This window comes from Eptatretus burgeri, chromosome 16, assembly GCF_056783735.1.
Source record: "Eptatretus burgeri isolate ZD-2024b chromosome 16, Ebu_testis_v1, whole genome shotgun sequence".
Taxonomy (NCBI): Eukaryota; Metazoa; Chordata; class Myxini; order Myxiniformes; family Myxinidae; genus Eptatretus; species Eptatretus burgeri.
Window position 1 is genome coordinate 4,908,851 of NC_140976.1, and position 72,089 is coordinate 4,980,939.

The 72,089-nt window shown below is 42.7% G+C and overlaps 1 protein-coding gene across 1 annotated transcript; it reads right to left on the reverse strand.

Annotated features, from left to right (window-relative positions):
- Nucleotides 1–5,214: 5,214 nt before the first annotated feature.
- LOC147010365 (uncharacterized) lies at nucleotides 5,215–53,296 on the reverse strand. Its single transcript, XM_085858868.1, has 13 exons — nucleotides 53,089–53,296; nucleotides 40,371–40,612; nucleotides 35,382–35,546; nucleotides 33,385–33,520; nucleotides 28,954–29,095; nucleotides 28,337–28,463; nucleotides 24,914–25,081; nucleotides 22,852–22,895; nucleotides 22,098–22,180; nucleotides 12,076–12,337; nucleotides 8,724–8,959; nucleotides 8,471–8,591; nucleotides 5,215–5,829 (listed from the first exon to the last, which is right to left on the reverse strand). The coding sequence occupies exons 1-13, from the start codon at nucleotides 53,209–53,211 to the stop codon at nucleotides 5,666–5,668; spliced, it is 2,013 nt and encodes a 670-aa protein (XP_085714994.1). The 5' UTR covers nucleotides 53,212–53,296; the 3' UTR covers nucleotides 5,215–5,665.
- Nucleotides 53,297–72,089: the final 18,793 nt, after the last annotated feature.

Here is a 72,089-nt window from a genome sequence, read left to right on the forward strand (position 1 = left end):
TGCCGGTCCAATGACAACTTACGGCACCGACAGCCTCATTAATTCTCAATACGCACCGTGCTGGGTAAATGAAGGAAAGTGACAGACAACGAGCTGGTACATTGAACAATTGGGGGGTTTATTTATCAGGGGGGGGGCAGGGGAGCACAAAGAGCAGAGTTATCCGAATAAAAGCAATGTACAATGAACAAAAACACTTAACAATTTCTGCTTACAGACGGAGCCCACGGACACACACACACACACACACACACACACACACACACACACACACACACACACACACACACACACACACTCAAAAGAATTGGACCCCATGGGGTCTTTATTCGGTCCCTCAGCCCAGGAGGGAAAGGCGAACTGGGGACCAGGGCCTTGTCGGGTTCCTCTCTGCCTCGTGCGGTCACACCGGACTTCAACCACCACGGTGGGACTCGAACCCACGTTCCGAAATCCACGGCCCCACGACCCCGGCCGCTCGGTCTCCAGCATAACTATGAGCCACCGCGAAGGATCGCAGATGAAAAGCCACCACGACCAAGACCAAGCCAATCACCACGATGACTGCAGAACACTCCTCCTGCCGTACTCTGGACCAGGCCACCACTCCACTCTTCTTACCAGGTCCGAGCGATTTCTTCCCCTCCTACTCGTCTCCTGATTGGACGAGGGGTCTCGGGGGGTGTGTTGGGGCGTCTCGGAGGCCCGCCCCCCGAAGAGGCTCCATAGTAGTTCCCGGCACTCTGGCTTCCCATTGGCTGGAGCTCCTCGGCTCTGCTCGCCCTTCGCCCATTCGCCCATTGGCCCATCTTCGAAGATGGATGGAGGTTACTGTTTTCACCCCTTTCTGTTTGTTTGTTTGTTTGTTTGTTTGTTTGTGTGTTTGTTTGTTTGTTTGTTTGTTTGTTCGTGAACAGTATTACGGAAAAACTCCTCGACGGATTTCGACGAAACTTGTTGGGGGGGTGGGGGGTTAGGTATGGTCCAAGGATCATGCCATTAAATTTTGGACTTGGTCCCCCCCCCCCAAAAAAATTGTTTTTTTGCATTTCTACATGTTTTAAGTGATTTACAACCCTCCCCCAAAAAAATTGTTACCCCCCCCCCAAAAATAGAGATTTTTTTGCATTTCTACATGTTTTAAGTGATTTCCAACCCCCCCTCCCCCACCCAAAAAAAATGTTGGAGAAAAGAACTATAACTCTGTCAGCACTGTTGACATCATATTTAATGAATAAGATATAAGGTTCACTTGAGTGACCCAGCAGTATTGGTGGCGGAGATTTTGCACTCTCCCGAGTGCTCCCCCTCTAGTTTTGTTCCTGTATCAGTTAAACAATAATTTATCGATTGACAATCTCTCACAAGTTGAGTATTGTACAAACTTGCTGTTTGATATAGCCATCGATGATGTCTAGTTGCTGGAGATAATGACATTTGTCTCCTTTCTTGGGCATATTGGTCAAATAATACAAAATAGTCTTCAAAATAGATTATATAATGATCTCATAAAAGATCAAACATCATCTTTGAAAAATACTTTGAAATGACCAGACATGTTTTTCTCGCTCCAGGTGTAACACATTATTTAAGGAGTGTAGCAGTTTGGTTATCATCATCATCAAGATCATCATCATCATCATGATCATCATCCTCATCCTCATCATCGAGTTGAAGTGAATATCATGATGATCACCTTTGTCTGTTAACGCCACTTGTTTCACAGATATCCCATTAATTTCTCTTCATGGTTCCCTCACAGGTGTGTCGCCACGAATCACACCGCTCAGACCCATCCGGTGGTGACTTCATGACGGATTCCAAACACAGGAACAAATCCGTCCTCAGATAATTCCATTGTAGTTTTTCAGAGAAATTACATTTTAAATATTCTATTTTCGTCAACGTGGTCAAATGAAAGAAAATGTGTCGGGTTTGGTGATGCCTTGAAAGGTTGAAGGTGGAGGGAGTTGTGTGCCTGACTTACTTGGAGAACGCGGGGGTCAGAAAACGTCAACCTGGCGGATCTCGGACTCCCCATTGCCTGAGGGGGAGAGGGCATCATCACAGGTTCGTGGGATAGGTCTGCAGCTGATAAATAATGATCGGTCTCGTAAGTGTACAAGATGAAGCCAAAAAGGACCCGGCGGACAGGACAGATACAACTGCAACATGAACCAGTTTCTTTTTTCATTACTTGTCTTTGCTATAAAATTTATTTGTATTTTACCCTTGCGGAAGGAGTGGCTATTGCATTTGGTCCGTTTATTACTTGCAAAGTCGAAGATTTTTCAAGTATATTGGTCAGTAGATTTTGTTCTTCTGTCTTTCTTTGTTTGTCTGTCTGTTTATCACCTGCAGGTCACAATTTGAAACCGATTGTCATGAATCTCTACCAAGTTGTGGAGGTAGTCTCAACTGAGAAGCCTATTGATTTTGAGGTCAAAGGTCATCTTGAGGTCGAATTTCCAAAATCGTCATTTTTCATCCGATTGACTTGAAAGTCGAACAGGATTTGCAGAGTCCATCACTGAATTGGGAAACCAGCTATTTTTGAGGCCAAAAGGTCAAAGGTCAACTCAAAGTCAAACTTCTAAAATCATCAATTTCAATCTGAAAATTTTTTTTTTAATCCGATTGATCTGAGATTTGATTAATAGTCAATTTTAATCTTAATGAAATGGACAATTTGATGTATCCATGGCAACCTTTGGAGAGGGGGTGGACTTTGCAAGTATCGTGCTATGCACGACGTCTTTTTCTTGTATTTGTTTGCTTATGCAGTTTGTTTATATATGCTTCACAAGCTAAAAAAAAAAAAAAAAAAATACAACCAAATTTTGCATGTTGCCAAAGGGTACACCCCAAGTATGGCTTATGTCTGAGTCACATATATGAAGGGGGTTCAGGGTGGGGGGGAGATCCCAATTATCTAAGCAAATATGTATCGTATAATGATAGCCACCCGTTGTGTACGGTGTTACAATTCATAATATTTTGGGAAGAAGGTGATCCTGTAATACCCCGCTTTCATTGTCGTTGTAATGCTGAAATTCTCGTGTGAGCATGTACTTGAAAAAAGCGGACTTATGGAAGGTGGAAGTGTTTGTTCCACCAGTTCTTGTCTAATTTAGACAAATTAATTTGTCGTCTTGGTTTCAAATACTTCCTGTGAAAGGCAGTTCCAGTCAACCACCACAATACTGCAAAAAAAAAAAACACTTCCTGACATCGAGTCTTCTTATTCCAGAAAGAAAGTTTCAACAACTTCGTAATATGCATGACGGTGATGTTGAAATCAGAGTGAGAATAATTCGAAATTTTCAACATGTTTCATTTAATTTCACTAATTTTAAGTGGAGTTTTAAACAAAAGCAAACTACAAAGGGCACTCGGTAGACAGTATACCTCTGACAGGCTGAACAGTTTACATTTTATATACCACTGATAGGCTGGATTTGGATCTGTGGGGGAAAAATTTATATTAATCTACTATACTAAAAATATAGAATATGTTTGTATGTATGTGTGTTTGTTTGTTTGTTTGTTTGTTCGTCCTTTATAGGTGGCCGAACCGTTGGATGGAATGAGATGAAACTTGGCATGAGTGATCCTTGGGACATGAGAGCGGACATGGGGGGGGGTCAAGTTCAAGGTCAAAGGTCACGGGGTCAAGGGGTCAAGGAAACCATGTAACTTCAATTTCTCAATTTCATCCGATCGAGATGGGACCAACGCCATTCGACAGATAATCAAAATTAAATGACAGAGTTGATTGACGACATTCACTTCCGACTTCCCGTTTTCGAGTTATGACGTCATAAATTGACGAAAACGTCAATTTTTCATGTTTGTTTGTCCTTTATAGACGGCCAAACCGTTGGATAGAATGAGATGAAACTTGGCATATGTGATCCTTGGGATCAGACATAAGGGGATCAAGGTCAAGGTCAAGGTCAAAGGTCATGGGGTCAAGGTCACCGGATAACGTCAATTTCTCAATTTCATCTGATCGAGACGGGACCAACGCCATTCAACAGATAACTGTACCCGCCCATGGGCGCGTACTTTGCTAGTGTATTCTAAATTGTAACAAATGGAGTTTTAGAAATGTAAGTTTTATGCTATAAGTTGAATTGGCTGGCCTTTCTGGCCAAGAGACTTTTGCCCTAAATGTTGATAAATGTCTTGGTCTGGAGCGGTGTGACCTGAGCTGATAACAGAGAACCTTTGCCTCGAAATGTACATAGTAGCTTCTCACCTAAAAGGACACGTCTGCAGTCTGGGTTGATAGCCCCCACCACTCTCCCATGAAAGTATAAAATGCTTTGAAATGTAAAATTGTTTCAGTGCAAGTACCTGAGGAAGTATTAGAATCTCAGTGGCTTGTACTCCTTGGAACTGACCAAGTACCAAGTTAGAATAAAACTCTCTGATGTAATGTGGAAGTGAATTGAATCGGGTTGGTCTAACTGTTAACTAAAAGTAAGAATAAATGAAATAGAACCAAATAATATTGCAATCAATGGGGATTCTTAAGTTCATTGTACGAGGGTGAGAAGTGTATGGTGGATAATTAGAAAATAAATTGTTTCACAAGGAAGGACTTGTGTGGACATCGGTTTTCAGTGTCAATGGGTTTTATGCAGGATTTTATAACCAAATCAGACAAACGTTAAACTCTGCCTGAAGTTAAATAGGATTCCACAATCAACCAGGAAAAAAAAAATCCTTCAACGATCACAACGGGGTGGGTTAAAAAATCCACATCAGATCTTCCCCCAAATCAAAGAAATTCGTTCTTGTAACACACCAAACCTGTTCACCAAGTTTAGTCCTAATCTGTGCATAACATTTTGATATATCTTGTACACAGAAAAAACAACAACAAACAAACAAACAAGACAGAGAGACAGGGGAGAAACATAACCTCCTCCTACCTTCGGTGGTGGAGGTAACAACACAGAGATTCACAGCGAAATGGAAGTGATTTTTGCTCGCACCATCAGCAACAATGATGTTTGATGAAGGTGATATTAGCTGACTTCCTCGCAGATGGAAGAAGACCTCAGACAAATGATCAAGTGAATCGAGCAGAATGTTTGTGAGTGTATTTTCGTAGGATGTCAGAAAGTGACGGGTAAAAATGCCGAGTGTAATATAAATAAACGTTAAATATGTTCCAAACACGATAGCTTGCCAAGAGAAACACAATTAACCACAAGAAAACAATTTTTTATTTTCACCAAATGAAGATTAAACACCATAAGTACAATCAAAATAAGAAGAGAAAGTGAAACATGAATGTGTCACAAAGGTGAAGTGATGAAGAAACCCATGAATGATGGAATGCGATTGAATATTATACTCGTAGTGTGGAATTGAGTGATCTGATTACATGTTCAGGGATGATTATAGAAAATTGTGAAAAATCAAACATCCCTCACAAAGGTACACAGTTTAATGATTGTTCAGTAAAAGAAAAAAGTGAACAAGCTTGGGGTGTGAGGGGGTGAAGTTTGGTAAAATTAATTGATGGAGACATTGAAGATGTTCAACTCTTCAGAGGATAAAAGAGATGGACATCAGAGGTATCGGCGTGAGGGGGAGAAAAAAAAGCTTTGGAAAGAGGCACAATGAAGAAGATGAGGTTTGTTGCTCAAGGCTATTCTGTCCAGGCCTGCAAGAAGGTGTTGAGGTCAGGTGCTACAGAGCCGTCTGGAAGTCGAGTGTTTCCTCCTTTGGTTCCATCATAACTCCCACATAGTCCGCACATCTGTCCATAATAAAGGTCCTCACTCTCCAGCTCGACCTGCACGCGTCGCCAGCCTGGGGAGAACGACAGTCCGTGGGATTAGGGTGCAGGATGAAGTCAGGTTGGGGTGTGGGGATGTGAATGTGCTTAATCGAGTGTTTTATCAGTCATGTTTATTAATTTTTAACATTCAATTCCCGTCCCACACTTCGATTTGGGATGGAAGTCGGGTTTTCATGACCCTATTGTATGTATGGGTTCAAGTTCCAGTTGAATTGATCAGCTTTGGTAGTATGCTACTGTGAGTTAAGAAAATTACTCGAGGGTTAATGAGGGGTTTATTATTCGATTGTGTTAAGTGTTTTGTAACTTCAGTGAGCATGATCGGGTGAATCTAAAACTACATGTGTTGCCCTGGACCCCGTGTTAGCCCCCTTTTCCCCTCTTTAATAAGCATTCGTTATCATTTCCATTGTTATTTCTCATCTGTCCCACAAGACCGCATCAACTTGGTGATTTTGTGCATATCAGCCCCACTGAACCACATTAAAATAGCCACTGCACGTGTTTGAGCCCCAAACTTTCCATCGACATGGGGTGTGAAGATGTGTGGGTCACACATTGCTCTCTTAAAACTGATGAGCGAGACCATTAAGCAGGATGTGTGGGTGAGAAATTTCGTCACCGTTGGGGTGTATCCGAGACCATCGCAGGGGGGCAGGGAGGAAAGGGGGGATGGAAACCTCACGGCAGGGGCATACGTGGCAGTGACTATATCGGTGAGCCGAGAGTTGGCTTATAGGGGAGAAAAAGGGAAATAAGGGAAGCCAAGAGTCTGCGCCAGTTCAAATCACGCATCGAGTGGTCGATTCGACACCTGGACAACCCGGATGAGGAGAGATGGCAGCAAGAGCATCGAGAACGTCTGCACGGATGCACAGCCCATCCAGCACACTCATGTTGGACCTCCAAACGTCCCACAAAAGGAAAGACCATTAAAACCTCGACCTCATCCATCGTATCTCACTCTTTTGTGTGACCTGCATCACTGAACCGGTGATCAATTTAGTTTAATGTTTAGGTGTGGAGACCATATCTATCAAGTTCTGTGGGTCCACATATTTACTTTTATTCCTCGTTTCCTTCCTATGTCTCCATCCCGGTTTTTATTTATTAACCTCCGCCATCTTCGAAGATGGATGGAGGTTACTGTTTTCACCCCTTTCTGTTTGTTTGTTTGTTTGTTTGTGAACAGTATTACGGAAAAACTCCTCGACGGATTTCGACGAAATTGGTGGGGGGGGGGGTTAGGTATGGTCCAAGGATCATGCCATTAAATTTTGGACTTGGTCCCCCCACCCCAAAAAAATTGTTAGAGAAATATATATATTTTTGCATTTCTACATGTTTTAAGTGATTTCCAACCCCCCCCCCCCAAATTTTTTTACCCCCCCTCAAAAAAGAATTTTTTTTTGCATTTCTACATGTTTTAAGTGATTTCCAACCCCCCCAAAAGAAAATTGTTACCCCCCTGAAAAAAATTGTTAGAGAAATTTTTTTGCATTTCTACATGTTTTAAGTGATTTCCACCCCCACCCAAAAAAAAAATTACCCCCCCCCCAAAAAAAAAAAATTGTTTTGCATTTCTACATGTTTTAAGTGATTTCCAACCCCCCCAAAAAAATTGTTACCCCCCCCAAAAAAATTGTTAGAGAAATTTTTTTTGCATTTCTACATATTTTAAATGATTTCCAAACCCCTCCCCCCAAAAAAATGTTTGAGAATTTTTTTTTTGCATTTTTATGTTTTAAGTGATTTCCAACCCCCCAAAGAAATTGTTACCCCCCTCCCAAAAAAGGAAAAAATCTTTTTTGCATTTCTACATGTTTTAAATGATTTCCAACCCCCCAAAACTGTAACCACCCCCCAAAAAAAATTGTTAGAGAAATTTTTTTTTTTTTGCATTTCTACATATTTTAAATGATTTCCAACCCCCTCCCCCCAAAAAAAATGTTTGAGAAAAAATTTTTTTTTTTTGCATTTTTATGTTTTAAGTGATTTCCAACACCCCCAAAAAATTGTTACCCCCCCCTCCCCAAAAAAGGGGAATTTTTTTTTTGCATTTCTACATGTTTTAAGTGATTTCCAACCCCCCCTAAAAAAAATTGTTAGAGAAAACAAAAAATTGTGCAACTTTTTTTTTCAACATTTCGATTTTTTTTTTTTTTGCATTTTTACATATTTTAAGTGATTTCCACCCCCCCCCCCAAAAAAAAAATGTTGGAGAAAGGAAATATAACTCTCAGCACTGTTAACATCATATTTAATGAATAAGATATAAGGTTCACTTCAGTGACCCAGCAGTATTGGCGGCGGAGATTTTGCACTCTCCCGAGTGCTCCCCTTCTAGTTCAACCTGTTATGCTTTTCAATGATGTCACTGTGCGTTTTGAGCTGCGGAATCGCCCGACAGCAGAACCAAATTCCCCTGTAGAACTTAACATGCATGCCGAAACTACCACATGGCTAAATCAATTGATCATTAGCACATAAGACTGCCGAGTTACCAAGTTTGGAGAAAGCCTCCGCTCAGCATCTTAGAAGTTAATATCTGGCAATGTCATATCACCCATTAGGGAGACCAAATCAGTTACAGTACTTCAAGTGATGTGAGTGCTTGGTGTCTGAAGATGTTGAGTTGTGAGTGTCAGGTACCGTTATATTTGACGGTGAAATAATTATTGGTGTGCAGCACAGAAACAGGATAATTCTCATATAAGATGTGGAAGTCCCCACTTGGGTCATTATACGGCAGCTCAACAAGAACTCCATCAACCTGAGAATGGAGAAATCAAATTCATCATTTCAGTCAATGCTGAGGATACTTAAAGTGGGAGAACAGAGGGAAAAATAAATGTAATAAATAATGTGTATCAGTATCTACCCCAGGGTACAATCCCATATGTACCTCAGTGCCCTTATGGTGGATGAAACTGATGATCCTTCCGTAAACCATGATGTCAGCTCGGGTGGTGGATGAGACCAGGGAATTGGGTTCGGTTTCCATGTATATGAACACCTCCCAGGTACGTTGTTGGTCGGCCGGGCAGTGTGCGGCCAAGAGCAGCGTTCCGGTGCCATTGGATGAGAAATGGTAGTTTTGAAAGTTTCTGAAATGTGGATCAGCACTGGCATGGCATTCAGCTGCAATGGGTGAGGGTTAAGTGGTGAAACGCAATGTCAAGCTTGGGGTTAGAAGTCAGCATGTACCAACGTTTATGTGATGAAATCAGACTGAACTTTCATGTGGGGACAGGACATGTTCCAGTACAAATCATTCAGTGAAGTGAAGGATGATGAAAGAGCAAGGGGGTGATGGTTGGGGTGTTTTGGGGACAGATCAATTGGGTTCAAATGGGTGTTCTAAACTCACTTACCACTGTGTGAAGTCCAGAATTATATTTAGCCTCACCTGTGTATGTGTGTGCAAGCGTGTCAGTAATGAGTCCACATGCAAACTAACTTTAATCCAGTGTTCTGGGGTGAACTCTTTAATATCATTCCTTAAACTGTCTTAAGCAGAGTTCGAGAAAGTTGTCCAAAGTAACCGTAACATTTTACATCGAACTGAACCAGATGTTAATTGAGTAGTTTGAATGTTGATTGTGTCAATGTTGTAGCATGTGTGTCCGTTTCTGAGTGTGTGTTTGCCCACACAGCCTGTGGCTTGGGGAATACCGAAAGGCCTCAACTCGTGCCCCCAAGCTTGTGCACAAAATTGTACCACGTACAAACCATTACCGACGTATTTATCATCACATATACACATGTGGGAATAAATTGGGTGATGTATCAACCTCACACGTTCTGCAAGAACACAAAAAGTTATTGTAACCATGCTGTGTGTCAGTCAATGAGTGAGTGAGTGAGTGAGTGAGTGAGTGAGTGAGTGAGTGAGTGAGTGAGTGAGTGAGTGAGTGAGTGAGTGAGTGAGCGAGCGAGTCCGCACTAGTTCTCAGATCTACTGCAATCTATATACTCCACCAAAGGTCTGCATTGTTAAATGCTCCATCTTGTTTGAGAAAATGTCATGAATGTGTGAGGGGTTGATTGTCTGGTTACTTAATTAGCATAACTACAGTCATTACCATATATATATTGTCATGGTAAGTTGGATAATTAATAATTTATTAGGTTTCTGTAATGTGTGTACTGCACAACGCCATTTTGCCAAATTGATTGAGTAGTAAATGATAATTGGCTGAAAGGAAAAATAAGAGATTCAAATCCCCATCAGTTTGAGGTACGAGTGAGCCCATTGGTCCATTGGACCAAATTTTCATTGGTCTTGAAGACCTTGCAGCATACCCACCTGCTGTACTGCTTGAGCATTGGTTTGCCTTTCACCAAGCCCAGATGTGCTTGGGCCAGGGTGGGGATTATATGTTTGTTATTCGTATTACCAAATGATACGACTATGACAACTGTTGTTCATATTATATTTATGAATAATAGCAGAGTACCCGCCATATAGGAGATCTTGTTCCCAGCATGCAACACGTTCTTCTGATGCATACCTTTATTTGGGTGGTGTATAGGCAACTGACAGCTCTGTGTTGGCAAAAATAAATAACCCGGGTTTCGTGCATGAAGGAAAAGCGTATCGACTGCATATAATTCAAAATCCCTCATGGTGTTTTGGTGGAGAACCAAAAACACCAAAACACCTCAAACACCTCAAAACACCAAAATACAGGAATAGTTTATTGTAAATGGTGGATACTTGTAATACACTCCCCAGCTGGAGGTGGCGCTACATGATACACATTTACATAGAGAATTTATGTCCCCAACCCCTCAACCCCCCCCCCCCAAGACCACTGGCAAAGATAACAAGCTCAAATGAGATAAGATCCTCGTCCTCTGAATGATGACGTCATAAAAACGAATATGACGTCATTGTGATGTATCAGGTTTGCGATAAATTATCTGTGCTAATGCCTGGCTTGATTCCCGCAATCAAAATTCAAACAGCTTGCCTAGTTTCGGATAATGGCATAGGCGATTTCCATTAGCGGCAATATTATGACGTCAACTTTTTTTCTAGGATGAATTTCCAAAATCGGAGATGGTTAGGACCTGCGCATGGGCTTTCTGCATACACATTGCAAGTTTCACGAAGATCCGCTGAAAACTCTGGGTTGTGAAACAAAAAATGTCAAAAAATAGGAATGACGTCATGAAAATTGATATAACGTCATAGTGATGTATCATATGCGCGGTAATTCATCTCTGCTAATGCCCTGTTCGATTCCCGCAAACAGAATTCAAAAATTTGCCAAGTTTCAGAAATAACTTTTTAGGCGATTTCCATTAGCGGAGATATTTTGACGTCATAACGTTTTTTCTAGGAGGAATTTTCAAAATTAGAGATGGTTACTGTCTGCGCAGGGAATTTTTACATATATATGCCAAGTTTCAGGAAGTTTCGATGAAAACTGGAGGCTGTGAAACAAAAAAGTCCACAAGAAGAAGATGAAGAACAACAACGTGAGTAAGACTTAGAGATTCTCCACGAGGATCTAAAACCCCCCCAACACATTAAGTGGGGTCAGGCGGATCATATGTCTAAATATGGATGTAATCAGCCAACAACTGTAGGAGGAGTAGCGAGACAAACCCACACACACAAACACCAGTCGACTAATTATAGTCAGGATTAATTAATATATGCTTTGTTGCAATGTCATCGTTATTTTTGTTATTTCTTTTGTAAATAGAATGTCATGCCACGGAAGGATCTACGAAGCTGTTCTATTCACCTTAACATGGCATGTGTTTGAAACGTGGGAATTATTCCGGGTTCGTTGTAGTTAATGAGCCTAATTAACTCAGGAGATCACGACGATCATTTCGGTGTATCACAAACCACATCAGAACGTTCCAGTCGAACTCCACAAAAAACGTCTCACACACACACACACACAGACACACACACACAGACACACACACACAGACACACACACAGACACACACACACACAGACACACAGACACACAGACACACAGACACACAGACACACGCGCGCACACACACACACACACAGACACACGCGCGCACACACACACACACACACACACACACACACACACACACACACACACACACACACACACACACACACACACACACACACACACACACCTCATCCGTAAACAGTAGATACATCATTGTATATTTTCCTACTCTGCACTCTCAATCTTTCGTGACATCGACCCAGTAATGTCCTTGTGGTTGTTTGTATGCAAGAGTCAGCATACCGTAGACTTTTCGTGGAATGGTGAATGGATGGTCTGTGAAGTTGTATCCTTTGCACGTGAGTCCATCTGTTGACTCAGCCACTCCATCATCCACTGTGATGTAAACTGGCTGTCCACTTGGCAAGGCACTACGGGAAAGCCTGAAGGTAAGGGTCATGAGGTCTGCTTGGATGTCTGCTGAAGATGCAGCGACTTTCACAATCATGCGGGATGAGTGAGTATCCCAAAACCTGATAAATCCTGATGTTGAGTTCAGAGGAAGCTAAGGATGGGGAGGGTAAAAATGAGGGAGGCACAGTTACTGACATTGCTTAATCCAATTTTATCAGGTAATGGATGGGAATGGAACCATAAACATTTGTAAAGTCAAGTAAATACACCGTCAGATCTTTCGTTTTTACGTTTGCATCCTTGAAAGGACACCAGATCATGTGACTGTGTTTCTGGTACCCTGAAAACCCTGTTACTCATGCCTTTTGTAATGAGGTGTCTATTTAGAGGAAGAAACAACAATCTTCAAATAGTCAAAAAAAAAACAAGAAAAAGAGCAATCAGAGATTACCGACCCTCGCCAGGACTTGTTTTGTGTACTGGAATGTTACATAAATAATAATCGACATAACTAAAACTACCACTTTCAAAACTGCTGGCAGTGATGACAGGGTATCAAGACGTCCCACCTTGATGCATCTCTGCTTTGATCAGATACCTGACCCTGACCCTTGACATTTATTATTATGATTCAATTGAATTCAGAATGGGATGAGTAGATTAAATTCAAATCAAATGGAAGACCAAATTGTCCAGTCCTGCATTGGAGTCATCAGGAGGAACCTGGATAGGATATGGGGTTCAGCTGCTCCTCCTCACCCCTCAAACCCACCCAGGCACTGCGAAGTTAGCCTTAAAATATTTGACTATACTTGAGGACTATGCCAACCAAGTTAAGAAAAAACAAAAATAAAAAATAACCCAGATTCAAAAAATTTAAATAATCCTGGCTGCCACACCATGCGTCTGATCAGATTGAAATTGAAAACGTGTATTCCCCATCACTGCGAGATCATAACTGTGCAGTTTCACGTCAATTGACGAAACAGTTCAAAGTGCAAGAATTTTTTTTTAAGATTTACGCTCAATCCAATGTGGCTGACAGACCATGTGACATTTATTCGTGAATACCCTGGTATCATCAAGGTTTGGGGAACATTTGTGTGAGGTTTCCCCTCAATGTGTCGAGCCATTCTGGAGAAGATTTTTAGAGATTTTTCGGTATCCAATATGGCTGACAGACCATGTGACATTTATTCGTGAATACCCTGGTATCATCAAGGTTTGGGGAACATTTGTGTGAGGTTTCCCCTCGATCTGTCGAGCCGTTCTGGAGAAGATTTTTAGAGGTTTTACGGTATCCAATATGGCTGCCAAACCATGTGACCGATGAAGTCATATGTGTAAAGTTTTGCATCGATCTGTTCAGCCATTTCAGAGAAGAAGATTAAAAAAAAACTTAAACAAAATTGGCTGCCCAATTGCGTGACCGGTGATGTCATCTTTTTTTTCCCCCTTCTGATAAACAACTAAGTCGCAGCTTGGTGGTTGTAACATTTTTTTTCTGAAGCTTTTGATCTGATAAATCACAATGTCGTTATGACAAAGTTGACACAAATAGGTATCGGGCCTACCTTAATTCCTCGGACTTGTAGTTTCTTCGATAAAAGAGTTGAATGTGTTGGAAACAAGGAAACCTTGTCTGTAAATCGAACCCTCGAGGGAGGAGTATCACATGGTACCAAATCGGGCCCTCTGGTTTTTGGCTCAAATTAATGAAGCAATGACTCAGCTTGAGGACTATGCTTATATCCGAGTCCTGAATTATGTTGTTGACATGACACCGATTGAGAATTCAGGGGGGTCAGGCAACCTAATACGACACTACCATCTACTTTGAATGTTTTTACTCAACGGGCAATTAAAAATATCATTAAGTTGAATACTGATATGTGTGTGCCCTTATGGATGTTTATTTCATGAAAGAACCTCCACCAATGCCTCGATTTACTATCCAAACTACTGTACTTCAGAATGTCGATCACTCCAAAATATTGGATATTATTAATTATTATTATTATTATTATTATTATTATTATTATTATTATTATTATCCCCGTTGGACTTAAAACGGGGGCTTATGGATTTGGTCTCGGTTTTCATGTCTGCATGCGTATGTCCGCAACCATATCTTGGACATCTATGAACTGATTTTATTTGTATTTGCAACAAAGACAACACATGATGGTACACACATGCACGTCATCTTTTTTTTTCACAGATCAATCCAAGATGTCCAACGTGGCCATTTTAGTTGAAAATAAACCCTGTGTCAAACACATCCTCAACCATTTCTCAGACATGCATTTACCGATCATGTTCGAACTTGGCTCAAATATAAAGAATGATGGCTTACAAAGGCAAGCCATTTTTTTTTCCAGAACAGATCCAAGATAGCCGCCTGGTAGCCATTTTGTTACTTCAATGTGTCCCCAACCATTTCTCAGACATGCAAGGTCCGATTTTGTTTAAAATTAGCACAAGCACAGTCGATGATGGTGTACATGTTCCCCTCGCTTTATTTTGTAATATGATCAAAGGTGGCCGACTGGTAGGGTGGCGGCCATTTTAGTTGCACATAAATATGGGCTAGCTCGTTAACTCCACACAGCAAAATGACTAAAATAACGTGGGCAATTACATTTTATATCTTTTTCACTTGTTTCAAATGGAAAGTTGTTTATGATAAAGATCCTCAAAAAGCTTAACTTAGCCATGAAAGATTTGCTTTCCATTTATAAAAGGTACTAGACGACCCGTGAATCCGTTGGGTTCCCGTTGTGACAGCGGTTGATGAAAAAAATCATTTAAAGAAAAAAAAAGATAGCTCCAGCGAACTATACCGCTGAGGTTGTTTGCATTGATCAAATACTCCCGAAGAATACTTGACTGAATGGGGAATTGATGTTTTTAATAATTTTTTCGTTGCCCGATTTTAACAAAACTTGATACTGCACACCACAGGAGAATGGTGAGTAAGGTGGCTCTAAAATTTTTGCACTGTTGTGTTCTATTTTGGCTGTACTTCGGGAACATGCATACATACAAGATGAGAGTTTTAGTAATGTATAGATAGATGTTGGATCACTTTGAGAGTTTGCTGTTCCAGTTTGGAATGCTGGTCTCACAATCTGCCAAAGTGATTGAATTGGAACAGGTTCAGAAAAGGGCTCTCCGAATCATTCCAGGACAATCGTACAGTGATTATGACGAGGCCCTTCATTTTGTGATATTCCAACCTTGAAACAATGCAGGTTTGAATTTTGTCTAAGATTCGTAGGCCAATTGCTAACATATAGTGAGATTGCACCTTGGCTCCCAGACCTCAGGAAGAATAGGACACAATACTCTCTCAGAAATTAATATCATCTTTCACAAATCATGGGTGAAATATAAAGGAACAAAAATAGTGCCACGCCATACTTTAAGATTCTTAATGAATAATGTACATTGCATTCCCTTTTTTTGACGTCCTCTTTAGTAGAAAGTAATTTCATGTATATCTATTTAATAACATACTGCTGATGTTGAGTACGATTCCAATTGATATCTGCAAAACAATGCAGCTGGTGTCCTCTTTTTATATTTTATGGTTAATTTTGCACTCACCTGTCCCTATCTTTTTGTCTCAGGTAGTTCACATTTTTAGCCCTCTGTTTCTTTCAACCTTATATAGACTGGCTCCCACAATGAGTTTTCCTTCTTTCCTAATTTAATCCCACTCACCCTGGTTTTCCCCTTTCTCATGTTTCACTTATCTCTGTTTACACCTCGTAATGTGCTATTGCACCTATTCTCTAATCCTTCTCTTTGATTTCTGTTGTAATCACCCTCTGTATTCTCGTATGCATTCTTCTACAACGGGTTCACAGGGTGTTTCAAAAAAAGTGGACCATTTGAGGAGTCAGATGTTCTCTCTTTTCTAATGCTATACCCTTCTCTCTTGTAGGTTATGGTGGTGGAGGTATTGCATTTCCAACAAGTCATCAGAAGGACCCCACATCAACTACGGTGTTCATAGTCGAACAAAAAATGAAAATCGTGACTTTGTGGTTTGAGACAAAATCCTATGTTCAGGTGGGCTGATGATACTGTCAGTATTATAATGTTCCACCTGTAATGGACCTTCCAATGGGAGCATTCAGCAGTTGTGAAAATTAAAATAAAGGCAACAGTGGCCAATCACCAAGTGTTACCAAGGAGCAAGGGAACATTGATCTTGTGAAAGATTTTGCGATCGAAAGTTCAAAGAAATCCCACGGTCGGCATTCTCGAGAACTGCAGACCTCAGCCTCATGTGTGTGGCACATTCTCACTTCTGAGCTCAAGCCCCACCCCTACATCATATCTTTAAGGTATAAACTAACTCCAAATGACATGGCAAGCCGAGTAACTTTGTTCGATTGGTTCAGTGACTGAATGGAAAGGTACCCAAATTGGATCACCTCCTTTTGGTTCAGTGATGAAGAACACTTCTATTTCAATGGGGCTATCAACAATCACAACAACTTCTCGGTGCTGAACCTCTGAGATATTTCTCAGGGGACCCCAAGACCACTTCCTTCTATGCATTGATTGCCAGATGGAATATGCTGGGACCGAATTGGTTCGAGGATGCCAATGGTAAGGTGGTGACAGTCAACGGTGAGCGGTACCATGAGATCTTACACCAATTCCACACTGATCTCGTTCAACCACTGTCTCCAAACCCAATCAGACTTGCATGGTTCATGCAGTACGGTTCCCCTCTGCACACCGTAGGTGAAACCATCGACTTGCTCCACAGCTGTTTGGAAATCGTGTCATCAGCCTGGACACAGCACATGAGTGGGCACCCCACAACCCGGATTTGAATCTCCTAGATTTGGGGTACTGCCAAAGGTCAAGTTTACACCAGCAACCTCAAACCCTGGTGTCCTGAAGCAGGAGGTGGAGGACTCCTGTCAGGTTACCACTCCAGCCACTTGCAGATGAGTTCTGGAAAATTTTGAGTCAGGATCAAAGCCTGTTTGAACAGAGGTGGAGCACACATTGAAAATGTCAATTACAAATAAAGTAATGAATGATTTGAAAATGGCATCGTGCATGCTTTCCATCAATGTATCACTGAACTTACTAACCTTTCGTAATGTTTCTGCAATATAACGTTCAACTCGTCCATTTTTTTGAAACACCCTGTATATGTCACACGCATAATGTAGATAGTTTAGCCTGTTTGGCTTGCAATGATCAAGTTTGTTTGTGAACTCGTCTGTCGCTTGTTATAATGACCCGAAAATGACCCTTGCCATGCTAATTAGTACACAATTTAATTTTATTACAATGTACTATTTTGCAGCCATTTCCTGTTTCACTAAGTTTGAATGTTGATGTTCAGTTGAATAAAAACATTACTTCTACTCGTACTACTACAACTACTCGTGATTGACATTGTCATTGTTGTTGTCATAATCATTTTCAATGCTGTCATTATTATCATCATTTTCGTTATCAATATGATTATAATTATAATTTTGTCCCATTATCATTATCATTATGTATCATGACATGGTTTCACGGTTTAAGAGGCTGGCTTAAGATCTTCGGGTCTTGAGTTGGAGGCCCTGTTGTACCGTTAAAATTACACCAGGTAAGTGGCTGCTTGGCTGCATCATTTTTCCGGAGGTGCCGATTTTCAGCTGATGCATTGCCCTTTGTTACCCGGAAGCTTAAAATGCTATTGGGTCTCAAGATCAAGCTCCTGTCCCAACCGTTGAATTAACACCAGGTGGGTTGACTCAGCCTGTCATCCTTCCGAGGTCGACAAAATGAGTACCAGCTTACTGGTAACAAGGGGCACTGAATCAGCAGCACAACTGTGCTTCCAGGAAATAATGCAAGCAGCAGCCATCGGCTTTTCTTTGTATACTTTGTCGAAGCTCATATAAGAACTAGTACACAGAACATAAAACAAAAGGAGAAGGAGACAAGAGGGGCAGGAGAGACAAGCACCACAACAGTAGCGAACAGACACGAGGATATCTGTGGAAGGGGAAGGAATGGGGCACATACACATGGAAAACAAGATGGACGTTACTGGGACTTTCAGGAAGGAAAACAGGGAATTTGAAGGAGGTGGGTTGGGGTGGATTAACGGGGGCAGAATAAATCATGGTTTTTAACTGGAGACGATCTGAGATGGTGGTGAACAACTGTTTTGAAGAGCTGGAGGGAAGAGTGGAATTGAAGGGAGTGTGGGAGTTTGTTCCAGAGGTGGGGAAAAAGAGGAATGAAAGAGTGAAGGTGAGCAGTAATTCTTGATTTTGGTAGTTTTACCAGAAGGGGTTGCTGGCAGACCTTGAGCACCCTGTGGAAATATTTGGGGGACATAGCACAGACAGAGAAGGGGGGGGCAAAGCCAGAGAGGAGTCGGTAGAAGTCGGTAGAAGACCACCGACCTGCCTGCGGTGAGAGACCCAAAGATTCAGCTTCATCGCGGGAGATGTCAATGATCCTAAAAGCCTTGGATTTGACAATGTGAAGCAGAGCTAGGTGTAAGGCAGGAGCTCCAGCCCACAGGGAGAGCAGTATTCCATCAGGCTGTGAATGAAAGCTTTGTATGGGGTTCAGAACTCAGGTGTGGCAAGAAAGGACTTTGCATGATGGAGGATGTCCATTCGGCAACTGGCTTTGGAGGCCAGCTTGGAAATGTGGCTTTCCCAGGAAAGATCATGGCAAATAGTGAGACCCAAAAGCTTGATGGGCAGAAATTCTTCCAGAGGGTTGCTGAGAAAGTAGATTGGGGGGGGGGATGTGTGTGTGTATGTGGGGGGGGGGGATTACAGACAGTCCTTTTGGAGAGACAATTATTGGAGTGTAAGATTTGTCCGGAATGAAAAATGTTCCAACTATTTGACCAGTTTGTGATTTCATTCCGATGTGCAGAGTGAAGATGCTGCTGCTTGCCAATCTGAGGGATGATAGATGGTTCGGCAGTTGGTGGAGTCATCAGCGAAATCGAGCTGCATGTGAAACAACAACATTATTTATAATTATCATTTCCATTCTGGTTGGTTATCATTTCCATGATCACTTCAATAGTATGTAATTAATACATATACTCACTTTCTGTGCAGACAAACAGACACCTAAATGTAACACCCTATCATCTGGCAATGACAACTACTGTGAATTTGATAGCGCAAATCTGCACGCTTCCCATCCCCACACTTCCTCAATATTGCAAATCCCCACACTTATCCAAAATTGCAAATCCCCACGCTTCCCATCAAAAGCAAAGTTTCAAGATGGGAAGCTCATCCCAAATGACCCAATGTCAAATTTTGAGTTGAATTTTTTTTTCCACATTTTGACCCCTGTGATCCTAAGTCCCCACACCCTTGGGCATGAACTGGAGGTCAAATCCAAAAAATCGTTGCATCTTTCACATCGCCCACCAATGTTAATTGCAGATGCAAAGCTTCATTAAAAAAAATATTCACTTAATTGCATTTTTGGAATTTAACCTTATGACTCCACGCAAAAGGGGCAGGACCAAAATGATGCTGCTCTTCCACCTTCTTGCCAAGTAGTGATCATAACTCCCAAGTTTGGTGAATTTCTCCACAACAATTTTGGAGGAGATATCGTGACAGAAGGACGGACAGACAGACAAACACAGACAGACAGACCCGATTAGAATATCCCCCTGTTATATTTTCAAAAAACGTGGTGATAATAGCAACAAGAACAAAGTCGATGGTGCACCATCGCAAGTTCCCAACACCTTCCGCTGCAATTACCATTTCCACACATATTTCATGACTGCCCGGCACACTCCCCTTCTTTATATGATTTAATGCTGTCTGCACCTCCTCCTCCTCCATAATCTCTCTGAGATTCCCCTCTACATAGCCCGATAGCTCCATCTCATTGTTGAACTGCTGAACTACATTCCATCACTAACTTCCCCTATCCATTCCGAATGACTGTCACCCATCCCATCCCGCACCCCCCCAACCCCTTCACATCCTTCCCGTCCTCATCCTTGTCTAGGACCATTTTATAGATGCTCTTCTTCCCACCATCATCATTTATCTTGCTGTATACATCCGTTTCCATATTATTCCTTGCGGTGTTCAGAGCTACTTTTGCTGCTTTCTTGTGAAGCACAAATGCTGTAACACAGCATCTGGTTGTCCTCACATATTCTTGATCCCCTCAATCATCTTCCAAACCCATGTCAGGCAGACATAAATCCAAGCACAAGCAGCCATCTCCAACCCCCGACAACAACTTATCTTGGAATTCTTCCACAGAAACCTGTTCTTTTTTATATACATGGTCAAGGCTCGTCGAAGGGATAGAACACATAATAGATCAGGACACAACACAACAAAGGGAACAGCAGGAGAAAGGGGAAACGCAGGGTGCAGGGTAGAGTTGAGAAAGTAGGTAGAGATGGGTAAACAAGGGATGCAGGTAACCATGATGGGTATGAGGGAATGCAAAGGGTGGACAAGATGGATACATAAAATATGCTTATGCTCTTTTGCACAGATCCATCCCATCTCGACTTCATTTGGTGTCTTGTCTCCTTCCTCTAATATCTGGTGGTGCCTTGTTAAGTCTGTCTCTGGTGTATGTTCTTGTTCCACCCCTTCCCTCTCTTCAAATGGCACCACAGCCGACTTCACTCATGAGAAGGCAAAATGACTCAAATCTTTGTTTGCTTCCAAATCTTGTCTCCAACCCCACTCCTCTGTACCCATCCTTCCCAGTCATACCCAACTGCTCGTGCACTCTGTGTCTTTTGCACTTGAGAAGGTAGAGAAGTTTCTGGGACCCTCAAATCTGAACCTTCAACTCTAGTCTAGTTCCGCATTGAGGCTGAGTCTGGGGGCCTATCACTATCACTTCACAGTCTGGACGTTGGTCTGTCTCTCTGTCTTCTATCACCTCCTTTCTGGTCTTGCACTCTGTGCTCTTTCCATGCTTTGTCTCCCCCCACCGCCACCCCCATCGGTTTCTCCAGAGAGCAAATGGTCTACCATCTACCCCCTTCTGGTGAATCTACCTAAATCGAGAATCATTGCTCACCTGTCCTCATCCGTTTACGTTTTTCCCACCTGTGGAACAAACTTCCGCATCTCCTCACTCTCATTCTTCCTGCCAGATCTTCAAGATAGCTGTTCACCACCATCTCAGACCATCCCCCATCCAAAACCATGGTCTTGTTCCCCAAAACTATCCCCCATCCCAAACCAAACCCATGTTTCCTCCCCTACCCCTCATTCCTCCCCACACCCATTATTTCTCCAAGTCTCCTTCTGTTTTGGCCTGTTGTTGGAGTCCCCTCCCCTCTCCACTGTTCCTTTTGTTCTGTTGCATCCTGATCTGTTCAGTGTTCGAGCTCTTCCACGAGACTTGACTTTGCGTACAAAAAAGAAAAGAAACTTCCTTCTCACTGACTTCCTTCACGACCATCTCTGTCCACCACACCTGGTCTATATTCATTGACATTTCACACTTTCCTGATGTTCTTTTCCACCGTTTTTCTGCAATTCCCTAAAACTCTCCTCTCCCGTATAATAGAGCAGGTATAATAACGGTTGGAGACATTATGTTGATGAGATTGTAATGGATAAAAAAAATTGTGTAAAAAATGGTGTAGTTTCTGAAACCCAAATTTGAAACCAGTGTTGAGGTTGAGGCAGTTTGCCAGGTATCAGGATTAACAAACCTGAGAGCAGTTGTTTGGATTTGCTCAAACCCATTTTTAACTGGCAGTTCATTCACTGCGTCACCTCAAACCTCGATCTTAAAAACAAAACAAGACAGAAGCGTCGTGGGAAAAGGAAAACTGCATTTTCCAGGTGTGTAACTGGCCCCACAACCTGAATGACAGTACCAAGCGCTGATACTTTGCTTACTTGTTTGTTGAAGGTAATTGACCACGTGATGATATCTGCTTTGAAGTCTTTGGGGCTGTACGAGTAGCTGATGGGGACACAATCTGCACAGGAGACAAAGAAGGTGATGTTACGGTCTTTTAAAATGGGCCATTCTGCTTCCTTACAGAACACAAACGAGACTCGGTGGTGAAATGGTTGGAGGATAAGTTTTGAGTCTGGGAGGTCAGTGTCCCTGTTTCTGTGTCGACCTGGTGGTGAAATATAATGCCCAATTGAAATACATCTCCTGGGACCTTTAAACAGGTTCAACCCCCAATACGTGATGATGATGGTGAAGAAGAACCAGTGCACAAAGTGATGGTCATTGTTCAGTTTTGGATTATTATGGATGGTTACGTAATTAGGCAGTCTGTATGTATGCTGCAGAAACAAAAAAAACCCTTGTTATCATGAACACCCATCAAAAGGAACATAAATTAGCGTTGCTAAGCAACGCGTGAGAATGTAAGCAACTTTTGCTATTTTGTTATTTTTATTTTTTACATTAAAAAATACCTTCATGCAAACTGTTGAACAAAGATCTCATTCGCAATTTACTTGATTTATTTAGCTGCCTGCATAATGCAAGCACAATCCACATCATCCAATATAGTTTATATTTATCAAGTCAACATATTGGATGCATCCCAGGATGTGCTTGCAGTCTGCAAACATGCCCAACTTACAGATGTATAAATATATTGTGCTGTGACAGATGGTCTGTGCCACTCACCTTGGATAATTGTGACAATGATGCAACGCAGCTCGGTTTCTTGTCTGCACAGACACACGATGGACGTGTTTTAGTTTTACATACACGTAATTCCAACTGCATTATTTACCGACAGACATTTTCATAATGACAAACTGGTGAAGATGGAGAGGAACAACAAAAATTACAATTGGACTACTGCAATCACCACTATAACTACGATTATAATGGCACCAACTATTCATACCTTTTCAGGGATGGACTGGAAAATGTTTTTGGCTGAAGTCTTTGAAGAATCGATTGGTCAGGCCTGACATTCTTTTGATGTTGATTTGGGCAAAAGTTTGTAATTTGTTCAGGGTGCAGCAAGAACTCGCGTCCTTGCTTCCTCTTTGTGATAGACAACGTGGGATATTTAATGTCCATTGATTCATGCTAGCGGACGTGACACCAAGCTTAACATCCATCCAATGGATGGTACAATTTGTGATGCAATTCCCTACCTGTGAAGTCCCAATCTATCCGGTTGGAAATCAAACCAAGCCTAAACATTTCAAAGTTAAGTACTGTATTACATTTGCATCATCCTGTTGGACTGTTGAAGAAAACTCACTCACAGGTTCTTTAACAATTCATTTTAACAGAGTTGAAACACTTAGACATGCATATGGAGCGAGGCACTCCAAGAATGGTGGAATCCTCTATGAGTTGCAGTACAACTCAGAGCATAATTTATGCAAAAGAAAGCAAAAGTGTGTGGTCACCTTGTATGCAGATAAGGAAAGTTAGAAATACTTTTTATGTGGAGAAACTAAAAAGGCATGTGCATGTGGTAACTGTGATCAATAAGCCTTTTTGGTGAAAATAATATATGACACCAAAGCAAAGAAAGTGATAAGTGCAAACATGCTTTGCAACATCAAACCTCAAACCAATCAACTTTATTAATCTGGCAAGCACTGCCCTTGGACATGGGTGTTTGAAGGAAACTAAGGTCCTTTACCAAGAACTCTTTTAACCACAGGGGTCTTTCCCAATAATTCACAACAACTTCTTAACCACAAAGGCTCTTTGTTAACAACTTTCATAAGATCAGTGAAGCTTCAACACATAGACACAGGTTAGTATATATTTGATTCTTAGTGCAGCGTTTATGTTTTTTTATTATTATTTAATGTGTTACTGTTTACACAAGTAAAGGAATTGGATTTTATACTTCTACAGATGTAACAAAGAAAACGAATATAATTTAACAAAGAAATTGGATGTAACAAAGAAAATGGATACAATACACAGAAGCAAAGAAAATGGGTATTCCTAATGGGATCCTCTTAATTGTAACACATTATATGGGTTGACTCAATATTGTGATATGTGCAGAATGTCTTATTGGTTATAACTTAAAATGTTTCAGCTGAGAGGTCCAAAAAATGCTTCATGAGTACAGAAAAGGTTGTGATGAATTCCCGTACATGTTCTTACATTCCACATAGCTTCTAATAAAAACCAATCACTTCAATAAGCATAAACTTATACTGATTTAAGTTTAATTAAAACATTGCAAAACTTTCAAATGCCAATTAATTGCTGTTCAGTTTTACAAGCTCTACATTTTGCAATGTGAAATCGAAGCCCCACAGAGTAGCTTCACAAACAGAGACAGGAGATAACTTCATATCTTGCAGGCCATGATTTTTTTTTTTGCAAGAGCACCCAGGCTTTGTTTATTCAATTAATATACTTTAATAATACCCAGGCAATTAATATACCCAGGCTTCAAAAATCATTGGGCTTTATTTATTGAAACTGCATACAATCTTACATGCTTTTACTGAAAGGTCGTGACGAATGTTTTTTTTTGTTTGTTGTTTTTTTAAAGAAAAAGCCACTTCTAAAGGCCAAACAACAAAAAGTAATGACTCAAAAATGAGCAACAAGGAATTAAAGGAACAAAATATGAAATAAATAAAAACACCAAAAGCAAAAATAAAATAATACGGAACTATAAAAGGCCTAAATAAACACGTTCATAAATATAAAGACTAATACAACAGAAAATGGAAGAGAATCATGAATAACTAACCCAGAGGATTCTCCAGCAAAGAAGCAGATCTGCTTTTCCCCATATGAATTCGCTTGAGAAGTCAACGTCAGGCCAGTATGGAATAAGCGGACAGAGGAAGTGTTTCTCATGATATTTTGCTGTGTTAAGGGCTCAGAGCTAATTGTGTTGAGCGAAACGATGCTTTCACTGGAAGAGAAACAAATAGGATATTGGTTAGGGATGGGAAGAGGAGGGGTATGAGGATGAGGCAATTGCAGTTCCAAACAACTTAGCAAAGTTCACTTTTTGTTTTCAAATTATCCAAGTAAACAAGTCCTCACCATTGTACAAAACTTCATCTATTTATTGCTTATGCAGATATGGTGGAATTTCCATCCCAGTCTGTACATAACAAATAGATGAACCCTAAACTGAGTTTTTCGAGACTGACAAGAATGAGATTGGCAAAAGAGAGAAAAAAATAGTTTTGGGAATGCTTTACAGGGTGTAAGGGGAATCGTTTATCATAGTTATTTCATCGTACCTCTTCAGCACAAGCGTATATCATAAGTGAATAACTGGAAGGGTCGAGTTTGTTCTCGTGGAGATCCCATTGTCTTCCATTCCAAATGTTTGTTTTCCGACCTCGATTTCCCTCATCTTTGTGTTCCATGTGGGTTTTCCCCATTGTGATCTGCTATGTGTTTTCCTTAAATTAATGTGAGTCAGCATAGGTTCCAGATGACCTCAACGAATGTGGTAGGCTTTGAGATCCTTCCATGTGTCAGCGTCTGAAATGGGGAAGGGGGGGTGTCCAATTTCCTTGGATATGTTAATAAAATATGTGATGGGCATGTGGAAGTAAAAATAATTAATTCCATCTTGTGAAATATGAGCATGGACATTTTGGTAATAGAAAGCTCAATGGATGACATGACTATTGCAAAGCACTGGCATTTCTGTATTAATCACACTGAAACAAATATTTGTCATATTGTGAGAAATGTTCTTTGTCCACAAACTATGTACTAACTTCTCTTTATTTTTGCTTTAAAACAATATGGAAGTATAAAATCTGTTGTAAAGTAGAGGTCACTTTATCACCATATAAGGAATGGTTTGCCAGGAAACATCATCTGCAAAGGTACTGACATAGATTTGAGATAGACTTCAATTGTCGGTGGGATAATTATGATTATCAGGTCTCTCACAATGACAAGGTCAGAGCTCATTAAATTTGCAGATTCAATGCTGATGGGCCACGAGTGGATGGAATATGATCTCAGTTCACTCTACCATGGTCTTTTTAATTCCCTATAAACTGAGATACCTTTCCATATTAAACCTTAGGATCATTGATTCATCAATATAATAATAACGAATATATAATCCCCATACTGGCCCAAGTGCATCTAGGCCTGGTAAGAGATCTTATTAGTTCGTGTTTAGTTAAAGAAAATATGTACCCATCTGTTGTGTTTGTTACTCTAGAATATACTTATAAATCATTGCATTCTGAAGGTTGTTTTATAAATAAATAGATACAGCATGTTGATTAACTATGTAACAATATAATCTCACAATTTCCACTTAGTTGGCAAATTGGAGATGAACTACTTTGGTGACGCTAGAGAGTCTGGTCCCCAGAGGCATTCGTCTAATTAACTCTGGCCTCCCATTCAATTGCAAAGTTGTACAAACACAAACTCTCTGTTCCCATTGTCCTCTTATCAAACAGCAGTCTCATTGAGCTGCTGAGGTCATAGACCTATAATTTTTCTGCAAAAGCTGTGCAAACCAGATGCTCCATCTGCATGCTGAGATAAATGCTTATCATTGTCTAAAGTAAATGTAGGTTTTCCGTGCAGACATGCCCGACCAAAGAGACACATTCTTTCACAACACAATCTGCTTAATCATGCGCAAGATTGCTTTCTCTTTGCTTGAAGGACCTCGTGTACAAACAAAGCTTTCTTGGAGTTTGATTGGCCAAGTGCCCTGTGATGTTCTGACCTCTACTGATTTTCCAATTGTATAAAAGGCCATGTGTTCTGGCTCAGAGGTAGCGATCTGCTTGGACTCTTGAGACAAGCTCTTCTTTCCACATATATGTTTTTGTGTAATAAACGATATGTTAAATGAAAAAGGGTTTTCTCTTTTGGTTGGAAATGTCCACCACAGGCTTAAACTTGCGGTCATGTTTTCCAGTGGACATTGCAGAGCCTTTCCGTTCTCATAACCACCTTGTGGACCTGTCTCCACACCAACCCTGGACCTGCTTTCTCGGAAACTCCTGCTCTGTGCGCAAAAGTTCAATTCCCATGGCGATGCGGTCCAACAGCTGTCACAGCATGGTTTCCAGCTGTTCGTGATATGCTACGATGCCAAAGCCTGGAGATCATGGGATGGACAAGGCACCGCAAGGCCACACACAGACATGTCTTAATACTAAAGTGAGGGGCAAGCATGTCTCGCTTCTCCTCCTCCCACCCCCCCCCCCACCACTCTAGATTATGTTGCATTAAAAAAGTCTGTCACTGGCATTGTGGTCTTAAGGGTTAATTGTTGCCTCCTCCATCAAAGGTGGTCAGAGGGTGTGTTTTCACCTCTGTTTATCTGTCTGTGAGCAAGACCTCTCAAAAAGTTAGGGATGGATTTGATGGATGGATGGACAGATTAGTTTTGTGACAAAGACGAATTGATTAGATTTTGATGAATATCCGGATCCAGCCTATCAGTGGAATACAAAACTGTTGAGCCTGGCAAAGGTGTGCGATTTACTGAGTACAGTTCTAGTTTCTTCTGTTTTTTTTTTCAGTTTGTTCACTGGTCATGCTATATTCCCTTCTTATTGCTATATTCTTATTGCTTCTTATTGCTATATTGCTATATCATGCTATATTCCCTGCCAATATTTATTTTTTTGGAATAAATCCTTTGTTAATGAGAACCTGTTTTGTGGTCATTGAGTGAATAGGGGCTCTGCAATGTGGAAGCTAATTTTTCATGTAAACCCGTATTTGGGAAATTGGGAAGTGGTGTGATAATATAAGGCGCCATTGGAAAAAACAAACTGCCCCTCAGCATCACTTGGCGAAATTCTCGAGAGCAAATTTGGAACGGCACGTGGTTCGGAAACCACCGACTGGCAGCAAATTGTGGGTGGATGTGGCAACTTCTTGTCATTTCTAACCTGCCTCGTGGCCCATTGATGGTTGAAGATCCATCAACTGCAACAATCCATTTATTAATGGCGTACGTTCAACTACAATTTGAAAATACAAGTTCTGGATATATGTACCTGTTATCAAACTCTTAAAAGGTGGGAGAGGAAGTACTTCATTGTCACACTCGGTTAGCTTACATTTTACATCAAACTCTAATGTCTTGTAGCTTTCCAGGTTGTTGACAAGTATGTTTTAAAACTTCATTTGTGTGGATTAGTCTTTCTCTTGTCTGTACCTTGGTGAACTGGACTCTATCTCAATGTCGAAGCTGATGGTTTGTCCACTGATGATGATGAATTTGTCATTGTTGTTTGGTGTGGAACCGACAAATTTTGGAGATGCACAAGTGGCACTCGGTTGGACTGCAGGAAAAGGATATGGTCAGTGAGGAAAAGCATATCTGGCAATTAATTTATTTATATCAGAGTGTGCAAATTTTTGATAAAATCCGAGTCATTTAGGCCATAGTTTACCAGTGGATGTCAAGGGGTTTCCCATATGTCATGGAGATTACAGCTCATGGAGGATCGAGTGAGAAACAATAAACAGAAGAGAAGTGGGAAATTTAACGAGAAAACTACACAGGTGAACTCTCCTAAGGAAATACAAAGAAAACAATGGAAGGATTGTGTGATTATTTATTTGAAAACCCAACAGACCCAAGATTTTAACTGGTCAAAGATTTTCAAAGAGAGTGAATACTCATTCATGCACTCCTTGGTTAGGAAGGCACATGTGAAATGGACAATGAAAATGGCCTTTTGTAAGGTTGTGGGAATAAGGACACAAATTTAATGTATCAGGGAAGGACAAAATGTAAAAGGAAGAAAACGAATGGAAAATGAAACTCACATTCAAGGATAACCTGTAGTGGTATGGACGAGAAAGGTCCAGTCCTTTGACCATTCACCATAGCAAAGTCCTCTAGAGTGAGGGCGAGCACCCAAAGGCCATTCGTCTTTTGAGGAGGGTTGAAGTCCAAGATACATGTTGTCTGTGGAGGGATGTAGGAGGTGAAACAGGCGAGGGGAAATAGGTTTTATTTGCTCCAAATTTAGATTGGTTAGATACTTCGTCCAAGATATTTAGATCCTCGTTTTTAAGAATCAATACAATCAGATTTTGGTGCCTTTCCATAGGTGACCTACAGAATTTGACCAAGTGATGCCGAAGGGCAGTTTGGTTTTAACCAAAGGTACCTTGTTGCGCCGCTTCCCAATTTCCCACTTATGGTTTTCGGTGCCAAATTCTCATGCAATGCAGAAGAATGTTTAATTTATCACTACTTGGCAAAGTATGGCATTTTATATCATCTCAACCAACCAAATTTGCCGCTTGTGGATGCAAATTTCTCCAAAATTAGCATAATGTGTTTAAGGGTGATAAAAAAAAATGTAGCCATTTAAACTTGATAAAAAAATTAATGTATTGTTATAAACCTTTCATGGAAAATGTACTCAACTACACATGATTATTACAATTCTATGTGCTTGAACATGTATCTATTTTAATAATATGTATTTGCATTTTAAATGACCTTATATCTCTTTTCTGTGTTGAAAGATGATCAATCTGCCTCGTAAAGGTGTCCAAAACAGATTGACCTTTCAAGTAATCTGTAATTATTAATCAGTAGAATATAATTGCTCATTGTATAAATTATATTTACGCCTCATTATATTTACAAGATAGTTTAATTACCGACATGAAGCACCTTTCTCTGAGAACGAACGTAAAAATCAGTTAACTTGAACCACCAACTCACCTCTTCCCCGCCACAGTCAGTTATGCCTTTGTACTGTTGGCTGAAGTATGTTTCTCGATTGGCCTGATTGAGGCAATCATCACTTCTTGGCATTCTACTCCTGGCAATTGTTGCGAACCAGTTCATCAAAACTCACCTCCAGTCGACATACCTGCCTGCCATGACGTGCGTGCTTGCGAACCTCTTTGGGACATATGTCTGTGAGACAGACCCAAGGAATACGACCCACAAAGGACAAACATACCTCAGCTTGGGCTGAGGGAAGGCCTCCTCCATCCCTCTCATCTCATTCCATACTACATCTTATTTTTTGTCCCTTTCATTGTATTTTTCTCAATTCCGTGTCGGCGTCTTAAGAGATAAGTTAAGTAGACACCCGGCATGTTTGTCTTGACATGCATCGTGGACCAGCTCCTCTTTCCTGTTAATTTGTTTTATTGTGTCCCCACACTCTTATCAATTCAACTCTGTGTTTTCCTTCACTGGAGTGGCTATTTTTTCCACACTTCAAAAAAAATGATGTGTAAACATATTTTCATTGATGTATTGACTGCTTTTGACGTTTACACATGGTATAGGCTTGGGAGCCTCGTTGGTATGCATTTCTGTCTGCGCTGTCACTGAAGGTTCGCTAACAAACAATTAAACCAGTCGGAAGCTGAGAGGGTGTGTAGCATTTGGATTCTCATGTGTGTACTATTTGTGAACGTCTTTACAGCTGTGGAGGAACTCTCGAAGAGTTTGAAAGAGCAAAGGGTTGCCTTGGTTGGCTTTCTTGGTTGCTTTATGCAGCTTCTTTGGCTGGAAGAGCACGGGAGGTCTCGATTTATTTATATAATCCCAGCCACTTGGGATTAATTGATTATTCCTTCCATTCACAGGTGAAAGATGTGGGTGGGTCTTCGTTTTTCATACATATATCGACACTGAACTCGAACAGTGGTCGTTCAAGGTCAAATATTCATGAATAATTACAGCGATAAACTTTGTACTTGTTTTCCTTTCAAGTGACATACCAATAATTTTTATGTTGGGATACTGCAAATTATTTAGCATTCTAGAATTCTTGAGATGAATAAAAATTGTCTTCTTTAGATTCTTCTTCTTTCGAGATAACTTGTTACTTCTAAACCATTTTTTGGTTTTGGTAACTCAGGATTTAGGATTCTGATAAGAGTGGAAACATTTGAATGGGGACAAAACTTTTGTATTAATCACCTTCAAAAGAGTATACTATAAGAGAGTGGATGCATTTGAGATATCATTTACGTAAATTAAAAACAGCAAGGGGCCTAATATGGATCCTTGTGGAACTCCAGATTGTTTCAGAATCAGTGGAATCACTTGGTTAGCACGCTTACCCCAAATATACATTCATTGTGGCTCAAAAAACACTCAAGTTCATTTTGTGAGGCTTATCTCTGACATGACTGGATCATGTCCATAAGGACCAGATCCCGATTGTATTTTTACACACACACTCACACACACACACACACACACACACACACACACACACACACACACACACACACACACACACACACACACACACACACACACACACACACACACACACACACACACACACACACACACACCTAAAGGGTATCCCTGTTGATGCCCCACAAGTCCTCTGCCACCCACCCCCCCCCCCAAGCAGTAATTGAGGGAATCAACTGATAGACTGGATTCATGTGGAATTGACAGATTTCTGGCATTATGTGCCAAATGTCCTCCTGTGTCAAATTTTCTCATATAACTTTGTGACACATAAAACTTTCTCATCAAATTTAACTTTCCGAAACTACGATCACCCTAAATGATCTGAAATAAATGTTCAAACTACATGGCAAAACCATTTTTCCATTTATATATACTGTTATGTGTCCGATATACTAGGAGCGGATCCAGACAGAGAATGTGGAAGAATAGCTTTGGCCGTTTGCTCGAGTGAGGTAGAACTACGCCTGTATGAGGGATCTGATAGGGATTCTGTTCTGTTCTTGTATATGGCAGCTCTGTTGTTGGGTAGCTATAATTTATTGGAAGCTGCCACTGATGCTGTGCCCCTCTACCAGTACACTGGTACTCATTTCACCGACCTCGGAGGTTTGTCTGGATGTCAATCCGACCTCCTGATGTCTCTGTTCCCAAGTGTTTTGTGCTTCCCTCTCCCACCCCTCTTGTCTCCTGCTCCCGTTGTACGTTCTGTGTGTTAGCTCTTAAACGAGTCTCAACTCTGTATATCAAAAAATAAAATAAAAGGCCGACAGGCTGAGTCAACCCCATCTAGTGTTAATTCAGCAGCCAATAGGGTGTGAATGAAGGACCCTAAGATTCGAAACCAGCTGCCCCAGCCACTGAGGCAACACAAGGCTTTGTTAGGGATTAGTCGTATGTAATATGTGCATTGAGGGGACAGTGACCATCCGTTATCGAGCAGAATAGGGTATGGTTGTGTTGTGTAATGAAAGCCTCCTGTACAGGCAAGACCAGGTGGGAGATCTGTGACACTCGGAAATTAAAGATATCATCACGGGGCTGTTTGGCCAAGGACTGTTAGCCAGATGGGAGAAGGGAGTTAACGGAGAAGGACTGTTGGATGGAGGTGCAACTTCTTATGGGGGCTCTGCCAAGAGGGGTGGGATGGCCTTGAAGGCAGCACTGTGCTCTGGCAGGGGGTGGCCAATGATGGGACCAGCAGCATATCAAAGAACGGTCCAAGGGCTTAAAAGCTGCCTCGGTGCAGGATTATATGGACTTTTAGAAGAGATCATGGAGGGTACCCATCTGTCTATCGAGCTCTGCTTCATCGATCCCCAAGAAGGACCAGTTTGTGAAGATCTAACAGCTCTTCCTCTTCCTCATCAGCGTCCCTCATCATCGCGATCCCTCCCTCTCACCTCCAGCCCTGTGCCACAGCAGCCTGCATGACGCTATCATCCTACAGCTAAGATCAGCTTGTACCTGCTCACGTCTATACCTGTCCCTTTGTTAATTGTTCGAATCCAGTGTTTTGGCACCATCATTAGGACATAGTTTCTGGTATGTAAGTTCGTGTTTCTTCCCTTTTTCCACTTTTGCATCTGTCGATCGCCTGATTCGTCCCATTTATTTGTTAGCCTCTCATCCACCCTTCACTCCCAAATACTTATCTTGTGAAATTAGAAAAATCATTTTTATCACAAACGTTTTCCTGCTTTTCACACGAGCAACCACCATTCTCGGTTTTCTTTGAGCGATCCTCGAGGGATTGTAAATGGTAGTGAATGCAGTGAAAATTCAAACATCATTTGATCATTCGTAAGGGTCAAACGACCACTTGGTGTGGCGGGAGACATTAGGCCGACATGACGATTCAACAAAACTTTACAGGAATGTGTGAATATTATAACATTGTAATAATATAATGAGAGTGGATCAAGAAAGGTGTGAATGGCGTTTCAAAGAAATTGATGGATGGAAAATTAAAGTTCAAGATTTGGTTAAACACAGAGAAATTCACTTGGACTCACCTCATCCAAACTACCATAAGGTACAATTCCACAAACTTGACCGCACTCTTGTCCGACAGCCATCCGACACCGAACGTCGTCCCCGTCAGGGTCCGAGACCGCCAGTGGGATGGAAGATGGACATCCAGACTTCACTCTGTGGAACCAATCAATGTAACTTCCTGTACCACAAGCATGATTCATATGTACCGAGCATGTGTGTTGACTGTATGATTGCTACAAGCATGATTCTCTCCTTAAGAACTGAGCACAACAAATCGATTGTGCTGCAACTTCTCATCTGTACAAATCCAAAAGATTTCCAAAATGAAAACTCCAAACTCCTACAATAGATTAGTGTAAAAGTTCGAATGAATTTACAACTATAAGAGTTGATTCAGCCCAGCGCATGTCTTCTTAACTTGGTGATGTGTGTGAAAGTCAAGAAGTCATATCTCGAGGTAACCACACAACATGGATGTGGGTGGTTGAGCCAAGAGGTTAGAGTTTATGGGTCATTCCATGTCAAATCATCAAAGAATCTGCCGTCATCTCTCAGATTTTTGTAAAACTTTGGGAACCAATTGGGACCCATGAAAAACGGCAAGAACTCAAATATTTTTGCTAACAGCCTCTTAATTAGTGAGATTCAGACTAACGAAATTTGGACTAACTAGCACGACATCGCGAATTCAAATGGCCATATCTCTAAAAGTATAACACCTAGAGAGCTGGTTTTGGTGTCATTTTAAAGGTATTTTCATGCTCTATGAATTTGTCTGGGCAACATTTTCCTACCTCCAACCACAAAAAAGTTATCACAAAATATAAACTTCAATCGTGAATCCCCAAAAGATGTATCCTTCAAATTTCCTCAAATTCATCCCACAGGTACATTATGATGTCAAGAAGCTTCCACATAAGTTTTCTGATGGGCACTCCAATAGTTTCTGAGATATGAGCAATAATGTACATGTACGTATGGCATATAGGTTCGAAAATCAGCATTTGTAATGTATTATACAATCATTCTAACCTAGCCATGACAGAGAACACAGGAAACGACCATCAATTGCTTTGAAGTATCATATACTTTCATTTTCAACTGGGCCTGAGGGGAAGAAACAAGTGCTGCTGTTGCTGCATTGAAGAGGAAATTTAAAGCCGAAGTCAGGTTAGTGAACACTGTGTACTTGAACTCACTTATTGATTGTATAATACATTACAAATGCTGATTTTCGAACCTATATGCCATATGTACATGTACATTATTGCTCATATCTCAGAAACTATTGGAGTGCCCATCAGAAAATTTATGTGGAAGCTTCTTGACATCATAAGGTACCTCTGGGATGAATTTGAGGAAATTTGAAGGACACATTTTTTGGGGATTCACGATTGAAGTTTATATTTTGTGATAACTTTTTGTGGTTGGAGGTAGGAAAATGTTGCCCAGACAAATTCATAGGGCATGAAAATACCTTTAAAATGACACCAAAACCAGCTCTCTAGATGTTATACTTTTAGAGATATGGCCATTTGAATTCGCGACGTCATGCTAATTAGTCCAAAGTTCGTTAGTCTGTATCTCACTAATTAAGAGGCTGTTAGCAAAAATATTTGAGTTCTTGCCGTTTTTCACGGGTCCCAATTGGTTGCCAAAGTTTTACAAAAATCTGAGAGATGACGGCAGATTCTTTGATGATTTGACATGGAATGACCCTTATGTGCTTTTGCTAACTTTCACGTGTGTGCCTCTTCAATGGACTCTCTAGTCCACCTCACACAAACATCTCTACTAATCTACATATCACTTCACATAGGACCACCTCTACCAACTCTCTCCCCTCACAAAACACCTCCTCCACCAACTGTGCATTCCGCTTTACAAAACAACTTCCTCTGCTAACTCTCCTCTTCCTTTCACATAACGTTCTACCACCTCTCCACTCTCCCTTCACACGTCCTTTCCTTTGCAATATTCACAAAAATACCCAAAACGGATTTTCTTTTCTCACTTGATCAGTGGTTTTGAAGTGGTTACTGGAGAGGAGTTGGGCTTCCCGATGTCCTGACGGATGCTGATATCAATGGTCGTTCTTACTTTCCAATTGGGACTGGAAGTGGTAGGACTGTTTGGTGCAGTCATCACGGATGATCCGATGAAGCAACACCCACTATACCTGGAAGAAATTACACAAGATGAAATTAGGAAACACCGATAATTATCCCAAAAAGAGAACACACAGGTGCAAACCATCTGTACCTGAATGAATCACGATTTTTCCCCCATTAGAAAGTTTGTATTTTTATATTCATGTTAAGTGAGCAGACACTGACCCACATGTTGTTACATGACCCATGTCTCTCGAGGTCATGTCTATCTTTGTTCTCCACAACATCCTGGGTTCGTTCAGACACTCTGCAGACTCCTCCACTCCCTTGAGTTCTAATTCAGGTAATCCCATCCATTGTACATTTACCCATCATGGCGAACGGTGTTTCTCGCATTTACCCATCGACCAAAGGAACAAACTTTTGTTGGCGAAATCAAACATGTCCATTTTTGCCATGATGAACACAACATATTACACATGACATACACAACATATAATACATGATATGTTGTGACATACACAAGATATTGTTGCAGACCCAGGGTCGGGAGCGACGACCACGTCGGGTGAACTACCTTGGGTTCCTAACAGACTCACTGGAATCGCAGGCCGTCACACACGAACAAGTTTGTGACGCGGTGAGTAGCTAATCGACCACAAATGCCAATCACTCAACCACGTGACTTCGAGTCCTCCATCTAATCCCGTTTACCCAAAGGTCATGTTATCTAATTACCAAGGGACACACCTTTGGTACACACTTACTTAAACCGGATCACCTTACCAGATCAGATGCAGCCGAGCGGAACTGCCAAGCATGTAACAGCTAGGATATAGATCATTGGGGAACAGTGTCCCGGCTAAACGAGGGCACGGGCCATGCTGGACCAAAGAAAGAAAACAGGAAATTGAGCTGGGAACATTTCTATACAGTGCATTTATTTACAACCAAGCAAGGAAAGGTATGTGGCGCATCGAATGGGGATTTATTTTATGTACGGCAGGGGATAGCAAGGAATTTGTGGTATGTGGCAAAAGTCAACAACATACAAAAGAGGACACAGAGCAGAATTATCGCGACTATCTTCCACAATCGTACTTAATTTAAGACAGGCGCCATCACACACACACACACACACACACACACACACACACACACACACACACACACACACACACACACACACACACACACACACACACACACACACACACACACACACACACACACACACACACACACACACACACACACCGAGGAAAGTTAGCCAAAGAAAGAGAGAGAAAGGTGAGGATAAGTGCCCTCTAAATACCTGGCGCGGTCGGCTGACCAACACGGCCCAGGACGCTTAGGGGAAGGTAGGTGGAAAGATACTGGTATTATCTTGTTGCATTGGTTCTTTGAATAGAGTGCCCCAAGGTTAAAAGGGGAGACAAATAAATATACCTTGGGCTAAAAAGGGGGTTTATTTTTTTGGGAAAAAAATATGAATCACTGAAAATCCACCATTCACTTACATGGGGAAAAGTGAGCCAGAATCAGTTTCCTCACCCTACTATTATACCTAAATCTAACTATGAGTCCCACGCAACGCAATTTGTCCCATTTACCTATGAGACAGGAGTGGAGGACGAACTACCAGAATACTAATGAAATAACTGCCTGTGGATCACTGTATATTGGATGCCATTGCCTTGGAGGCATGCGGTTTTGCAGAACCACAACAATACGATACATTGCTTCTTTCGTGTGCAGCACAAGACTGTGGGGTAACATCATTGACTGAAGGCACAGCTCTGTTGCTGATGCAATGTCCTCCGTATGTTAAGGTAGGATTTAAAAAAATATATTCAGGGTGTCAGCAATAACTTGAAACCGTGGGATATGAAATGGCCATCAACAAATGCTGGCACATGAGACGTCCAGCTTACCATCTATCTGAGGGATGGCAGAATCATTGATGAATCATCCTGCCTGCGAAACACCAGGATGACTGTTCATAGCTGGGTTGGAATTCAAATCCAGGCGAGACAGCTTCGAGGTGAGTGTGCGTACCTCTCGACTGCCCTGCCATCTACATGGTATATGACATGTGACATACACAACATGTGGTACAATGACCATCATCATGCATTCAATGGCCATCCTTGTACCACGTGACACAAATAAGTTTTTCACACAAATTGGGGAAAAGTTAAATTATGCATATCCACCCCGAAAACAAAGATTGTGTCATGACAAATTCTTGTTAAATACCTGGATTTATTGAGCAACTAGCAAATACAACCCCTCACTTTGCTGAAGGGGACAATAAAGGGTGGGGGAGGGGGGAGAAAGAGGGATGGAGAGAGAGAGAGGGGAGGCAGTTGTAGGTTGAGAGGGGGAGGGGAGGCAGAGAGGATGAAGAAGGGAGGGCTTTGGGGGAGGTGGGGAGAGCGACACCTCACCAAACATTGCTATTCACTGTGGGATTGAGGGGTTAGGACAGACAGAGACAGGGACAGACAGACAGACAGAGAGACAGACAGACAGAGAGAGAGAGAGAGAGAGAGAGAGAGAGAGAGAGAGAGAGAGAGAGAGAGAGAGAGAGAGAGAGAGAGAGAGAGAGAGAGAGAGAGAGAGAGAGAGAGAGAGAGAGACAGTGAGAAAGCAACAGAGGTGTGGGAGGAGAGTGCTGTATTTTATTAGGAGGGGACAGAGTGAGAGAGAAAGGTGGGGGAGGGAGGAGGAAAAAAAAACGACAAGAGAGGGGTGGAAGTAGGGTTAGCAAAGAGATATGTGACGCTTAATGACTGAACACGAAAAAAAACCCCAAAAACATGTCAGAACACCTGTACACACAATGACACAACAGAGTTTGTAAGGTAATCCACTGACACATCTGCAAAAACTTTGATATTTCAATTACAGAAAATTTGTGGGAACATGATCCAACAGCAATCATTAAACACACTGAAGTTATGCTGACATACGATCTTCTTCTTCTTCTTTCGGCTGCTCCCATTAGAGGTCGCCACAGCGGATCATCCGTATGATCCACATAGTGATTTGGCAAATGTTTTACGCCGGATGCCCTTCCTGACGCAACCCTGGTCGCCTCTTACGACACAGGGATATGGTACACCTATCTTAACCGTGGTATACACCGGCCCAGTACACTGGTACTCATTTCGCCGACCTCGGACGGATGACAGGCTGAGTCAACCCCCTGGTGTATTAATTCAGTGTCCCAACGGGGCTTGAACTCAGGACCTTTTGGATCCCAAGCCGCTGCCCTAACCACTGCGCCAACACCAGGCTTTGCTCACATACGATCTAATGATCCCATAAAGTGTGAACATCGAAAACAAAGCATTGCGACCACATATAATAGTTAGGTACAAAAAAGAAGAGAAGAAGGCATTGCTAATTGAGGTGTTAATACCTGTGATTTTGGATGAACGATGCAGAAATCAATAAAATTGCCAAATACCAAGACTTTAAGCATGAAGTGAAAAGATCCTGGAAGCTGAACAATGCCAAAGTTGTTCCAGTGATGCTGAAGAACCTCGTGGGAATGATGCCAAAGAACCTCAGAGAGATATTAAGAACCATCCCTGGGAATATTACTACAAACAATCTGCAGTTGGAAGCTGTCCTGGGCTCAGTAACGATCCTGAAGAGAGCCCTCGGCATGAAACGTTGAGAACAGAAAACATCACAGCTTGATCCATGGATCGTGACCCCTTCACGAAATGAAGGTGGATACTTTGAGCCGACCCTTGGAGGACTCTTCCACATTCAGAAACCCCATATGTAGATACCAATGAACGGCACACACACACACACACACACACACACACACACACACACACACACACACACACACACACACACACACACACACACACACACACACACACACACACACACACACACACACACACACACACACACACACACAAACAAACACACACACACACACACACACACACACACACACACACACACACACACACACACACACTGCCTTTCTTTGTATATCCTGTCGAGGCTCGTATGAGAGCTAACACAGAACGCACAACAAGGGGGGCATGAGACAAAAGGGTGGGAGTGGGAAGGACAAAACAGTGGGGAACAGAGACATGAGGAGATCTGTGGAAGGGAGAAGGATGAGGCGGGGAACACGGGGTATACAAGATGGACACTACAGGGACTTTCAGGAAGGAAAGCACGGAATTTGAAGGAGGTGGGTTTGGGGTGGATTAATGGGGGTAGAAAAGATCGAGGATTTCGATGGGGGATGACAAGAGGTGGTGGTGAACAGCTGTTTTGAAAGCCTGGAGGGAAGTATGGGATTGAACTGAGTGAGGGAGTTTATTCCAAAGGTGAGAAAAAAAGAGGAATGAAAGAGTGAAGGTGAGCAGTGATTAGTGATTTTGGTAGTTTTACCAGAAGGGGGTTGTTGGCGGAACTTGAGTGCCCTGCGGAAATATGGGGGGCGGGGACATATCGCAGATACTGCAGGGGGGACGAGACCAGAGAGGAGAACGTAGAAGACAGAAAGACCACCAACCTGCCTGTGGTGAGAGAGTGAGAGGCCCAAAGACTCAGCCTCATCGAGGGAGATGCCAATGATCCAAAATGCCTTGGTTTCCACAGCATGAAGCTGAGAAAGGTGAGAGGCAGGAGCACCAGCCCAGAGGAGTGAGCAGTACTTCATCAGGCTGCGGACGAAAGCTTCGTATGTCATCAGGAGCTCAGGTGGGCCGAGGATAGATAACTGTATAGACAGTTTCATCTGTGTAGATCACAAAACGATCCCTTCATTAAATATCTATTAAACAATACAAAATGTCATTGAAGAGCAATGTTAGAGATAGATAATGGTTTTTAAAAAAAAAACTCACTCAACAATACTGGTTCCGACTGTTGGAACGTTCATTTCAAAGGTGCCAGTTCCAACCATCCAGTTGCTCGGCTTGTTGTAGCCGATACATCGGTATTTCAGGGACTCTTGTGAATTGCAACCTTGCACACATCCCCATTTGCCGCTACCTTTTATTACTTTCTGAGACGTCACATCCTGTTCATCACAATCTCCACCTTCACCAGAGTTTTTGCGCCATCCGACCATGTAGTTAAAATGCACCTGCAGCAGAACACAAAGAACACTCAATATGACGTCATTGCAAAGGAAGGAAAGTGAACCTGACTAACCCGAGATTTGTTCCAGAGTAAACGCTTAATGGGGAAATCTTTCGGTTTTCTTTACTTAATAGGGGACACTGAAAGAGGATTCATTCTGATTCTCTACGCTGTTCCATGACAAGATAATTAGACGAGGGTCCCGAAGGAACTCCATTGTTTCTGTTTGATTATTTTTAGGGGACCCATTCTGGCTGGTACCCTATTGATTTTCTTGTGTTTATGCTTCTTTTATATTTTTCTATATTCTTCTATATTCTTCTATATTACTCGCAGGGACCCTTGGAAATTCCACCGAGTGCAAAATGTGATTTCAAGGCCTCAACTCCTCCTGCACCCCTCTCACAAACCCTCTCTCGCACGCGCACACGCACACACACACACACACACACACACACACACACACACACACACACACACACACACACACACACACACACACACACACACGGAAGTTACAGGCTCAAAAACGTTTTTTGCATCATTTTGAAACACTCGGTAATGTGCCGCACAGAGTTTTGATTGGAATTGTATACTCTGCCCCCCAATGAGAAATTGTTGTTATTTAATACTTCCCCTCCCCCCTGGAGAAGAAATAAAATTAATTATATTCTTGTATTCTGAATTATATCCACTTGCTGCTTATAGTTGTTTTAACTTGCTACTACCCTGCTTTTAACAGGATAAAATAAGATGTTACTTTTCAACTGGAATCAAACTGAATGTCAGTAAAATCTCCCTTTACAGTCTTTTGATCTCCATGGTGATGTGATTGAACAAAGAATAAGATAAAATTGGATCTTACTAAATAGTATGTGTTTTATCTCACTGAAATATATATATATATATATATATATATATATATATATATATATATATATATATATATATATATATATATATATATATATATATATATATAGAGTTATATATATATATATATATATATATAGAGTTATATATATATATATATATATAGAGTTATATATATATATATATATATATATATATATATATATATATATATATATAGAGTTATATATATATATATATATATATATATATATATATATATATATATATATATATATATATATATATATAGTTATATACACATATCCAAAACTAGTATTTCCAACGTTTAAATGAAACAGCCCAGCTGCTCTGGAGAGGGACGCTTGCTGCTGGCTTCAGAGAAGAGGCACCCTATTCCCTGGTGGTAAGTAAATAACTCCCGGAAGGCGATTGCAACAGATGCCTTGCCCAAGGACAATTATATAACTTTTGGCTTTTGGTGGCCAAAGCTTTGCTGATAGCATATTATAAAACGGAATGTCATGTTTTGAGATTCTTGTTACTAAATGGTGAACGGAAGGTATGATCAAAGTAATGAGCTTGGTCTCCATCCACCCGGCCTCTTCGTGTTTTGTCCTAACTCTGTTATATCCCTCTCCTTCTCACGGCTGACCTCGTATGCCGACACTGCAATCATGACCTGTGTGTGTCTATCCCCCTGCCCTTCCAAAGTGGCCATGTCTGGAGGTCCCTTTCTCATACATGTCACCTCTCCCCTCCATTCACCCCACCAGATGTTTAGCCCTCCCTTGTTTTTTCTGTCCAAAATTAGTATAAAGGGGATTGCTATGTGAATTTTGAGTAGAAATGGGGATTGTGTTTGATATTTCTTGTCTTGTTTATCCTCTTTCCCATGCGCATGTTTGTTGTTATTTGTTGATGTTGTAGGCTGTTAATAAATGGTCTGGGACTCCGACAGAGAAGAACTGAATTTATTCCACCCCACCCCCACTTCCCCCTTTATACCCGTTCTTCAAAGCAAAAGGGCAAATTGTTATATCGTCATTACATATTGCTTCAGTGGAATATTTTAACTCTTGATGCCATTAGTGACTTCATAGAAAGCACAATCGAAATGATATGCGGAAAAGTTATGTGACCATGAGCAGGTAACGGCCAGTCATGGTCACTTGTCCAACTCACAATAACATGAGATATGCGGAAAAGTTATATGACCATGAGCAGGTCATGGACCGTCACAGTCACCTATGCAACTCACAAACCCAGGAGGTGTGTGGAAAATATATGTGACAATAAACAACACATAAACCATTGATCTTCTTGACGTGTATATATATATATATATATATATATATATATATATATATATATATATATATATATATATATATATATATATATATATATGTTGTTAAGGATTCATCGGTGGCGGGATTCTCACCCAACTCTTGGCGCCACCCTCACCACCGCCGTCTCCGGGGTTTATAACGCCGACTGGCTCGGCACAGGCCTCGGGTCACGCGTCTTCAATCGCGATACCAACGTATTCCTGGACCTTACCAGTTGGGGAAATAGACCCCGGTTACAGACTGGTTTTGTCAGATGCCGAGCGTTTTCTGGCAGTCTGTAACCATTTTGGTTTTATATGCCAATTGAACGGATCGTTCCTCGACGCGACACGAATTAATCCATAGCAGCAACTTCATTCGAATCAACCAGATTTATTGGGGAACATCGGAGAACACAACACAAGCAAAATATTCACGACTATGTTTTTATCAATCTATTACCCGTTCTTAACGAGGGAACTACGGATTAAGGGTTTCGAAGGGGTCCCTACCGAGATATACCTTAAACAACATGCAGACAAGACAGACGGGTGGCATACAGACAAGACAGAGTACTTGGTGATGTTTCATGGACGAGAGGAAAGTGTTAAAAGCACGAATGTCGCTCGTAACAAGCCAATGTCCACGGATTTGAGCACCCAGCTCGAGCACGCCGCGTGGCAAAATGGCGCTCGTCTTCCTTTTTCGCACCGCACGCAGCCTCCGCGCACTCTGACCCCGGCGTAAGGTCGACGACACAAGACCGCCAGATCGACGATGGGCTTCAGCTTGTCTCTCACAAGGTCCAGCGCACAAGTCCAGGCCTGGCCTGCTCACCAGACAAGGCCAAATCGAGGTGCCGGGTTCTGCAGGCTGGGTCCATGGGATTCCAAGATGTCGTCGAGCCGTTAGGTGAGTAGGGACAGAGGCTCCATGATTAGCACACAGGTTGAACCTGTCGATCACCTCCTCTCGAAGCCAACTCCATACTCACACAGCAGCCAGGTCCTCTCCCTGCCGATCGCACCACTCGCTTTCCTTCTTCTCCTCGCCTCGAAGCCCGCGCATGCCTCAAAACCGACTGTAGTTTTTGTACTTCTCTTCAGAATCACCCGTCTTTCCTTTTCTCCGCTTGCCTCTCAAAGCCGACTGCTGTTTCTCTCATGGCAGAATCACCTCCATCCTCTCAGTTTTCTTACCCTAACAGAACTACTTTTTCTTTCTGTGGCGCGCACTTTTATGAAGCAGACAAAACTCCTCCCCCCAGCTCCACCTGCCTCTCCAGGCCACTCCCTCTCAGCCGACTGGGCGGAGCCTATCGTCCGGAGAGGGGAAGGAAGAAGAGGAAGCCCCCGGTACACCACCAATGTACGAACAATAAACATGCACCCTACATCTCCCGACACACATGTAACGTCAAATTACCGAACAACCTGGCTAAACATGCATTTAATGGGGGATCTGAGCTAATCCTACATTTAGTAGCATACTGACGGCCATTTCCGTAACACTACCCCCACATTTCTCCCATGGCTCTCCCGAGCCTCCATCTGGGTCAGCCCACGGCAATGGCCCTGTCTAACGTACAGCAGAGATCTCCCATTTACTCTAACCCACAACATGGGAAGCACTTAACTCCAAAAACCAAAGTGTCACAGTAAGATTGGCATGTCCCTATCCTCGGGTGTCGGGTCACCAATCAAACAAACAACTTCACACTCTCTGCACACTACTTAACATTCTAATAATGGATTTGAACGGGAGGGCATTCAATTTTACTTTTCACACCAACATTTGCATAGGAGCAGGACATTCAAAGGTTCAAAGTTCTTTCACATGTTCGCTCCTTCATGCCCCCTCCCGGCAGTATTGTCTATTCACCGCTGAAGGTTTCCTCACTTCCTGGCCTTATTCGCCTCTCACCAGGTGAGTTCAGTCGGCCCAGTGGCCTAATCTCACAAAGAGTTCTTCGGCCCACTGAGCCCACAAAATGGCATGGATCTTCGGCCGCAATGGTTCACAAAAGCACTTTGGTCCATATGGCCTACTCACAAGCAGTAGCAGGCAACAACCCTGCGTTGGACAGCAGGTGACACATCAATGGTGGCACGGTGATATCGATGGTAAACAAATGCAGTTCGGAGGCGTTCTTGAGGACGCACATGGGTCTGATGACCTCAGACCAGGTGAGATGGAGTGTACCCTTAACCTTCCTTGCCTGACTTGTTTTGGTTAAGTTCTCTTTTTTTTTCCTTTCTTTCTCTTTTTTTTATTCTTTTACAGACAGGATGGTGTGTTTCTTACTCAACTGTTATCTTTGTGGAAGGTGTGCTCATGACATACTGGTGGCCTCTCTGGCACTTGGAGAGGGTAACTGAGCCTGGCCCTTGCTAACCAATTTTCCCATCAACACTACTTGTACCAGGTGTCACACATGAATGGTGCGGAGGAGAGTCCATCGAACCTAACCATTTACTTTTAGCTCTAGACAATGCAACAAACCCTGCTATGGCAAGAATGATCCTAATGACCCATTTTTCCTGACCTGGCACACTGTTCCATTCTATTAAACCTGGGCAAGGCCCTTATTTGTCTTTTTCCATTTGGTGGTGCCAGGTATAACTCGCTGGCTGGGGAGTGTGACTACTATTAGGCCTCTTTGCCTGCTTTCAATCGGGGGTGGAGGACACCCAGCGACCTCGGGGTTCACCTGAGCGTGCTTCTGGCCTCCTAAGGGGTGGCTCTCTCTAGCCCCCATACTGTGCTCTCTTGGCACCCACACCGTGCTCTCATAGCACCTATACTGTGCTCTCCTGGCACTAGAACCTACCGTGCTTTCCTGGCACTGAACCCTACTGTGCTCTCCTGGCACCTCTGACAGCCTTCACCTGCCAGGAACTCCCAAAGCCCTGGTGCCCTATCTCCTGACTCACCAACTTCCCATACCATGTCACACTACCAGCCAGTATCCCCATACCTTGGCCTGCACCTACTCCCAGCAGTCCGCCTGCACAATGGAACAGCAGCCAGAATCCATGTCAAATCCTCTAAGTCCCCCTAACCTACACTAACTTGGTTAGGAGACTCCTACCGACAGGGTACGTTGTTCGCACTCACTCTCCTCATTTGCACAATCACGCCATTCACCCAAACACTTTAGTCATTCGTTCCACAGTGCCGCACACCCAGTCCACAACACCATCCAACACCTTTCACTTTTATGTGAAAACAAAAACACACCAGTTCCTCGGATCCCACTTGGTCATCACATTTAACTGGTACACTTTTTCATCAAACCCCAACCAATTTGTCTCTACGTCAATCGTCGGCTGGCCTCCTCCATACTGCCCTAATCGTTTATTTCCAATAGTTTAAACCAGACAACAAAATCTCTTCACCAGCCCCATGGAACCTCGGCGTGGTTTCAACCAGGCATTTCAGTCTTTCCTCAAACAAGCCACTCTTTGTCATCCACTTGTTTCAGGTGTGTTTAACGCTATGCCTGTAATGTCTCCACCACTCTTTTTCCAATAATCACGCAAATCCACTCGTGCCACTCTTATGCCTTCTGTCATCTCTCAATTTACAATCACTTTCGGTACAATTTTCAATCAATATTTTCACATCCCCATATGGCCTGCTTCTCTGGCTCATTGGAAGCGGAGTGAGGGAACGAATCCTCCATTTCCCATTACATGACCCCGCCGCCTTTCCGGCACGGCTCAAAGGGGTCACGACTCAATGGGGGCTGTGGTCCACCCCCTCCTTTTCTCCAGGGTTCGTGGAAATCAGGTAAACCCCAATCTGTGGAATGGCCTCCTCCTTTTCTCCAGGGTTCACGGAAATCAGGTAAACCCCAATCGGTGGAATGGCCTCCCCCTCTTCTCCAGGGTTCACGGAAATCAGGTAAACCCCAATCGGTGGAATGGCCTCCCCTCTTCTCTATAACTCCCTGAAGACAGATAAGCCCCACTCAGCTAGCCAAACCCCTCGTGTGCTCAGAAAGGTTTGAAGACCAAGTAACACACGCCAGTGCCACTTGCTACTCATCTGCGCTCTACCCCAAAGTTCCTGTGAGGCTGATAGAGGCTCTACCACAAAGTTCCTGTGAGGCTGATCCAATTTCTAAAGCCTGCTCCTGGATGCAGCACCTCCAACTCTATAAGAACCCATGCGGAGCTGTCCAATATGGTTTCCGTCCCCTGGCTCAAGTTCTGTCCTGATGGCATTTTTATTTTCCCTTGCACCTCAACCCTATTTCCTATGTCACCACTCATCTCACGCTCAGGACTCCCACACACAGCAGGCTGCACACATTCCAAGGTTATGTGTTGACATTCCACACCTTCAACCTTGCCTGTGTACTGACCAACTGCCTCGCACTCCAGGGTTACATTCTCGACCGCCAGGTGAGTACCCACACACGTTTCGGCCTCGGCAGCACATACCGGTGCTGTGGACTGGACTGTGGGCTCACAGCATTCGTTCACAGGCACTCCACACACACATTCAGGGGGCATGCATACGTGCACCCCATCGGACAGAGTCTCTTCGTTAACATAAAATTCAATTTCTACCTTAAGCTCATCGTCCGCACCATGTATGCATGTATCTACGTACCTGCTTCGTTCCAGTGTAACCTCTGCCCGGTCTCTTCTCTCCAGCCGGTTGCTCATCATCGGTTCGCCACACTCCTCTGGGTCTGTCAGCTCCACATGCTGGACCTGGTCAAAATGTGTTTCATTCGTCAACAACCCCGCATGCTCCCTCAATGTCTCCTTCACCAGGGTTTGCTCTAATTGTGGTGTCATCCGACGAGTGATGTCAATCAAGTTCCGCACCACGAACATTCCTCCCTGTAGTGATGCCACACATCCCACATTATTGTGCTGTTCTACTTCCTGGCTCCATTTTCTTTTCCATTCAAGTTGTTCTTCCTCTCCGAGCCTTTTTAGTTGTTCGTTATCTTTCCAGAGTTTTTCCATCTCCGTGTACTCCAACTTTGCTCTCTCCTTTGGTTGGTCAATTTCAAATTCGTTTTCTTTTTGTTTTCTATCCTGTCTCTCATGTTCTTCCTTCTCCAATCTCGTCGCTTCCTTCAATTTGTTGATTTCCTTTTCCTGCTTCATTCGTTGTTCTTCCAACATCTCCGCGTACTCCAACCTTGCTTTCTCCTTTAGTTGTTCTTGTCTTTTTTGTTTCCTCTCCCACTGTCTCTCATGTTCTTCCTTCTCCAATCTCGTCGTTTCTTTCAATTGGTTGATCTCCCTTTCCTGTTTCATTTGTTGTTCTTTCACTATCTCCTCGTACTCCAATCTTGCTTTCTCCTTTAGTTGTTTAATTTCAAATCCATGTTCTTTTTGTTTTCTATCCCACTGTCTCTCTTGTTCTTCCTTCTTCAATCTCATCGTTTCTCTCAATTGATTGGTCTCCATTTCCTGCTTCATTCGTTGTTCTTTCACTACTCTTTCTTGCATCTCATTCTTTAATCTTTCTTTGGCTTCTAACTGTTCGATCTGCACAGTGTGGTTCCTTAGGCCTAAGTCACATTTGGCACGGCGGCCGTAGGGTCTACAAAATCTACGGCCACTAGCAATTATAGGGCGGCCGCAGTATTTCCACAGTCACACAATGTAGCAGTCACATATGTTTTTTTGTTTTTTTTCGGGGAGCCGCACGGTGTATTTATAAATTGTAGAGACCGAAAACGTGGGGGTGCCGTACGGTCTTTGATTTTATGTCGCACGGTGACCTTAGGGCGTCCCTGCGGCGGCCATAGAATTTTCAAGGCAGATGCAAGGTGCCCGCAAGGCGACCGCAGGGGGCCCTAAGGCGAACGTGCGGCCAGACGGATGGTAACGAGTGGGTATATATACCAGTTCTTTTTTAACTGAAATAAAAATATAACAGTTCGGAATATACCAGTATGTATAACTGAATATACTATAACTATAACATATATATAACTGAATATACCAGTTCGGAGTATAGGCAAACACCTATACTCCGATCTCTAGCGGCACCGCACGGTGGACGCACGGTCGACGCAGACTGCCACGGAGGCCGTATGTAGGACGCACGGCAGGCGTAGGGGAACCGTGCGTCGACCCTGCGTTGCCCGCAGGTAGTCACACAGACCGCAAGGCCACCGTATGTTGAACACAGGGACGCCTTAGGACTACCCTACGGCGACGGTGGAAATAGTGCGGCCGCCGTAATTTTTCGGGGGTTGGCAAAATTCATTTTTCATTGATAAGAGCCTACGGCAGCCACACGAATAACGCAAGCCTACCGTACGCCCTACGTACGGTCGACGTGGAACACATCTACATCACAGCTTGGCTTGTCGAATTTCTACGGCCAACGTAGAAATGAAAAAGTTATAACTTCGCGCTATAATTCCACAGCGACCCCTACGGCCTGTAAAAGATAGCCATACGGCGTAGAGCCACCCAGAGGCCACCTCAGAAACTCTGCGGCCGCCGCACGTTTCTGTCAATTCGGGGGGGGGGGGTTACGGCCGCCGTATCCTAGCCAGAGCAAATGTGACTTAGGCCTTAAGGTTTCATTCTCCGTTCTCTTTCTTTCCTCTCTTAACATCCTCAGGTCGTTTTGTAATCCTGTCTCTTTGTTTTGGTGTTTCTGTAACTCCGAAGTTTTTTTCCCATAATTCCTCTCTCATCGCCTCACCTCTTTTGCATTCTTGCTTTCTCCATTGGTCCATTATCTTACCGTGTCCCTTGCTAATTTCTAGTTCACTCGCCAGTTCATTCCCCCTGCACTGCGATTTCCGAAACTGTGCTGACTTTTCCAACAATTGTTCCCTCTCTTGCTCCAGATATTTCTCTCCTCTTTTTATCTCCTGTTCCAGGCTCTCCCTTTTCTGATTGCCTGATCTTACCTCTTCCTTCAGTAGTTCCAATTCCCGTTTTTCCTTTTCCAGCTTTGTTTTCCATTGTTCCTCCAGACTCTTCCTATCCCGAGAATTACTAATTTGCTCCTCCTCTATTCTTTTGTTCAGTTCGCTCTTCTCTTGTTCCAACTTATGGGTACTCCCCTCTACTTTCCTCATTTCTTCCTGTAATTCCTTGAACTGTCTCGACTTTTCCAACCATTCATGGGTAATCCGCTCTACCTTAATCCATCCTCCACATAGTTCCACGCCTGTGTTGGCTAAGTCCTCCTCCAGCCCCCGAATTCGTTCCTGTGCATCGGCAATTGTTGTGACTCCCTGTGCACATAATCCTCCTGAACCTCGTCCGCGTACGGTTGTGCCTCGTCCAATTTAATCTGCAATTCCTCTATATCGTTATAACCACACCTCCACTGCTCCATGTCATCCGACAATCGTGTATGAATCTCGTCAATGTACGCATCGTAATCCTGCTTCACCTGCCATGACCACGTGGTTTGAACTGGTGGGTGGGAGCGCTTCCCCCGTGCCGTGCGGTTCGTTGGGCTAAAAGTAGAACTCTCCCGCTTCGTGTCGCGCCGAGATGGAGCCGCGCCGCCATTTTGCGACTCCATTTTCTTTATAATTTCCAAGTTTCACACCCGATCCGCTCAAAATCAAATCAAATCAAATTTGGACCGTTTTTTTTTTCTCTCGCGCCTCTCGTAACCAATGTTCAGGGTGCGTAATGCACCACAGGTCCAAATATCCCGCTCCTGACACCAAACTGTTAAGGATTCAGCGGTGGCGCGATTCTCACCCGACTCTTGGCACCACCCTCACCACTGCCGTCTCCGGGGTTTATAACGCCGGCTGGCTCGGCATAGGCCTCCGGTCACGCGTCTTCAATTGCGATACCAAAGCAATCCTGGACCTTACCAGTTGGGGAAATAGACCCTGGTTACAGACTGGTTTTGTTACACAAATTAATCCATAGCGGCAACTTCATTCGAATCAACCAGATTTATTGGGGAACATCGGGAAACACAACACAAGCAAAACATTCACGACTATGTTTTTATCAATCTATAACCCATTCTTAACTAGGGAACTACGGATTACGGGTTTCAAGGGGGTCCCTACCGATATATGCCTTAAACAACATGCAGACAAGACAGACAGACAGCATGCAGACAAGACAGAGTACTTGGTGATGTTTTATGGATGATAGGAAAGTGGCAAAAGCACGAATGTCACTCGTAACAAGCCGATGTCCACGGATTCGAGCACCAGCTCGAGCACGCCGTGTGGAAAAATGGCGCTCGTCTTCCTTTTTCGCACCGCACGCGGCCTCCGCGCGCTCTGACCCCACATAAGGCCGACGGCACAAGACCGCCAGATCGACGATGGGCTTCAGCTGGTCTCTCACAAGGTCCAGCACGCAAGTCCAGGCCTGGCCTGCTCACCAGACAAGGCCAAATCGAGGTGCTGGGCTCCGCAGGCTGGGTCCATGGGATTCCAAGACGTCGTCGAGCCGTGAGGTGAGTCGGGACAGAGGCTCCGTGATTAGCACACAGGTTGAACCTGTCAATCACCTCATCTCGAAGCCGACTCCAGACTTACACAGCAGTCAGGTCCTCCCCCTGCCAATCGCACCACTCGCTTTCCTTCTTCACCTCACCTCGAACCCCGCGCACGCCTCAAAACCGATGCAGTTTTTATACTTCTCTTCAGAATCACCCCTGTCCTTCCTTTTCTCCGCTTGCCTCTCAAAGCCGACTGCCGTTTCTCTCACGGCAGAATCACCTCCGTCCTCTCAGTTTTCTTACCCCAACAGAACTATTTTTCTTTCTGGGGCACGCCCCTTTACGAAGCCGACAAAACTCCTCTCCCCAGCTCCACCTCCCTCTCCAGGCCACTCCCCCTCAGCCGACTTGGCGGGGCCTATCGTCTGGAGAGGGGAAGGAAGAAGAGGAAGCCCCCGGTACACCACCAATGTACGATCAATAAACATGCACCCTACACCTCCCGACACACATGTGACGTCAAATTACCGAACAACCTGGCTAAACATGCATTTAATGGGGGATCTGAGCTAATCCTACATTTAGTAGCATACTGAGGGCCATTTCCGTAACAATATATATATATATATATATATATATATATATATATATATATATATATATATATATATATATATTAAAGAATGATCTCAGACAAAGCCCTTTTATGACACGGGTTTAAGCCTTGCTTGGGAGAATGCCCTCCCCACTTCAAGCCTTCAAAACCCCTTCCCATCATGGTCGACTGCCCGTCTCACAATCCCACGAGATATGTGGAAAAGAGATGTGGCAATAAATGACACAAAACCGATGATCTTCTTCCTGCGAGCTTACGAGTCTGTGGAGAAATTTGTGAGATGCCTGTACACTGGTGCTGAGCACTGTGGTTTCCATGACAACAATGAGGAAATCAGGGATCAACTCGTGTTGGGACTTGCTGACAAGAAACTCACTCTGGAATTACAATTGAGGGCAGATCTCAGTCTAGAAATGGCATTTCAGGTGGTTGTCCAAATCTCTCAATGGTGAAGAATCACTTTAAAATATTTCCAATATCCACATCTGGATTCAGATAATCACAAAAATCGAATTGATTAATCTGCATCACACAGCAACCCGTCCAAGTTTCGTCCAAATCTGTCCCCAACTTTTTGAGATATCCTGCTCACAGACAGACAAGTGAAAATAGAACCTCCTTCAACCTTCGTTGGTGGAGGTAATTAACAATATCTGATAAACAAACTTCAATTTGCATTGTGGGAAAAATAAATGTAATTAATTTGATTGCATGAGTTTGTGGATGTAAAACATTCAAAGTTATTTATTATGTAATCATTCCCTTTCGCCCATTGAAAACCAATGAGATGTTCACAGATCCAGGAGGACCCAAATAATGTTTAAAATACTAATAATAATTATAGTTACAATAACATGAGTATTTAACAAAGGAAAGTCTCATCGGGATATTTTCCAAGGTGACACCGAGCACACGAGTCACTGATTGCAACCTCCTGATTAATGAAGATTTAAAACACATTTTATAATTTACAAGTTCTTAAAATGTGACGTTAATAACCCGACTTCATTGTTATGCAAAGCTACATGTGTGATGTATTATTTTGCATGACGTCATGTCGGCTCTGAGTGAATACATCGAAAGTTGACTTTTAGAACAAATAAGTTTCAAATTTCATGAAATGTTATTCCGAATGTGACTCCAACCATGAAACATTTGAGAGTTGAAGTGATTCGCCCAATAGTTTGCATGAAAGTAAACCAGAACTTTAACTCAGTCACCAAACTCAGAAAAATCTCAAACCTTCTTTCCACCAATGTATTCCCAGCTGATGGTCCCACCACGAAAATGGCTTCCAAGGACCAGATGACCAGAGCACAGCAGTGCAATGACAAGGAGGACGAGGCTTCTCCCTGATCTCTCCATAACTCCAATTGCTACTTCAGTTTGCGAGAACCAGACGAGGGACAAAGTAGTGGTGTCTGGACAAGCCAGCTGTGGTTATTAGAGTTTGGTCTCTTTTATACAAGACAGGTCACACCTTTACTACCCTGACATCAAACACCCCCATCTCTCTTTCTCCTCCCCCCGGCCTTCGAATTGGAATCTAATCATTATGGTGTCATTTTCAAATATGAAAATTTAATGCAAAAAAAGAAAGCAGAGAAATCCCAACAAAGAACTCATTGTAATCTGGAATACCCATGTCGTTAAAAAAAAACTTCATCAAAAAAAGAAAAATCTCAAACGATTGAGCAATTTCCCATTGAAACCACAAAAGCATTCGTTCACCGAATACCTATAACACATTGAAAGACATTAACTCAAGCACTAGAACCAGGGCTCATGTTGCATGTCATACACAATATCATAGGTAACCTGTTCAGATGATGCTCTTTCTGAATGCACATCATTTTGTCCTCATGACCTTTTGTAATGGTTTTTGTTGTGTGCAGATTCTTGGCTTCTGAAGAGCAAGAATACAGAACAAACGAGGACAAAACAAAACAAAAAGAAGAATGGAAATGGGGGGCCTGGGGTAAGAGGGGGGTGGAGGAGACACCAACAGCAGGAGAGATGATAGAATGGGAGACCTGGAGGAAGGAAGGACATGGGGAACAACGAGAGTAACAAGAGGGGGAGAAGGACACAGGGGTGGGGTGATACAGGTACAAACTCTCAACCATGGAAGTGGAACAAAACATCCCTTTCATGAGACGAGTAATTCTATCGTAAACCCAAACGGTCATTCAGCTTAAGGTTGGTAAAAATTCCGCACCTGATAATCTGGTATCATATGACTCACGTTTGCACACATTCAGGTGTTCATAAACAAATTAATGAATACAACAGTTTTGGAACGAATGACTCAGTGGGGAATAGTATAAAATAGATCTCTCAAGTTGTATGCTCGAGACAGTTCCGCAGGTCTCATCTCTTGTCCAAGTAACTTCAATATCTCCACTCCTTTGTTCCTCTTTTTGTGGTGTACATTGTCAATGCTCGTGGAAGAGCTAGAGCACATAAAGGATCAGGACACAACATAACAATACGAACAGCAGAATGAGAATGGGAAAATACCAACAGGGAAGCGGAGGGAGAAAATCGATGGAGGGCACAAACGAGGGAGGTGGGTAATGGTGACAATTTAATGGAAAAACGCAAGGGGTGGACAAGTTGGAATCAAAAGGAAAATGTGGGAGGGGTTGGGGTGGTTTAATGGGGGTCGAAAAGATCATGGTTTTGGATTGGGGTGGGGGAGGGGACGATCTGAGATGATCGTGGAACAGCTGCCTTGAAGACATGGATGGAAGAATGACATTGAAGAGAGTGCGGAAGTTGGTTCCACAGGCAGGAAAAAAGAAGAACAAATTAGTGGTGTGAGCAGTGGTTGGGAATTTTGGCACTTTCACTATGAGGGGGCTACTGGTGGACTGCATGTGTCCCACAGATACCTTGGGGGGGGGTGCAATGCACGAAGAGGGCAGAGGGTACAAGACCAGAATGGAGGCAGAAGAAGACAGAGCGATGACGAAGTGATAGTCCCATCGACTCAGCTTCATTGCATGAATGAATAGGGTCGAAAAGTTCAATAGGGTCGGATTGATTGCAGTGCAAGGACGGACTGATATTGCAGTACAAAAAGGTTGTGTGGTGGATACATTTATTTTATAATATTATTTTCATGTTTGGCTGTGGCCCAAATAAGCCTAATGATTGATTCAACTTCACAAATAAAGGCTATTCACCCACATAATATATATATTAGTGAAAACCTAGATGAGAGACAAGGATTGATTTAAAAGCTCATGAGAAAGATGATTATTACATTCCTTTTTAGAGTATATATCTGTGTTCGGTATTAATTAACACCCATGAATGAATAGTAACTGACTTGATTGAAGCTTGTGTGATTACAAACATGAGCCCCATGGGCACATGATTGATACAGCTCTGTATTCTCATTGCGACAACAACAACATACTTATGCTTTTCAATGCATGTAAAGGTATAAAGTCTATTGCAAAGCATTGTAATTAAGTAAAGTTGGTTTGTCACCATAAATGGAGTTGGTCACCAAGAAGGATCATGGGTAAAAGATCATCTGACCCAGAGTTGAGGAAACTGAAGCTGTTTTTGTATGAAAAACGAAACGTGTTTATCACGTCCTTGAACACAGGTAGCCGCCCACGTAGACTGCCCGAAGGCCCTTTGTGGTGTGACTCGAACTGCTTGCTTGTAATGAGTGGGAGGTTAATTATCATGCTCGCACAGGTGTTCACATGCTCGCACAGGTGTTCACATACTCACACACAATCCGTACATTGGGTTCTGCTAATTAAGAGACTGAGGAACATTGAGTGATTTGTAGTTTTGCCAAGACAACATGTACTCTTGTATCTTTGTGATTAATTTTGTGATAAAAAGCTCGGCTTGTGAACAGAACTCTGCGAGAGGGAGGTGTAGGGGACTCATCTTGGTGTTTCTTTGTGCACTTGCCTCTTCCCGTGTCCACGAATAAATGATTCAACTCTCATTGGGACTGGAGTTACTGGAGTGAGGTTCGATTCCAATGGAGGTTCGAGTAATTCTCCAACAGTTACTGTGCAAGGTGATCATTTAATTTAAGAAAACCTCCATTTAGCATTGTGACCTGAAAATACCATTCAACAAGTGAAAAAGACATAAAATGTCAAAGCCCCCGTTGTTTTAGCAATTTTGCTGTACAGAGTTAAAGGGCGAGCCCCTATTTATGTACAACACAAATGGCTACTCGTCGGCCATCTTGGATGGGGTCTCGAAAACAATTGACGTGCATATGTGTGCCATCATTTGTTTTATTTTTAGTCAAGAACGGATAAAATCGGTCTACACATGTCCGAGATATGGTTGGGAACACACGCACGGACACAAAAATCGAGATAAAACCCATAAGCCCCCGTTTAGGACCAAATCCAACGGGGGCTAATCATAGAGTTCAAAGAAGATAAAAAAACAAACTTAAATTTAATAATAGGTGAATCTGATGATGTAATTTGGAGATGGAGCATCCGTTTCCTTGTCGAAGAAGTTGGTGTTTCAAACCTGTGTTGCTTCCTTGCTTGACACAACATTTAACCAGAGTTGAGGTCAAAGCCACCCAATGCTCGCCTGTTTATACATTTATCGTTTTTAAAAGACGAGTCTAATAATTAATATTTTTTATAAAGCATTGCAGTGAAGTATAATTATAAAACAATATATGTATTTGTATATTGTAATCAGTAACAACAGCGCAAGTGAGCACAATATACGCCCGAACAAGAAGGTATATACAGAATTGTGCTACGAGATGGCCAACAGCATCCTGGTTGCCATGGCAACCACTTTAGATGACGAACGTATGTCATGACACACCGTCTCCACAGTCTGTACCTACGTACCAAATATGAAACGTGAAAGTTGAAAACTTTGGGAGTTAGAGTGCGGACAGGAACGGATGGACAGACAGACAGACGGACGGACGACCGGTATCACATAATACACACCGAGATATATATATATATATATATATATATATATATATATATATATATATATATATATATATATATATATATATATATATATATATATCGGGCGAATAAAAAATAGTGGTGGATAAAAACATTAGAAAGGAAACTAGAGGGGGAGCACTCGGGAGAGTGCAAAACCTCCGCCGCCAATACTGCTGGGTCACTCAAGTGATCACTCAAGTGCTGGGTCCCGGCAGCACCACACCCCATTATCCAGTGAATCCATGACTCCCCAGGCCCGACCCAGACGTCTATTGACCTCTGCTCGCAGCCAGCAGAGAAATGAATATCACTGCCAAGGTAAGTGAATCTCTCCACGACCTCAACATCCTCACCACAAAGAGACAGACAGGACAGCAGCATCCAAGATGTCACCGAAAGCCTGGATCTTAGTTTTGACCCAAGAAACCCGAAATCTCAGCGGCTCCGACTCCTCATTCAGCACCTCGAGGGCCACCAAAAGGATGTCTAAAGTCTCCACAAAGATTACTGCATCATCTGCAAAATCAAGGTCCGAGATCTTGACATTCCCAAACGATACACCGCAGCTTGATCTCTCCGACATCCTCCCTAGAATCCAGTCCATACAAGTGCTGAAAAGTGTGGGAGCAAGTACACACCCCTGACAAACTCCAGTAACAACTTAAAGTAAGTCAGAGATGGTACCACCACACTTCACAGCACTCTCAGTACCAGAGTAGAGTTCAGACATCAGATCGATCAGTTTTGGTGGCACCCCACGAAGACCAAGAATCCTCCAGAGGACATCCCGATTCACTGAATCGAACGCTTTACAGATATCAACATATGCTGCAAGCAGCCCCTGCCAAAACTCTCGTCTGCGTTCGGTGAGGACACGAAGGGCAAGGATACGGTCAATCGTTGACCTCTTTGGTGTAAAGCCTGACTGCTCTGGATGCTGGTGCTCAAGCAGATGGTGGCGAACCCTCTCAAGAATTATCCGAGCAAAGACCTTGCCCGGCACTGAGAGCAGCGTCACCCCTCGGTAGTTGTTGCAGTCTTCGCGATCACCCTTCCCTTTCCAGAGAGGGACAACAAGGCTCCTCTTCCAGTCAGTTGGGATGATGCCTGTGTTCCAGGCAGAGCACAAAATTGCATGCAACAACACGAGTGCAGCACTTCCACCAGCCTTGAGAAGTTCAGCATGGATGCCACAGATCCCTGGAGCTTTGCCCCATTTCAACTGGTTCACCACAGCCTGTGTTTCCACAAGCGAAGGTGGACCACAGTTAATTCCAGGGTCAGCAACAGGGATTGTAACACCCTTGACGTCCAACTCGACAGCTGGGGGATCAGCCTGGTACAACCGCTCAAAGTAACCGGCCCAGCGGGCCTTCACTTCAGACTCCTCTGTCAAGAGCCTACCACTCTCTGCTCGAACTGCAGTGCTCCGAGGGATGGGCTTGGATGAACGCAATGCGCGAATTCCCCTGTAAGCGGGACGAGAATCACCTGTCCACAGGTGATGCTCCACCCCCTCACATATTCCTCGCACATAAGCCTCCTTGTCCACCCTCAGTGCACGTACAGTTTTACGCCTCAGCACCCTGAACAGCTCAGCTCTGCCATTCAGCCTGGCCCTGTGACTCTGGTCAATGGTATCCAGTGTCCCTTGAGAGACAAAATTCTTCTTTGCCCTGCGGTGAGCTCCAAGACATCCACCGGCAACATCAAGGACTGTGGTCTTGAAGGCACTCCACAACTCTTCAGGACCCCCCAAAGCACCCAGACCCCCCCAAGTGTCCACTCAGCCTGTTCGCAAACTCCTCAGCTACTCTCTCGGCCCTGAGCTTGCCAACATCCAGCCTAGGCTGGGATGGTACCATTCTCCAGGATTTAACGTGCAGCTTTAGAGTTGCTAAAACAAGCCTGTGGTCATTATTGAGGAACTGAGCACTCCGGTAGACCCTGCAGTTCTGGATCATCCTCCAACGACCGTCAATGAGGACATGGTCAATCTCCTTTGCCACACCGCCAGCGTTGGAATACCAAGTCCAGCGATGAGCTTGTGGGCGCTGAAACCATGAACCAGCCACCCTAAGTCCATGACTTCTTGCAAAGTCAAGGAACTTAGTGCTATTCTGGTTCATAGTTCCTGACCCATGGGGACCAACACACACCTCATAACCGTCCCTATCAGTTCCAGTCGATGCATTGAAATCCCCCAAGACTAGAAGTGTATCTCGTCTGGGACACTGATCAACCACAGACTCAAACGTGGTGTAGAATGCATCCTTCACGGTGAGATCACTCACCTCAGTCGGAGCATAAACAGAGACCTGGGAAATGACACCAAAGGAGTGACGAATCCTTAGTCTCATAATACGCTCATTGACCGGTGTTACCTCAATTATCATTGGGGTCAGCTTATTGGACACAGCTACAACAACTCCTTGGGTATGGTAACCATCAGAGCGACCAGACCAATAGTAGGTGTAACCACCCACCATTATCTCGCTGCAATCCGGTCTCCGAACCTCAGAGAGAGCTGCAATCCCGATGTCCAAACGCTTGAGCTCAGATGATAACAGAGACAGGTGATCATCCTCTCTTAGGGATAGGACATTCCAGGCACCACCTGAAGGGACCGCCTCAGGTTAACCGAAGGAGACCGCCGTCTGGTGGACGACACCTCAGCACCACTCTGACACACTCTCCCGCAATCTGACCCAGGGATGTTACCCCGTGGTTTCCCTCCTATCATCAACGATTGGGGTCCCGAAGGCTTTGCCCCAATCCCGTCATCCGATGCGCTGCCCTGCGAAGGGAAGCTACACAGGAGGTACTCCCATGGAGTGGGTTTTCAGATTTTTTTGCGTTTTTGCGTTTTGTGGAATGAAGGGTTTTACGGTGGCCGGAGTGCAAATCCTGCCACCAACCTCCTAATAAGAAGTAACCCAACTGCAGGAGGACGTCCGCAGATGCAGTTGGGCACTAAATATGGATGGCCGTTGGCTCACAAGGAGCTCCTCCGCCCTTTGACAGGTTTTGTTTTTAATCCTGCTGGGTGTCCATATCCAAACACCCTCCTCACCAGAAAACCTGGTGGGGGAGACGGTTTAGTCACCGACAACCCGACCATGGAACAGGTTAGTACAGGTTTACATGGTACCTGTAGCAGGTCACAGATCGAACCTGACCTGACATAATTAGTCTCACTAGGAACAAATATCAGAGGGAATATCTAACGCCGAAGATAACACTTATTTACACAATGCAATCTGCTAATAATGTCCTTTCCCTGCATGGCCACAGTAAAATAGAATGTCCCAGTACTCCATTATCACAAATTTCACTTTTACTGTTTTAGTACCCATCAGAGGAGCAATCTGTATCACTATCTGCAGCATATTCCTGTTCTCCTGTTCGATCATCAGATTCCTCCAGTTCTGTTGCATCTCTCTCCAGCACATCAATTAGTTTTTGTGGTAAGATCATTTCATCTGCATTTTCCATATTCTTGTCTGATAATTTTCTTGAGCAACATGTTCTCTCAAGCATGCCCTACTCAGAGGCAACCTAGCCAGATAGTGGTACTGGATGTTAGACTGTCAACTGAAATGTCCCCATCGCACTTTGACTTGAGCATCAAGTGCCGCACTTCATCTATGCTCTCCGATTTGAATTTCCCATACAGTGCACAGGTGAACTTTTCACACCTGATGAGAAGATCATCATCAACATTCCACTCATCTCCCAAATGCTTCAGGGCATCACAGTGTTCAGGAGATTTCAGTAACAACTTGAGAGATTTAATCTTTCCAATGCCCCTAAAAGAGCTGACTGAATCACAAGCGGTGAATGCATGTAGCGCCAGCATCATCTCACACATTTGCTCTGTGTAGTGTTTAGAAAGATTTGTAATGTTAAAAAGACGCTTCTTGTTGCCATGACCTGTATCGAAGAGGATAGTAATGTTACAGTCCTTACTAGCAGACAGAACAATTTTTCAGAACATTTCTAGTTCTTCTGGAACAACACCTTCAATGTTCTTGAGATATTCCACTGATGGGGGCCATGGCATTTTGTCAGAGTTAATGAAAGACTCTTTGATGCTTTTTCTGAGGGTTTCAGCTACATGAGTAATACTGTAATTGGTACCCAATTTGTATGCCAGCTTGACTGCATCAGCTGTTTTTATGGCATTGCTGAATACGAGTTGTGAGGAATATTTGCCCTTGCCCTTTTCAAAGGATATAAATTAGATTTTACTTCCAATGTCATGTTTCTACGGTTTTTCTTTCACTTTTTCAGCTCTATGATGAGGACATTGATATTCTGTTTCATTCATTAAACCAACATAATATCGCAATGCATCACCAAGTTTCATTACTTCTTGCTGTTTCAAAACTCTCTCCATGATCAGACTGCACAACTTGTCAAATGCCTGACTGTGGGCTTGTTCCATCTCGATTTTTCTCATTCTCTGTTGGTCATCCTGTCTCCTGCCTATTCCTGTCTCTCTAGTGCATTGCCTCCAAGAAGATGGATGGTAATGAGCCTCCACAGAGAATAGACATTTTCCTCTGATTTGTGTGAGTAGCTTCTCATCGCATTTTCTTTCAGCTTGCTCTAGTACTGTTTTCCCTCTTCCCATATCAAACACAGTGGTTTTTCTCCGAAACAGGCCCTTTACCCTTCTTCCTTGACCATTTCCATCCTTCCTTGTTACAAGAGATGCAGTCCTTTGCAAGCAGTATATTTTCAGTGGATGAATTTCTTGATATTTTACTGGACCCATCTGAAGATTCACCACCATCAGACTGAATGAGTCTCTCTTTGTGTTTAATGAACTTATTGTAGCAGGCTCGGTGATACCCATGACCTTCTTCATTTCGTGTTTCCGGAATACTTTTGCATATATCATCCATCCTACCACTGGAGCCAATGAGCTGCTGCTGTCTCAAATTATAGATTGTCTTTATTGCCTCAAATCGTTCATGTGGCTCTTTGAGACTTGAAATGAAGGTGAAAGTTTGGTCTGTGGTTCCTTTGAAATGAATAATACACTTTCCAGGCTTCTTCCCACTTCCTGACTTTCACTTTCTGGGATCCAAGGGCTAAAAATGTGCAAAATATAGCACTTTTGATGTGACACCCCTGCTGTAAAATTTTTGGCACTTGAATCATGTTTGTGGGGGTGTAGGACACAGGAAAAGTGACTTTGGCAAGTTGGATCGGATTGCGTAACTTCTCCAGGGACGATTTTTTTTACTTCAGCCGGCAAATCCCAATATCAAAAAAACTAGGGTTAGGGGAAATGCAAATCCCTGTTTCTTTTGAGATCTGCATCTCACAGTAACAAACTACCACCCATTCTTTTTGGTAGAATGTCAGCTTTCAAATGATGCATAATAAAATTTGATTGGATGAACTCTCGGGTCAGGGGAGGTCAAAAGGTCACAGAAAGTAAGTCATGCTGAAAATCTAGGCCTTACATTCAATAAGTCATAATTTTACTGCGATGAGAATTTTATTATGAAAACCCTTGGTATAATTGTGTCCTATACATGCCTCTGCTGTTTGTGAAAAAAGGAAGGTTAGGGTTAAATAGCATCTTGCCACTCTATTTAGTGCTATTTCTTAAGCTATTTGTGGAAAAAACAGCAACCGAAAACCCAAAATCTTGGTTTTGGATACCATAAGATTTTTTTCATAGTAATTGATAATGTGACCTAAAACTTTGTACAGCACAATATCTAAACATATGAATGCATTGGTAAAACAATGTTACAGTCATTATCTATTCCATACAGCATGAGCCCCAACTTCGGGGAGGGGGGGCATGTAAGTGTCCGGCAATTACAGTGTTGAAGCTATGATACAGTTGTGGCAGAAGTGTGATTGCTTTTCGCATCCATGTATTCCATGCAAATTTGTGAGATAGTCATGGAATCCTGACTGTAGGGAATAGACACTATCTCTTATACTAACCATTGAATGGATTTTATAAAGTCTGGGCTATAGTAGCAGGAAATTCTGTACGTCATACATGTACTTGCACAGTCTGATTCACTCTCAGCCACGAAAAAGTACTATGTTATGGAGTACGACACATGGTAAACTGAGGATGAAAAGTTTATTCATCACCATCACTGTCTTCACCCATTAACCGTCCACACTTATCTTGGTCCCCATTGCAGGTGCATGCTATGATGCAAGGCACACCCACTTTTTCACATGGGCAGTTGCTCAGACAGCTCGGCGTTTTCTTGCATTTGCAGAAAGACAATTTCGCAATGGCAGGTTTTGATGACCTTTTCTTCATGATTGGAAGCAACCTGTCATCTTCCACATACCAACCATATTTATCAGGTGGAAGAATGGCTGGGTTGGCAAGTGTGACCTGTTTGTACAGGCTGATCTGGCAAAGAGACCTTAGAATGTGACAGTGAAACGCTTCTTGGAAGCAACCTGTCATCTTCCACATACCAACCATATTTATCAGGTGGAAGAATGGCTGGGTTGCAAGTGTGACCTGTTTGTACAGGCTGATCTGGCAAAGAGACCTTAGAATGTGACAGTGAAACGCGTCTTGGAAGCAACCTGTCATCTTCCACATACCAACCATATTTATCAGGTGCAAGAATGGCTGGGTTGCAAGTGTGACCTGTTTGTACAGGCTGATCTGTCAAAGGGACCTTGGAATGTGACGGTGAAACGCCTCTTCAGTTGGAAGCAGAGATCGCAGATCCCTTTTGCTAGGAGCAAATAAATGAGCACAGAGTTTATCTAAGGACGTATAGTCTGCTCTGCCATAAAGATCACAAAAAAGCTGCGAGCTTCACTGGTCAACTCATCATTCTAGCCTGAATCAGTGAGGACAAAACTCGAAAATGCTGGCGTTTTGCCTACATGTTGTAGTGCAACTGTTGCTGCCCTCTTTTTGCCCCGTCTGAATGGATAGCTGACTGAATCGCAGCCTGACAAGACATAACAAGTAAGCAAGGTGTCAGTTAACTGCAAAGGGTCCTTATCCACAGCTTCACCAAGTGATGAAGAGGGAGGAAGAGGTCATTTTTTTCCACCGATAGCTGATTGATATTCATGAGCCTGGGAAAATGGTACAATGATAGCAGTGTAATGTCCATGTCAGTCGCCTGAATGATCACAACACTTTTATCTGGACAGTTCGCTATATGTGCAAAAATTCTAGTGTCTGCCTCCTCATGGGAAGGACAGTGCACCTCACGAATGGCAGTTGCTCCATTCTTTGTGACACGTATCGCATCTGGTGAAATTCCTTGTACCAGACTGAAGCCATCAGGCAAAGAGGCAATTGACCAACATGATGAAAGATATGACAGTAGATTTGCCTTGTTGAGTGGGTTTGACAGGAATCCTTTCCATGTAGGAATGGCCAGAGTGTCCGCAGGAACATACTCGGGTGAGCTCACATCCATTTCCCATCTGCGGTGTTCATCCCCCTTTAGACTCTGCAGGCCAAAGTCATACCTATCACCAATGAAGTATACCTCCTGACAGTTTACAGGTTTCATACTCATGATTTTACTCTTGTACCTCTCTTGAAGTTGCTCGAATGTACTCGCACCTAGAGTCTGAAAACGTTGGATGAATGCCGTCGCATCAATTAGATAAACTAACTGTGATGCACAACCGATGGGCAATTCCTTCAAAGGCACCCAATGAATCAGAAACCTTATCCTGTCGTGTCACTATGAAGTCTGATTTGGTTCATTTCCACATGGTATATTCATCCCTGTCTGGTTCAAACAGAGATGGCGGGTATTCCAGCCATTCATAACTGAACGCATCAATCCTTGCTTCATCACTTCGATCCAGTATGAAACAAAGGGCCCTTGTAACTCCACTTTCCTCAGATAGTACTTGTTTGACCTTGTCTTTCTTCTTCTTTCCTTTTTCTGCTGTGTTGCAAATGTTGTTATCTTGGGCACACTGATTTTGTCAGCATTGGTAGAACTGGCAAGTTTTATTGACTCTACCCCACGTTGCTTTGCTTCTAACAGTTCCGGTGGGGTAAGTGTTTCTCCTGTAGGAGTATTGATCAGCTTGTCAGTCCCAACAGCATCTGAAAATGGGTTTCTCATTTTTTCTGTTACCGTCAACTTGATTTTCATCACTTTGTCTATGTCATCTTTGGTCATTTTGTCATGATGGTCTGACTGTGGACAGTCCATGTGGACCATTTCTTTGACATACTCTGATACAGAAGTCAAAAATGGCAATGTTTTGATATACTTCTCACGGGTAGCCTCATCCTGGGTTATTTCTCTGAACAGACTTGTCTTGCCCTCTTTATTGTATGTTTGTTCCAATGCTAAATCAGTCCAAACTCCATTGAAACCTCTCTCTGTTACATGGACACGAAAGTTCCCTGCCTCAAATGCTTGGTGCACTTCTGGCGCTGACTGAGGGAGGTTGTTCATCTCATTCAAATAAATTGGCAGGCAAGACATGCATTTACTGTGACCTGAGGATACAGTGGATGGCAACATGTTTTGGGCCTCTTGCGAATGCTGCTTCCACAAGCCAACCCTCTCGGCATGGATGTATCGCTTGATTATGAGTACCATTTCGATGTACAGTGCATGTTCCAAAATCTAGCTGTCATGCCCAGTGTGCGCTCAAAGTCCCTCCAAAGGTTTTCCAGTGTTGCCAGATGTCTCAAGACCTCATCCACAAATTCCAAAACTTTCTGCTTATCTTTCATATCAAACGCATTTCTCAGATTTTCCAGCGCTGACGACACTACAGAAAGGGCTTCAACATCATTTTCTTTGGCCAGCCATCTCTCAAAGGACTCCCACTTGAGCATGAACATTGCTTCACAGACCCATGAATGGTACCGTACCATCTTGTAATAGTCCTTTCCGCCTATTACTTTGTTAGCTGTGCCTCTCCCGCAGGTGTCACTTGAAATCAGTAGGTCATCGATGCCACTCTCCTTCCTGAAAAAGCCGATGGAGCCCAGAAAGTTTTGTGCAATGTGGAAACCTCCCAAGCGTACTATGACATCCTTGTATTTCTCCGGTTCTTTTACTACCAAGCCCTTTATTTTATCATAGATTGCTTGGTCACAAGTGATGACCGTTTTTGGCTGCCCAAGCTTAAGGCTCACTGACATGAAGTAATCCAATGAGGTTTTGACAACATCAAGACTTGTGAGAGTTTTGGGATACAGTGGGCCATAACCAATTGTTGTTTTTGGCACTTCTTGCCCAGCATGAAGTTCGAAGAAACTGTTCCAAGTTGGAGAAGAAATAGACACGTTATCTTCTCCAATGGTCATCATTTGGGTTGGAAACATCCGTAAAAGAAACCAAACGATGTTTTCATCAGCCAGAGTGCCGCTTTCTTTGTCATCACCCTGACAGATTTCAATACCATGCAATGATCTGGCTTGTTTTCTGTCCTTCAGTGCAAGATTACTGTCCACAGGTACAAACTTTTCTGGCGCATTGATAGTTTATTGCCTTGTTTTTTTTGACTAGAACCATTCCAGCCTGTTCAACGTCAGGTCTTTCTCGGTACTTGTAAATGATATTGGTATTGGCATCAAGGCTGCCACCATCCTCTGTGAGAATGTAAATTTAAGTTGTCTAGTGCAGACTGTGTAAAATGCCCAGGAATAACGTTGGTTGGGATGAATATTCCTTCCCTCTCTTCACTCTCAGAAATATAATTTGCCACTGTTGTGAGGTATCGCTGAATGGTGGCATAACTAATGCCATTTCCAAATCTGTTCATCATTGTTATTAGGTTTTTGCTCCGCGCTTGTTTAAGAATATGAAGACCAACCCCAATGTGTTTTGGGAGTGGCTGGTTGCTTAGGTATCCTATAACATCCTGCGCTCAGTTCAGAACTTTCTCGTTTTCGTCTTCAGGAATCTGAACCTTTCCCCTTTCATCTGTAGGCTCATTACAGTTTGTTATCAACCATGCCAAATGATGATACAAATCTACAAGAACTTGATTAGATGCCTCTTTGTAAGAAATCTCAATTGCAGTCCCCTGAACTTGAGGCACCCTTTTTGCAGCCTGTTTTATTTCCATCTGCAAGTACTTTGCCAGAGGATATGAACTACCTGATACATTTGTAATAAAATTGTCACCATCATAATCATCATCTGGCAAAAGTTGGCATTCGTCAACTTCAGCCTTGAGCCCCACAACCTCATCACAAAGTTCCTTGGTGGTCAAAGAAGAGGAACAAATTAGAGTTCCATTGTTCAAGGTAATGAGCTGAATGTCGGCGCCAAAATGATCCAAAAATCGTTTTGTCAACCTATCAGTTCTATAAGGCTGTTGTGCAGTATTACCACACTGCTTCGACATTTCATCATACCGTTTTGAAAGCTGGCGAATGTAATAGACATGCCTGTCAATCATAAGTCCTGATGTAACCTCAGACAGAAGTGTTTGAAACACCTGGTCATGCAAACTTGGGTCTCGACTTTTATTTTCAGTTTTGCTACGTTCACTCATAAACTTGTTCATACACCTCACATGATAGCGGACATCATTTGCAATTAAGTCTAGGCACTGGTCACGAAAACCATCAATTTCGAAAAGAATATCCATGTTATTAAGTTCCTTTGCCTTTTTATGAATTGATTTCTGTCTCTCTATTGTACTAACTAGTATCAATGTTCCGTCCCCTTTTGAATCATGTTCCTTTTCACACAGAAAACACACAGTTTTTAAAGTTTTTTGAAATCCATGGAACTTGTTCCATCTCCTTCACTGGCTCCCTCTAAAGTTTCCCCACAACCTTGCTCATCCTTTTCCCGTTTAGCAAAAATTACATCATCGAGGGACCTTTTGTGTGTATACCCACTGCGACACTTTACATGGCACAGAGGATTTTTTGACAGGAAATAATCTGTGTCCTGAAGGTCACCCCACAGTCTTTGATGCACCTCGTCTTTCCTGATTTCGACAGCATTCTTAAACGTTTGCAGACATCTTTTGGTTAGCTTGTACAGAGGCCCCTTGTCATCACATACTGTTTGGCAGACCAAACATTTTGAATAGTCATTTTCCATCAGCAAAGTCCTTTTTCCTTTACCTTTCACTGTTATTACAGGCTCCATTATTTAATATGAGGGCCGTACCTGTATGAAAAAAGGAGAAAACATCATTAGGTTATGGTAGATATAGGGGGAAGCATGAATGAGCTGACATTCTACCAAAAAGAATGAGTGGTAGCTTGTTATGGTGAGATTCAGGATTCAAGAGATACAGGGATTTGCATTTCCCCTTCCCCTAGTTTTTTTTTGATATTGGGATTTGCTGGCTGAAGTTAAAAAAATCGTCCCTGGAGAAGTTATGCAAAACGATCCAACTTGCCAAAGTCACTTTTCTGGTGTCCTACACCCCCACAAACATGATTAAAGTGCCAAAATGTTTACAGCAGGGGTGTCACACCAAAGTTAGATTTATGGGCCTTGGATCCCAGACTGGGTGAGTCACATGTCGCCAGCATTCTTGAATGAATTGTTTCTTCTTGATCTTTTTAACTTCTTTGGTGGGTGCTGGATAGATCACACCTGAAAAAAAAACAAGGAAATTAACACCACTCATCATGAAACGTGCACGTGATTGTAAGAAAAAGGGCCAAGCAAACAAAAACATTAGTATAGGTCACAGGCTGAAAGAAAAAGAAAAGTGATAGTGATGAATCAAATGTTCTGCTTCAGATAACCGACAAGCCTGTAATCACAACACAATTCTTCTTTGCTTGTTTAGGCTGGGAATTTTTATCTTATAGTTTTAGATTTTTCGCCTCCTTGATTTTCAGTGCCTCCTTTCCAAAAAAAACTTAAAATTTTCCCCTTGTAATTACAAAATACATTTTGCTTTGACTCTCTATCACAGTTCATCGTGCGTTTGCTGAGGCCTTTATTTCAGTATTATCAAAACATTCCCAGAACACTGGAGGATGTATAAAACACCACATATTTTCCAAGATTGTAACAAATTTAGTAAGAATACACTCATGGAGCTTAATTTTATTTTTGTTTTTTTGCCTCCCTCCCTCCTTCATTTTTTGCATGAAAAAAAAATCTAAAACTAAAAAACAAAAAACTCCCAGCCTTATTGTATCTTCTTTATTGCGTGTTCATAGTTGCATAGTTTGTAAAATAGAACATACAAAAAAAATTTACTGAGTATGATGAAACTGGGTGATAACACTGAACAACAAATATCAAAAAAAATTTTTTACTGGAGATGTGTAAAGTGATTAAGACTAATTTGGGTACGCTGATTTCAAAAATCATAACCGTTTTGCTGTATCACGTCAGGATTTTCAGGAACAGAAATATTCCCATTGCCTAGAAGTCAGGATTTCAATGAAATTTACATATGTCTTTAACATGTCTATTTCGTACAATTGTTGTTAACTTGTGTTATATTTCTTTCTTTCAGATAAAGATGAGTAGGCGTTCCTGTACCAATCATCCTGACAACTTCTGTTATGTCTGTGGTCGGTATACCAAAAAAGATCAACAGCGAAGTATATCTACAGCAGTGAAAATGAAGGCCACCTACTTTCACTACTTCGGGTGTAAGGTGGGGGACCAAGAACAGAGCTGGGCACCACACATCTGCTGCACAAGCTGTCACACAACCTTGACTCAGTGGTTGGTGGGCAAGCGCGCGAGCATGCCATTTGCGGTGCCCATGATATGGCGTGAGCCGCAGAATCATCATGATGATTGTTATTTCTGCTGCACAAGCATCGCCGGCTTCAACAAGAAGACTAAAGGTCACATCAAGTACGCTGACTGCGTCTCTGCTCGTAAACCTGTGCCTCATGATGACGAGAACCCCGTTCCAACACCTCCAGCTGATCAGAACATAGCTGTAAGCAGTGGTGAAGAGGATGGTGATGATGAACCTTTTGAACCCGACACTCAAGAATCACACCTTCTGAACCGGGGAGACTTAAATGATCTTGTAAGAGATCTCTCGCTGTCAAAGGCGAAGGCAGAGCTGCTTGGATCAAGGCTGCAGCAGTGGAATCTACTTGAACCTAACACCAAGATATCCTTGTTCAGAGCACGTCACAGAGACATGGCTGAGTTCTTTGAGATGGAAGACACGATGACATTCTGCAGTGACATCAACGGTCTGTTGAAAGAACTTGTGTGATCACGATCCTGCAGACTGGCGCCTCTTCATCGACTGGGAAGAACAGCTTGAAGGCTGTTTTGCTCCACAATGGCAACGAGAAACCATCAGTCCCACTGGCTGACGCGTTCGGCATGGCAGAGACCTATGAGACTATGCGGCAGCTGCTTGATTCCATCAAGTACAATGACTTCAACTGGCACATCTGCGGAGACTTGAAAGTGGTGGCGCTGTTGTTAGGGCTGCAGTCAGGCTACACGAAATACATGTGCTTCCTTTGTCTCTGGGATAGCAGAGACGACAAGAATCACTGGACGAAGAAAGATTGGGAAGAGCGAAAAGAGCATGTACCTGGTCGACACAATGTGAAGCATGTCGCCCTTGTCGACCCAGCCAAGGTTTTCCTTCCACCACTCCACATAAAGCTCGGCTTGATGAAAAGTTTTGTACGGGCAATGGATCTGAATGGGCGTGGGTTTTATACCTCAAGGAAAAGTTTGGCAACACCTTGTCGGAGGCCAAGATCAAGGCTGGTGTCTTTGTTGGACCGCAAATCCGACAGATTATGAAGGGACGAAACTTTTCCGACAACTCTAAACCCCAAAGAGCTGGCAGCGTGAGGAGCTTCAAAGCTGTGACGGACAACTTCTTGGGAACGAGCGCGCGGACAACTATGAAGAAATAGTGCAGCAGCTGCTGGAGTCCTTCAGGAAACTTGGCTCCAGGATGTCCCTGAAAATCCATTTCCTACACCAGCACCTGAACTTCTTCCCTGACAACTTGGGAGCAGTCTCGGACGAGCACGGCGAGCGATTCCACCAAGAGATTTCACTCATGGAGACGCGTCACCAAGGGCGGCACAACCCGAACATGATGGGCGATTTCTGCTGGTTCCTGCATCGTGAAACTGACACAGAGCAACACAAACGCAAAGCCAAATGCCTAAAGCATTTTTAATTCCATTCTAGTGGAGTTTTTCTGTAATTTCTATAATTTTGAAGCATTCATGATGAAATAAATGAATAAATGAATTTTTGTAAATTTCATTGAAATCCTGACTTCTAGGCAATGGGAATATTTCTGTTACTGAAAATCCTGACGTGATACAGAAAAACGGTTATGATTTTTGAAATCAGCGTACCAAAATTAGTCTAAATCACTTTACACATCTCCAGTAAAAAATTTTTGTTGTTCAGTGTAATAAGTGAATTTGAAGATCACATGAATTCAACAGAATTGTAGTAAAGTTAAAAGCTTCAAGGTAATCATCTATCTTCCTAAGCAGAGCACTCCACTTTATAGTTATGAAGCAACAACCAACATTGCTTATATCTGCTCATTCACCTGAATTATTTAGGCATTTACAATCAGAAATCCTTCTTGTTCAACTGACATGTTTGAATCTTGAAACTTATTCCATAGCACTCCAAGTAGCCAGTGCAGAAACTAATGAGACATCTTTTCTCTCAGTATAGTCTGCTATCTGGTTTCAGTCAAGTGAAGGGTTCAAACCAGGTGTGGAGTGCACAATGCATCATTAAATCACAGGGAACTCTCACTATTTAAAAATAAAAACTAACATTTTTAGATCTTCGTGGAGGATCTCTAAGTCTTACTCACGTTGTTGTTCTTGTGGACTTTTTTTGTTTCACAGCCTACAGTTTTTATCGAAACTTCCTGAAACTTGGCGTATATATGTAAAAATACCCTGCGCAGACAGTAACCATCTCCGATTTTGGAAATTCTTCCTTGAAAAAAAGTTGACGTCATAATCTCGTCACTAATGGAAATCGCCGATACCATTATCTCCGAAACTCAGCAAGCTGTTTGAATTTCGTTTGCGGGAATCAAGCCGGGCATTAGCACAGATAATTTATCACAAAGCTGATACATCACAATGACGTCATATTCGTTTTATGACGTCAGCATTAAGAGGACGAGGATCTCAGCTCATTTGCGCTTGTTCTCTTATAGAATGCAATATGTGGGTGATTTCAATAATAGGTTTAATTGTGGCCCATTATACCAGTTACAAAATGTATCTTAAGCTGATAAATCTCTTCTTGAGGCTGAAATTATGAGTAAGTCAACTTGTTCATTTAAAATATTGAC

Excerpts from the sequence above, each read along its gene's own strand:
- LOC147010365 (XM_085858868.1), bottom strand. The coding sequence starts at position 53,211 with ATGGAGAGATCAGGGAGAAGCCTCGTCCTCCTTGTCATTGCACTGCTG. Across the intron at positions 8,960-12,075 it reads CATTCCACGAAAAGTCTACG|CTGAATGCCATGCCAGTGCT; the intron begins GTATGCTGACTC and ends CACCCATTGCAG. Across the intron at positions 5,830-8,470 it reads TTTCACCGTCAAATATAACG|GCTGGCGACGCGTGCAGGTC; the intron begins GTACCTGACACT and ends CGTTCTCCCCAG.